Below are 72089 nucleotides of genomic sequence, written 5' to 3'. Positions count from 1 at the left end.
TCAGCCATGATCATATTGAATGGTGGTGCAGGCTCGAAGAGCAGAATGGCCTACTCCTGCACCTATTTTCTATGTTTCTATGTTTCATATCGGTCGCGGTAACGTCCATTTTCAAAAATGAAGACTAGGTGCTTTGAGAATGGGTGAGAAGCCGGCGATATGAAAACCCTTTTCTACCGCCCACACCGGAAATAATGCCCATTTTTTGGCGATAAAAGTAGAAGTTCTAACCCCTAGTGTTGGAAAGTCCTTTGATCCCTGCCTGATGTGGAGAGAGAGTTAGGGACACGGGCAGCGGGAGTCTTCTTCAACAGATGTGCAGATGGTAGTCAGGCTTTTAAAAGAGAGAGCTGCAAAAATATTAGACAAGCTCAGAATGTCAGAAATGCTGGAGGAAAAGGTAGAAGATATCTAGTTTATGTAATGCAAGATGAGCAAGTGATGTCGGGAAGCATGGCATGTTTTTTTATCATTACACAAAGAAAAGTTGTACTGATTAAGCCTAATGAATCTGATCTTAACAGTTGCTTTGTATGTTCTCTCGCTGTGAAATACAGCAGCTCTGCAATTATTATCAAACCCACAAAAATAGGACATTTAGGTCACTTGCAGAGGCAACTGTCACTGAACCCTCAGCATCATCATCATAGGCAGTGCCTCGGAATCGAGGAAGACTTGCTTCCACTCTTAACATGAGTTCTTAGGTGGCTGAACAGTCCAATATGAGAACCACAGTCTCTGTCACAGGTGGGACAGATAGTCATTGAGGGAAGGGATGGGTGGGACTGGTTTGCCGCACGCTCTTTCCGCTGCCTGTGCTTGATTTCTGCATGCTCTCGGCGACGAGACTCGAGGAGCTGAGTGCCCTCCCGGATGCACTTCCTCCATTTAGGGTGGTCTTTGGCCAGGGACTCCCAGGTGTCAGTGGGGATGTTGCACTTTATCAGGGAGGCTTTGAGGGTACACAAGAAGGTATCTACAACAGATCGAAATTTGTAACATTTAGTAAGAATTTTCTTCAACTTAACATCAGCAAGACCAAAGCTAAACTAGATGACTAAAGCTCCCTAGACTAGCTCCGATTCAATCCTGCCCTGGCTGCTCACTCTATCTGAATCTGACAGTATGCAATTGTGGCATTTTGATGGACTCTAAGCTTAGCTTCAACCCCCATATCCTGTCTATCACTAAGATTGTCTATTTCCACCTCTACCCTAACTTCATTTTCCCTGCTGCTGAAATTCTCACCCCCATTTTTGTCATCCTCAAGCTCAACTTCTCCAAAACTCTCTTTGCTGGCTTCCTGAGTTCCATTCTACATAAACTCCAATCCATCCAGAGCTTTGTCATCCATATTCTGTCCCATACAACATTGTACTTTCTAATTGTCCCTGTCTGTGTCGGCCTTCATTGTCACCCTGTCCTAAATGCATTCAATTCAAAATCCTTGTCTTTCTTTGCAAATCTCTCAATGGTCTCACCCCTCCTTACCTCTGCAACCATCTCCATCCATCTGTTCTTCAGTCTCTGCCCTCCTGTACATCCATTTTTCCCTCTGCTCCACCTTTGGTGACAGTCTTCAGCCACCTTGACCCCATATTCTCAAACTCTGTCCCCAAATAACCCTTGCCTTGTTAATTCTTTCCCGTCTTTCAAAAGGCCCCGCAAAACCTACTTTTCCGTCCGTGCCTACATTCACACGCCCTAACTCCTCCAAGCATTGCTTGTCACATGTGAAAGACCTTTATTACTAAGTCTTACTATGTTAAAGCCACTAAATAAATGTAAAGTTGTCGTGTAACCTTTAAAATTCAATTAGTTCAAATGCAGAAATACGACTATTCATCATGATTTCTCGAGTTAAACCCACATCAATGACTTATTTCCCCATTTCATCTAAACATGCTGACTTAATTTCAAACATAAATATACCCTATTCTGTATTTCAAAAGGACATGGGGCTGATGTGCTAATTTGACTGAATCTGACATCTATTGAACTTCGCTGGGCCGATGAATTGGCCCAGACGTTTGTGAGGAGACCTGTATCAATTTGCCATTTCCTGTGTCTGCCCCCACTGAGTTCACACCCATCCAATGGTTTTTCCATTTTTATTTCAGTAGAAGCTGACTGAAGAAGTTTGGTTGGGAACAGAAAGGCTCAGAAAACGACTGTGCATGTGTAAGCGCTGTGTATGGACGTGGGCAAGTGCAGGTTTATCTTTCCATTCTGTCTAATTAACATTTTTTCATGTGGTCGCTGTACGGTGGCCAAGTTATGTTGTAGGAGAAATACAATTTGCGTACGTGTGTATGTGTGTGAGGGTGGAATGTTAATGCTGACAGGAAGGTGAGTTTGATTTCGATTACAAGCTGTTTCCTTATTTGGAAGGTTGCCTCGGGTCTAAATGGGACAGTTTTCTGCTCCTGGCTGTAACATTACCATACTAATATCCAATGTCCAACTTTGTGATAAAAATAGAAAATGTTGAAATACATAACAAATTTTTGTCAGTTTAATGTTTCAGATATAGCTCTTGGTCAGAATGGAAAACTGAAAGATAAACAAGTATTTTGGCAGGGTTGAGGGAAAAAAAACAGAAAGGGAAGAAGAAACAACAAAGGTGAAGGATGGGTGATCTGGGGGCCATGTGTATAAAATCAATGGGTAAAAAGCCAGGTTGGAAGTTAGGACGTAAATCCTCTGATCTGTGCTTGGACTGGTCACAACGCCTTTCGACCTGTTTCTGCTAGGCTCCTCTTAAAGGGCTCAATTTTGATCCACCCCTTTTTTCGGCGCACTTTCCGGAGATACGGCGCTTTTCTCTGTTCAGAAGTGCGGCGAAAAAATTCCTCCCCACTTTGGCCACTATCCAGCCTCTCTCCGGCCATCACGCAGCGTGGCCAGTCGAGTCGGGGGCAGAGCCAGCGTCCTGTGCTGAAAACAGTGCCGGGACGTCTGACAATGTGCATTGGAGTCGGGTCGCGATGTCCACGCATGCGCAGTAGCGGCAAAATAGGAACAGGAGTAGGAGTAGGTGGTGGAAAATGAGTTTTGAACGTCCGTGTGTCGGCTTATAAAATCAATTTATGTTAGAAAGGGTAAATCCCGATGCGGAGCACAAGGCCGTGTTCTTATTCAAATGTTTCCACCATCCTTTCCGAGGACCCTTGTATGTGACTAAAGGAGCGCAGCGACAGTTTCTGCAGCCACTGTGTGTGCTCTGATGTCGGCAGTTCAATCACTCCTGCCCCTAGCCCTGGCCGAGTGTTCTCCCGATGCGTTGTCATCCCGCACGTATCCCAGTTTGAGTGGCCTCCCGCACCGACCGGCCCACTGCCTTCCCAGGCCGAGTTTTCAGATGGAGGTAGGACTAAGTTCTATTTTTTATTTGTTATTGAATGCTTATTACTTTTTGTGCTTTGTTTAGAGCTTTGTAAGTCTTGGTTCTTTAGGTGCAGGTCCTCTCCGCTTCCCTTACCGGCCCTATCCAGGCCGAATGGCCTCCGATGTACCTACCTGCGCTGATTTCTTAACTCTCCGCAAAGGTTTTCTGAAGTGGCCACATACGCTGGCCTAAGTAGATTTGGAGTAACTATTAGCCGGCCAAAGTGGCCTAAATGGACAAAACTGGCGCAGGTGGCTGGTAACGCCCCCTTTTGAGAAAAACTAAACTAAAAAAATCGTAACTCACTTACACTGCCGCAAATTGAATGTGCAAAATGGGAATTTTTAAGATATGCCAGAAAAATCAAGTTACTCAAAAAAAAAACGGAGCAATTCCTGGCCAAAATTCAGCCCAAAATGGGGGCCTGCCCGGTGTACCTGGAGAAAATGAGGCAGGAGGGCCCATCAAAATCCTCTCGGCAGTTGTGCATGGCAGCACCTCCTCAGAGAAAATCCTTGGGCAACATAAAAGGGGATGGATACGCAGCCTCAAGGATCGGATCTGTGCTCTTTTTCCTCTGCTTTGTGTCTGGGAACTGAGCGTTCCCCTCACCCGCCCCCACCCCCCCCCCCCTCCCGCCAACACCCCCCCCCCCCCACAGGAGCAATGTAGAGGAAATTCTGCCCCCTATAAACTGTTTGATTTACTTTGTTCTTGTGGCAGCGAGACTCCACATATTAGTAACATAGAAACATAGAAAATAGGTGCAGGAGTAGGCCATTCGGCCCTTCGAGCCTGCACCACCATTCAATATGATCATGGCTGATCATGCAACTTCAGTATCCCATTTCTGCTTTCTCTCCATACCCCTTAATCCTTTTAGCCATAAGGGCTACATCTAACTCCCTTTTGAATATATCTAACAAACTGGACTCAACAACATTCTGTGGTTGAGAATTCCACATGCTCACAACTCTCTGAGTGAAGAAGTTTTTCCACATCTCGGTCCTAAATGGCTTACCCTTATCCTTAGACTGTGACCCCTGGTTCTGAACTTCCCAACAAAGGGAACATTTTTTCTGCATCTAACCTGTCCAATCCCGTCAGAATTTTATATGTTTCTATGAAATCCCCTCTCATTCTTCTAAATTCCATTGAATATAAGCCTAGTCGATCCAAGCTTTCTTCATATGTCAGTCCTGTCATCCTGGGAATCAGCCTGGTAACCCTTCGCTGCACTCCCTCAATAGTAAAAATGTCCTTCCTCAGATTTGGAGACCAAAACTGTACACAATATTTAAGGTGTGGCCTCACCAAGGCCCTGTACAACTGTAGTAAGACCTCATTGCTCCTATACTCAAATCCTCTTGCTATGAAGGCCAACATGCCATTTGCCTTCTTCACTGCTGCTGTACTTGTATGCCAACTTTCAATGACTGATGGACCATGACACCCAGGTCTTGTTGCACCTCTCCTTTTACTAATCTGTCACCATTCAGATAATAAATAATCTGCCTTCCTGTTTTACCACCAAAGTGGATAACCTCACATTTATCTACATTATACCGCATCTGCCATGTATTTGCCCACTCACCTAATCTGTACAAGTCAACCTGCAGTCTCTTAGCATCCTCCTCACAGCTCACACTGCCACCCAGCTTAGTGTCATCTGCAAACTTGAAGATATTACATTCAATTCCTTCATCCAAATCATTAATGTATATTGTAAATAGCTGGGGTCCCAGCACAGAACATTGCAGTCCCCACTAGTCACTGCCTGCCATTCTAAAAAGGACCCATTTATTCCTACTCTTTGCTTCCTGTCTGCCAACCAGTTCTCTATCCACGTCAATACATTACCCCCAATAACATGTGCTTTAATTTTGCACACTAATCTCTTATGCGGGACCTTGTCAAAAGCCTTTTGAAAGTCTAAATACACCACATCCACTGGATCCTCCTTGTCCACTCTAATAGTTACATCCTCAAAAAATTCTAGAAGATTTGTCAAGCATGATTTCCCTTTCATAAATCCATTCTGACTTGGACCGATCCTGTCACTGCTTCCCAAATGCACTGCTATTACATCTTTAATAATTGATTCCAACATTTTCCCCACCACCGATGTCAGGCTGACTGGTCTATAATTCCGTTTTCTCTCTCCCTCCTTTTTTAAAAAGTGGTGTTACATTAGCTACCATCCAGTCCTTAGGAACTGATCCAGATTCTATAGAATGTTGGAAAATGATTAACAATTGCATCCACTATTTCTAGGGCCACTTCCTTAAGTACTCTGGAATGCAGACTATCAGGCCCTGGGGATTTATTGGCCTTCCATTCCATCAATTTTCCTAACACAATTTGCTGACTAATAAGGATTTCCTTTAGTTCTTCCTTCTCACTAGATCCTTGGTCCCCTAATATTTCTGGAAGGTTATTTGTGTCTTCCTTAGTGAAGACAGAACCAAAGTATTTGATCAATTGGTGTGCCATTTGTTTGTTCCCCATTATAAATTCACCTGATTCTGAATGAAAGTGACCCACATTTGTCTTCACTAATCTTTTTCTCTTCACGTATCTGTAAAAACTTTTGCAGTCAGTTTTTATGTTCCCTGCAAGCTTGCTTTCATATTCTATTGTCCCCCTCCTAATTAAACCCTTTGTCCTCCTCTGCTGAATTCTAAATTTCTCCCAGTCCTCAGATTTGCTGCTTTTTTTGGCCAATTTGTATGCCTTTACCTTGAATTTAACACTATCCCTAATTTCCCTTGTAAGCCATGGTTGAGCCACCTTTGCCGTTTTATTTTTGTGCCAGACAGGGATGTACATGTACAATTGTTGAAGTTCATCCATGTGATCTTTAAATGTCTGCCATTGCCTACCCACTGTCAATCTTTTAAGTATCATTCTCCAGTCTATCCTAGTCAATTCACGTCTCATACCGTCGAAGTTATCTTTCTTTAAGTTCAGGTCTCTAGTCTCTTAATTAAATGTGTCACTCTCCATCTTAATGAAGAATTCTACTATATTATGGTCACTCTCCCCAAGGGGCCTCACACAACAAGATTGCTAATTAATCCTCTCTCATTACACAACACCCAGTCTAGGATGGCCAGCTCTCTCGTTGGTTCCTCAACATATTGGTATAGAAAACCATACACTCCAGGAAATCCGCCTCCACTGTATTGCTACCTGTTTGTTTAGCCCAATTTATATGTAGATTAACTGCTGTACCTTTATTGCATGCATCCCTAATTTCCTGTTTGATGCCAACCCCAACCGCACTTTGACTGTTTGGTGATCTGTACACAACTCCCATTAGCGTTTTCTGCCCTTTGGTGTTCCGCAGCTCTACCCACCTCATCCACGCTAATGTCCTTCTTTACTATTGCGTTAATCCCCTCTTTAATCAGCAACGCTAACCCACCTCCTTTTCCTTTCAGTCTATCTTTCCTGAATATTGAATACCCTTGGATGTTGAGTTCCCAGCCTTGGTAACCCTGGAGCCATGTCTCTGTAATCCCAATTACATCAGATCCGTTAACAGCTATCTGCGCAGTTAATTCATCCACCTTATTACAAATGATCCTCGCATTGAGACACAGAGCATTCAGGCTTGTTTTTCTAACACTGTTTGTCCTTTTAGAATTATGTTGTAATGTGGCCCTTTTTGATTTTTGCCTTTGATTTGTCTGCCTTCCACTACTACTTTTCTCCTTTATACCTTTTGCTTCTGATCCCATTTTACTTCCCTCTGTCTCCCTCCATAGGTTCCCATTACCCTGCCCTATTAGTTTATGTCCTCCTCAACAGCACTAGCAAACACTCCCCCTAGGGCATCGGTTCCGGTCCTGCCCAGGTGCAGACCGTCCGGTTTGTACTGGTCCCACCTCCCCCAGAACTGGTTCCAATGTCCCAGGAATTTGAATCGCTCCCTCTTGCACCATTTCTCAAGCCACGTATACATCTTAAATATCCTGCTATTTCTATTCCGACTAGCACGTGGCAATGGTAGCAATCCTGAGATTACTACCTTTGAGGTCCAACTTTTTAATTTAGCTCCTAGCTCCATAAATTCAGCTTGTAGGACCTCATCCCGCTTTTTACCTATATCGTTGGTACCTATGCGGTGGAGGAGGATTTCCTGGAGTGTATTAGGGATGGCTTTTGAGACCAATATGTCGAGGAACCAACTAGAGAGCTGGCCATCCTAGACTGGGTGTTGTGTAATGAGAGAAGACTAATTAGCAATCTTGTTGTGCGAAGCCCTCTGGGGAAGAGTGACCATAATATGGTAGAATTCTTTATTAAGATGGAGAGTGACAGTGTTAATTCAAAGACTCGAGTCCTGAACTTAAAAAAAGGTAACTTCGATGGTATGAGACGTGAATTGGCTAGGATTGACTGGCAGATGATACTTAAAGGGTTGACAGTGGACAGGCAATGGCAAACATTTATAGATTACATGGATGAACTACAACAATTGTACATCGCTGTCGGGAGTAAAAATAAAAAGGGGAAGGTAGCTCAACTGTAGCTAACAAGGGAAATTAGGGATAGTGTTAAATCCAAGGAAGAGGTATTTAAATTGGCGAGAAAAAGCAGCAAACCTGAGGACTTGGAGAAATTTAAAATTCAGCGGAGGAGGACAAAGGGTCTAATTAGGAGGGGGAAAATAAAGTATGAGAGGAATCTAGCAGGAAACATAAAAATCAATTGCAAAAGCTTCTATAGCTATGTGAAGAGAAAAAGATTAGTGAAGACCAACGTAGGTCCTTTGCAGACAAATCAGGTGAATTTATAATGGGGAACAAAAAAATGGCAGACCAATTGAACAAGTACTTTGGATCTGTCTTCACTGAGGAAGACATAAATAACCTTCCAGAAATACTAGGGGTTCGAGGGTCGAGCGAAAAGAAGGAACTGAAGGAAATCCTTATTAGTCAGGAAATTGTGTTCGGGAAATTGATGGGATTGAAGGCCGATAAATCCCCAGTGCCTGATAGTCTGCATCCCAGAGTACTTAAGGAAGTGGCCCTAGAAATAGTGGAAGCATTGGTGATCATTTTCCAACATTCTATAAATTCTGGATCAGTTCCTATGGACTGGAGGGTAGCTAAGGTAACACCACTTTTTAAAAAAGGAGGGAGAGAGAAAACGGGGAATTATAGACCGGTTAGCCTGACATTGTTGGTGGGGAAAATGTTGGAATCAATTATTAAAGATGAAATAGCAGCGCATTTGGAAAGCAGTGACAGGATTGATCCAAGTCAGCATGGATTTATGAAAAGGAAATCATGTTTGACAAATCTTCTAGAATTTTGTGAGGATGTAACTAATAGAGTAGACAAGGGAGAACCAGTGGATGTGGTGTATTTAGACTTTCAAAAGGCTTTTGACAAGGTCCCACACAAGAGATTAGTATGCAAAATGAAAACACATGTTATTGGGGGTAATGTATTGGCGTGGATAGAGAACGGTTGGCAGACAGGAAGCAGAGTCGGAATAAACGGGTCCTTTTCAGAATGGCAGGCAGTGACCAGTGAGGTGCCACAGGGGTCAGTGCTGGGGCCCCAGCTATTTACAATATACATCAATGATTTAGATGAAGGAATTGAATGTAATATCTTCAAGTTTGCAGATGACACTAAGCTGGGTGGCGGTGTGAGCTGTGAGGAGGATGCTAAGAGGCTGCAGGGTGACTTGGACAGGTTAGGTAAGTGGGTAAATGCATGGCAGATGCAGTATAATATGGATAAATGTGAGGTTATCCACTTTAGTGGCAAAAACAGGAAGACAGAATATTATCTGAATGATGTCTGATTAGGAAAAGGGGAGGTGCAACGAGACCTGGGTGTCATGGTACATCAGTCATTGAAGTTTGGAATGCAGGCACAGCAGGCGGTGAAGACGGCAAATGGCATGTTGGCCTTCATAGCAAGAGGATTTGAGTATAGGAGCAGGGAGGTCTTACTGCAGTTGTACAGAGCCTTGATGAGGCCACACCTGGAATATTGTGTTCAGTTTTGGTTCCCTAATCTGAGGAAGGACGTTCTTGCTATTGAGGGAGTACAGCGAAGGTTCACCAGATTGATTCCCACGACGACAGGACTGACATATGAGGAGAAACTGGATCAACTGGGTTTGTATCCACTGGAGTTTAGAAGAATGAGAGGGGATCTCATAGAAACATATCAAATTCTGATGGGACTGGACAGATTAGAGGCTGGAAGAATGTTCCCGTTGTTGGGGAGTTCCAGAACCAGGGGTCACAGTCTAAGAATAAGGGGTAAGCCATTTAGGACCGAGATGAGGAGAAACTTCTTCACTCAGAGAGTGGTTAACCTGTGGAATTCTCTACCGCAGATAGTTGTTGAGGCCAGTTCGTTAGATATATTCAAAAGGGAGTTAGATATGGCCCTTATGGCCAAAGGGATCAAGAGATATGGAGAGAAAGCAGGAAAGGGGTACTGAGGTTGAATGATCAGCCATGATCTTATTGAATGGTGGTGCAGGCTCGAAGGGCCGAATGGCCTGCTCCTGCACCTAATTTCTATGTTTCTATGTTTCTGTTTCTATATGCACCATGACAACTGGCTGTTCACCCTCTCTCTCCAGAATGCCCTGCAGCTGCTCCGAGACATCCTTGACCCTTGCACCAGGGAGGCAACATGTCCTCCTGGAGTCTCGTTTGCGGCCGCAGAAACGCCTATCTATTCCCCATACAATAGAATCCCCTACCACTATAGCTCTACCATTCTTTTTCCTGCCCTCCAGCGCAGCAGAGCCACCCATGATGCCATGAACTTGGCTGCTGCGGTCTTCCCCTGATGAACCATGTCCCCTAACAGTACCCAAGGTTATATATCTGTTTTGGAAGGAGAGGACCACAGGGGTCCCCTGCACTACCTTCCTTCCACTGCTCATCCTGATGGTCACCCATTCCCTATCTGCCTGTGTAACCTTTACCTGCAGTGTGACCAACTCACTAAACGTGCTATTCACGACATCCTCAGCATCGCGGATGCTTCAGTGTGATTCTATGTGCAGCTCCAGTGCCGCAATGCGGTCTGTCAGGAGCTGCAGCTGGATACACTTCTCGCACACATAGTAGTCAGGAAAGCATCCATGATTTCGCACATAGCACAGGAGTAGCATGACACGGGTCTGGGCTCTCCTGCCTTAACTTATCCCCTTAAATTACTTAATTTGGCAGCAATGACAAGGTTTCTCACTGCTAAGAAAAAGAAAAAAGATAAAGAAAAAGAAAACTACTCACCAATCAACCAGCCAATCACTTGCCCTCTTGGCTGTGATGTCACACTTTAATTACTTTTGACTTCTTTCTTACTTTTGACGCCGCTGCCGCCGCTTCCCTCATAGGGCCGCCCATTCCCGCTGCTGCTCCTGAGTAGCTCGGTCTGGGCCCCGAGCCTCGGGCTTTATTGAAGCGCTCCGCTGCCGCCGCTTCCCTCACAGGGCCGCCCATTCCCGCTGCTGCTCCTGAGTAGCTCGGTCTGGGCCCGAGCCTCGGGCTTTATTGAAGCGCTCCGCTGCCGCCGCTTCTCTCACAGTCCGCCCGCTCCCGCTGCTGCTCCCGACTAGCTCGGTCTGGGCCCCGAGCCTTATTGAAGCGCTCCGCTGCCGCCGCTTCCCTCACAGGGCCGCCCGTTCCCGCTGCTGCTCCTGAGTAGCTCGGTCTGGGCCCCGAGTCTCGGGCTTTATTGAAGCGCTCCGCTGCCGCCGCTTCTCTCACAGTCCGCCCGCTCCCGCTGCTGCTCCCGACTAGCTCGGTCTGGGCCCCGAGCCTTATTGAAGCGCTCCGCTGCCGCCGCTTCCCTCACAGGGCCGCCCGTTCCCGCTGCTGCTCCTGAGTAGCTCGGTCTGGGCCCCGAGCCTCGGGCTTTATTGAAGCGCTCCGCTGCCGCCGCTTCCCTCACAGGGCCGCCCATTCCCGCTGCTGCTCCTGAGTAGCTCGGTCTGGGCCCCGAGCCTCGGGCTTTATTGAAGCGCTCCGCTGCCGCCGCTTCTCTCACAGTCCGCCCGTTCCCGCTGCTGCTCCTGAGTAGCTCGGTCTGGGCCCCGAGCCTCGGGCTTTATTGAAGCGCTCCGCTACCGCTGCTTCCCTCACCTGTCAGTGCAATTACCAGCTTAGCTGAGGTGGCATCTGACAGAGAATTGTGTGAGATGTAAGTGGGATTCAATGCTGGAAGTGGAGGCATGAGTCCAGTGCATCACCGCTCACCCGAAATGAGTGCGGCAACGTACAGCATCCGCACACTGCAACTATTAATAGTTCCCTTCCGTAAGGCTTTATTATTTATGTAATTCTGAAAGCCGCAACAATGTTGTGCGATAACCCCAATAATGAAGCCGGCTCATGACATGTGGTGCTCACACGTGAACCTCAATGTAAACTTGCGGGATCCACTCAGGTCAGTAAAAAAATTATAGTGAATCCTATAATAAAGGCAGAAAGTGCTGAAAACACTCAGCAGGTCAGGCAGCATCTGTGGAGAAAGCAACAGAGTTAGTGATGACCTAGCTGTTAGCGAGGAGCAGCTTTTAAGCAAATACAGAGCCAGGGAAAAGGCGGGGGGGGCGCAAGGAAAGAACACAAGGGAACGGCCTGTGATCGGGTGGAACTTTAGCTGCCTGACCTGCTGAGTGTTTCCAGCATTTTTATTACTTTTATTTCAGATATTCTGCATCCACAGTATTTAGCTTTTGTTTTAACAAATCCAATAGGTTTGCTTTGGGTTTGCTGCCTGCAGTGTGAGACTGCTGTGCCAGAAACCAATGACATTAACATATCACTTCACCCAATATAAAGGGAGCTGAAGAGGAAACTGATCATTTACAATGTGTTCTTTTATAGCCTCTGGGAATTTCAACAAACACAATATCAAACAAAGACAGGTGTTATTGTCTAAAGTCAAATACATGAGGTGGTTAGCAATCATAATATACTATTTATTATATACTAATTATTATGTACTAAATTTGGCACATATTTCATTGAAAATTAATTATAAGTATCTGCAGTACCAGTTATTCCTGTAGGTGGTGCTGTGATGGGCCTTTCTGATGTTAAGCGTGTCACAGTAGTTGCTATTTTATAGGGAGAGCATATCAAATTGCTCAAAATGCTTCCTGAAATGTTTTCACTAAAATTTTAATCATAGTAACTGAAATTTCTAATATCCAAAATAAGTATTAAAATAAAATAAAAGCCCCATGTAATGTAAGCACCTATGAGTATGCTAACAGGTTTGTAGAGCTGTTGTACAATAAAATAGTTGTAGAGCTGTTGTATTGTGAGTGGCTTAGCCAGTCACGTGATGTTAACAAGACCCAATAAAACCCCAGTCAGTCGGGTCTAGTTCATCCACGATGAGGTATATAATTATGAGCCTAGTGGATGAACTGGTAATGTATAGTGTGATTATGTTGACTATATCCTGGAGTTCAGCCTCTGTATGTGCGCAGACGCAGGCGTCGTCCGTGTACTGTAGCTCGCGACAGAGGTTGGGGTGGTCTTCGACCTGGCCTGGAGACAGTGAAGGTTGAACAGGTTTCCACTGATTCTGTAGTTTAGTTCCACTCCAGCGGGGAGCTTGTTGACTGTGAGGTGGAGGAAGATTGAAAAGAGGGTTGGGGCGATGACGCAACCCTGTTTGACCCCAGTCTGGACTGGATTGGGTCTGTGATGGATCCGTTGGTAAGGATCCTTATTAAACCTTTGTTAATGAATCAACTAGTTCTTAATAGCAACATGTTATTATGAATTCTTAAACAAAGAACCCATGAAGCAAATACATTACAACCTAGGATGTGGAAACCCTAACAAGGACTCCTTGCCCTGTCACCTCCCCTTACATCAATGGCCATGAAAGAGATAGCAGAGGCTCCGCCCCCATAATGCCATTCACGCAACATCAGCACTAGGATGTCTCGACCTAGCTTCCAGCCATTCTGGTGAACTCCTGTTTAAATTACAGTTAGAGTACATCGGATCGGCCATGGATTTTGAGAAACAATCAAAAACATTTTGCTGTCTTTGGATAAACCTCTTACAAATTTATTTTTAAATTCTTTCGCTATAGATGTGCACTCTCCACTGCCCATCCACCCACGCCACACTGCCATGTCGCAGAACAGTATAATAACATCATGGGAGATTCATTAGTAATGCATTAAAAATGATATCTTAGTGCATGTCGAGATCACACTCTGATTGTAGAATTACAGCATTTAGAAGAGAGCAAGAGAGTCACTCAGCCCATGAAGCTATGTCACAATCCAGACATCGCATTGCTGTTGATGCAAAACAGTCTTGAACTGCTGAGTGCTTCTCCACTGCAACCTAAAACTAACAGGCACATTCCAATTGGAAAGGTTCCCAGACAAAACAGTTACACTCTGAGTGGCCTCAAACTATATTTACTGATGCTCTGGCCTGAAGGGGCAAGTCATCTGAAGTACAACTCCCTCTTAGCAGCAGAATAATGCATGGGAAAATACCACCATCATGAAAAAATATCACTGATTTAACGTGAGAAACATCACATTGTAGCCTTTTAGATTTTCAACTGACAAAGGCTTAAATAATACATCAAAATGTTCTGAGACTGAAGACAAGCAAAAATCACGGTGAATCGTCAACGTACTAAGTCGTTATATACATACAGCGACACATACTACACGCAGGGTCAAATTTTCTGTTATTGTTGATCATGTGGAGTAGTTATTGCAGTTGCAATGGGATCTACAGGTGACATGCTGTCTCACGAGAGACTTTGAGCTAAGCTTCAGTATAGACAAGGTCATGGTCACCGTTCTCTGCAGGTACAACAGAGATTTATCACTGTCAGAATCAGGCAGACAAAGGATGCACAACAGGGACAAGCGCTAAATGACGTCAGACCAAATAACTCACTAGTGCTGCTGATGCAAGTGAGTTATCAAGGTAAATGTTATGCATTTGTGCTGCCAGGGCAAAGCTTCACCTGCACATATCAGGACTTTAGAAATGTAGGATTTTCTGACCATTAAAATTAAGGGAGAAAAATCCTGTAAGGGCCATTGACCTCCATGCCTGAACTTACGATATTGTAGTCATGGCAGGTGAAACTCATCGCACGATTGCAAATGACTAAAATTATTCCTACACTGCAATGGAACTTCAAATTACAATCAAAACTGGACCAGTTCAGACTGTGGCAGCTAACATATGAATTTTGACCAAATGAATAGCAAGATATATATTGCTAAAAAAAAACAATTACATGCTGCAATATGTTGCTGAATTTCATGTGTGCTAACGGAGAGTCCGAACCCCTGGAATCATTTAGAAAACGGATCTTGGATAGGAGTACTGTAGGTTGGGGAATGGATGATTTTGGCAAGGGTGAATGCCCTTCCCCATATGTATCCATCTTCCACCATTTTTGGCAGAGAGTAGCAGAACTTTATTTGCCTTCACAAACAGATCCCCCATGACATCGCTCACAGTGAGTCAGATGATACATTAAAATGTGACATCTGAAATGTGACATTAAAATTGTGACAGAAAGAAGATGTGAAATTTGAAGAGCCCACTATACACAAGATTTTTAATATGGTTCAGAGATATGTCTGGAAGGGACTTACGGACATGCATATGATTTTATTTTTTCCCAATAGGTTCAGCTGATTTTCTATGAGGTTCTCTTGGCTATTAATTGGCGATTGTGGATTCTGCGATGGTCCAGTGAGTCTCAGCAGAGTCTCTGTTCCCCTGGCAGCTACCTGTTCAATTTGTTCATTTCTACAATGATCAGGAAAGGCAAGGAGATAGCAGAGCTATTTATCGGAGACAATAATTCCACCCAGTTAGGATCTATACATGCAGTGCATTCATTTTTCAAATAGTTGACGTGCGGATTTCTGTCTAAGGTGCGCAAAAGCATTAGAATTTTTATGAAGAAGAAAAGTTCTTTGGAAGGTGCTGAGCTCTGCTGGGGCGACAGTTTCACATGTGCCAGTCACCTTCCAGGACTCACCATTCATTATTTTACAGACCACGCAAAACCTTGGAGTTCTGTTTGACTCAGAGCCGAGCTTCAAACACAACATTTTATTCTTTGTCTGGACCACTTATTTCTACCTCCATAACATTATTGTAATTTCTGCTATCTCATCCCCATCCCCGCTGAAATCCTTACCCATGCTTTTGTCACCTCATTGCTGAATTTCTCCAATGTCCTCCTTTCCAACTTCTCATCGTCATAGAATCCAACTTTCCCAAAACTCAGCCATCTGATCTGAACAACCTGCTTGCTGACCTACATTGGCTCCCTGCCAGCAGCAAGTTATTCAATTGTGTGGGCTGGGGTGAAGGGGGGAAGGGGTGGGAAATGGAGCTGAGCCCAATCCTGTCCTTAATTGACATTCACACACACACACACACACACACACACACACACACACACACAGTTTTCAACAAGAATCATTAGATAATGATCAAGAGTAGGAAGATTAGCTGAATCACCCCAGCTTTGGGGAACTGCGGTCCAGTGTAGAACCTCTGCCCTGGTTGAAATCAGCACAGATGGGACATTGAGTGTGGAACCTCCCTGGTCTGGGTGGCTTGGTTGGATCATGTGGGCGCAGCAAGTACAGGAAAATCGGGCAGCCTCCATGAACAGAGTACTAATCTACCCACCTGATTTGTGTGTGTGCTGCGTGCAGGTGATCCAATAGACCCAGGTATACACTCATTATCTGAGCTGTCAGGGAGGTGTCTCTCCTTTCCTTATCTCGATTTCTCTATTCTGTCATTCTCCTGCTCATAGTTTTCCCATGCTACCATTTGACAATAAGAGCAGCTCAGATGCCTGGACAGAACTGAGACCTTCTGCTACATTAAAAAAGCTCTTCAGCTTTATGAATTTTGAACACCATTTCTAAGGTTATTTCAGTAAATCACCAATTGCCACAGAGTAACCTTTATCTCAGATTTTAAATATTGCCAGACAACAAATTGTGTTTGTAGAGTAAGCCTATTAAAACTAAAAGTATAAAGGGACAGATTTTCCTGTTCCTGTGCCTGGTGTTATTGGATCACCTGGGAACCGTGCACACACAATCAGGTGGGGAGGCTTGTACTCTGTTAATGGAGGCAGCCTGATTTTCCTGTATTTGCTGTGCCCAGGCGATCCATTTGCCCCAGGACAGGACCAGGAAAATTGGCCCCATATTCATCTTAATTAACGTTTAGTTTGGTAAAACCAACAACAAATTGCATTTATATAGCGCCATTAATGTAGTAAAATGACCCATGATGCTTCATAACATCAACAGCTTGCATTTATATAGTGACTTTAACGTAGTAAAACATCCCACACGCTTCACAGCAACAACAACAACTTGTATTTATATAGCAACTTTAACGTAGTAAAATGTTCCACGATGCTTCACAGAAACAACAACAACTTGTATTTATATAGCAACTTTAACGTAGTAAAACGTCCCAAGGTGCTTCACAGGGTGCAATCAGACAAATATTGACACCAAGGCAAAGAATGAGATATTAGAATCTTTGACTAAAAGCTTGGCCAGAGAAATAAGTTTTAAGGCGCCTCTTAAAGGAATTTTCCATTTACAGTTCTTGCCTATACTTACGCCTTGCAAGGTTAAACAATTTATATGTGTAGGTACTGGATATTTCTAACATTCTCCTCGGTAATCATTCCAGTAATTTTTGTTGTCTTATCTGTGTTTCTGCCTTTCCCCCTTTGTTTTGGTCAGAAAAATGCTAGCCTATTTTTCCCCAACAGATGCTAACCCAACAGCTGTATATTTCCAGCATTTTCTGCTTTATTTCAAAATTCCAGCAGTTGCCGTCTTTCTTCTCGACAATGCCATTCTTATCGTACCGTGCACACAAAGACAGGACCAAATCAGCTGAACCTATTCATGAACAGACTGATTTCAATGACTGTAATTGAAGTATACACAAATGGCTCTGCAATACTCAGAGGACATCACTTTCTTAAAGGAGTCCAGCTGCACTCTTTAGAATGCAAGAGCTGGCAGTTCTATTGGGGCTTTTGAATAGAATGGTGAATTTACAAGGGCTCCATGTTACAACAAAACAGCAGGCAATGGTCATGTGGTGTGATGGCAGTGATTATTTTCTCTCTCCTCAGCCACTAACGAGCTTCTTGAGATGTCACATTCTTGTTGTCTTTAAACTGGCAGTGAAGTATTGATGGCAACTAGGTGAAAACAAATAAGGCTCATTAGGTTGAGCTTGTGTTAGATGCCAGAGTCGCCACCCATAATTAACAGCATGCTATTCAAATGTCGCTCGACTGTTCACTGAGCATCGCATAAGTGCTGGCATTTTAAATTCCCGTTTAAAATTACGGATAATCTGTGTATTCAAATGCTGCGAACAAATGTAAATTTATTGTTCTGTTAATGAGCATAAATGTTATTAAAAATGTGAATAAAATAAAAGGCTAAATTAGAAAGATTATGTGGTAGATTTTCCTGGTCTTGTGAAGATAGGGAAATTGGATATGGAGGAGTACGAGCTTGTAAGGCAACCAGGCCCGATGTTCTTGTATTTGCTGCACCGAGCTGATCCAGTACAACAAGACGCAGGGCCAGGAAAATGTACCCAATTTCTTTCCCCTATTTTCCCCTAGTGCTGATGTGGTACTATGAGCACCGGCCACTCTCCAATACTTGATTCAACAACAACAACTACTTTTATTTATACAGTATAGCACCTTTAACATAGTAAAACATCCCAAGGCGCCTCACATGAGCATAATTACGGACAAAAATTGACACCGAGCTACATAAGGAGACATTATGACAGATGAGCAAAAGCTTGGTCAAAGAGGTAGGTTTTAAGGCACGTCTTAAAGGCGCAAAGAGAGGTGGAGAGGCAGAGAGCTAAAAGGAGGGAATTCCAGGGCTTAGGGCCTGGGCAGCTGAAGGTGTGGTCTTTCTTCAGATTCCAGTAGCCATTTTTAAGCTGTGAGTCCAGATATTAAAGATTCTTCTGAGTTCACTTTGCTGGTGGGAAGCCTTGCCCACTGGTTGCACAGATCAGCAAATCACAGGCGCACTGCCTGTGATCGTCTGTCCATATCGGAAATTCGGGCACACTTTCCCCCACAGGTTTCTGTTCATTGTTTTTAGTGGATGAAGAACTATGGAGGTTGCACACCTGAATTCCCAATATGAGCAGCCAGGCCAATTTTATGAATGTCGGGAATAGTGGGCACCTCACCCACTAGTCATGCATGTTGGGAAGTTGCAGGTACACTGCTTCACCATTTTCTATCCATTAATAGATGGATTGTAGCAGCATGGCTGGAATTTTTCAATATACGCAGATGAAGCTCTCTGTGGGATTTCCCAATATACACAAATAGCAGTTAAAGCTCCTTGCCAGTACTGCACATTCATAAAATTGGCTATATAGTGTGCTTTGCCTCCATTGTTTACTAGGCCCATTGGAGTCTGTTTTGGAAAATTGAGCTTTGATTTTTTGTGCATGTGCAGAAGACCAGGGCTTGGATTTTCCTGTGAAGTACTGCCCATTTTGGAGCAGCGAACTGAGTAAAAATAGATTCTTAGAAGCTACCACCTCAAATTTTTTTTTTTTTCCAATTTCGTTCCAGATCAACTCTAACGCCAAAGATCACTTTGCGCCAATGTGTTTGATCTTAGGCCAAAAGGCCGAGAGGCGAAGTTGCACCGTTCCTGGAAATATTGCAATATCAGGTCGGTGCATGGAGTGGACGGGGCATGCCCCTGATCCAGCTCCCTGTCCAAAAATCAATTCAATATCATGTCCCCATAGGGGATATTAAACTGATAAGAACAGATACTACACTTGATCTTAGCCAAAAGGCCGAGAATTTGCCACAGAAAAACTACACCTGAATTATAATTCCGAAAAGCAACAGTCCCCTTTAAGGGCTGCTGGGAGTTTGACCTGCCTCATTTAAATGAGAAGTGGCTAACCCATCTAACCCATTTCCCCCAACTTCTGCTCTCCAAAATTCCTGTCACTATATAAATAGTGGCAGGAGCTGCAGGAAGGTATTCTTGAGTTGCATACCACAATGAGGAGGCCATTTTATGTGCTGCTACTGGAGGTTGGTGTTACTTTGTCCGCATAGTGATCTCTTAAGTATATTGGAGATTCAGTCAGGATGTTTGCTGCTAGTTTCACTCAGCTCTGGTCAAAACACTGCTTTGCATTGGGGACATGATTTTCCCAATGGAAATCCGTCCATTCGTATGATATGGGGAGGGAGAGGTTAGATTAGAAACTCTTAGAGTGAGGCATCACAAAAGGCATTTTTTCTCCACGTGATCATATACACTCACCAAGATCTACAGACCAAGAAGGTCTTACTTAGACTTTTCTGACAATCAGTACCTCAAAAAGTCATGCTTTCCCATAGAGGCTGTTGGGGAAATATGTGAATTGGTAGTTGAACACCTGCAGCCGACATTTAGCAGGAGAACAACATTGTACCAGTCAAGATCACCTCTGCCCTGAATTTCTTTGCATCTGGATCTTTCCAGGCAGCATCAGCAGCCCTTTGTTACATTAGTTAGGTAACTGCTACCATTAAAGCAAGGGCACTGATGCTCTACTGAGGAGGGCTGCACAATTCCTATCCTTCCCAGTGAAACAAGACAAACAAATAAAAAAGGAGCTATCCAGTTCTACAGACCGGCAGGGTTCCCACAGGTGTAAGGAGAAATTGACAGGAAACATGTGGCACTCAAAGCCCCATATGCCAAGCCTCTCAGTTTTATGAACAGGAAAGGCATTAATTCTATCAATGTTCGATTTTAAAATTCTCATCCTTGTTTTCAAATCCCTCCATGACCTCGCTCCTTCCTATTTCTGTAATCTCCTCCAGCCCCAAGATATTGGCGCTCCTCTAATTCTGACCTGTTGAGCATCCCAGATCTTAATCACTCCACCATTGGCGGCCGTGCCTGCAGCTGCTGAGGGAGGCCCTAAGCTCTGGAATTCCCTCCTTGAACTTCTCCGCCTCTCTGCCTCTCTTTCTTTCTTTAAGACGATCCTTAAAACCTAATTCCTATCTGCCCTAATATCTCCTTACGTAGCTCAGTGTCAAATTTTGTTTGTTAAAGTTCCTGTGAAGTGCCTTGGGGCGTTTTACTTTGTTTAAGGCACTATATAAATACAAGTTGTTGTTGTTGTTCAGCTAGTGTATGATGCAAATTAGCAAACAGAAAACATCATCTGCCTCTCATCTGTTCCCCATCATGTTTAATGTCAACCTTTTGGTTATTGATCAGTTCATTGTACAAGCAAATGTAGAAAATGTCATATTAAGCAGGAGACATTTTAGAACAAAATGTTAAGTGTATTTGGTCAAATGCGACAACTGTAAGTATTTTTCTTCAAATGTAATTTTTATGACTAGACATGTTGATAAGACAATTAGTGATAAGTAAGATCTATGTTTATTGAAAGGCAAGCACAGGCTAATCCCCATAATCTCCTACTGCAGACTTTTATAGTTCGATGGAGGTTACGCAAATCAATACGTTTTCCCAGGGAACATGATTACATCATAAATCACTGTTTACTGATCGCTTTGCTGCTCCTGATCCTGATACATTGTGGGAATGTACGTGTTTTTTTTTAACTCATGAAATGACCCAGAGAATTTGTAAAAAGAAATGGAAGTTCTTGAGAAGTATGCAAGAAGTATACCAACTATGTATTTTGGTATATGCTGAATTTAGGATGTGAAATTTTTGAGAAATGGTTGGTGATTATCAAGCACCATGTTTTGAGAAAAACAGTTATTGTCTTTCATGTATAATTAATATACATAGAATTTACAGCACAGAAACATGTCATTCAGCCCAACTAGTCTATGCTGGTGTTTATGCTCCACATGAGCCTCCTCCCATCTTACTTCATCTAACCCTAACAGCATAACCTTCTATTCCTTTCTCCCTCATGTACTTATCAGTTATGGTACAAAAATTAAATAACGGAAACATTTAAACTGAAGCCCTGGTGTGAGTAACTGAAGACTTTCACAGTTCAATCAGGATTGAAGTAAAGTTTCTGCAACAACATTAAAATATCACTATTTAAAATTTTAGAATTTTGCTCTATGATTTTGATGAATAGATTTTTTTTAATTGAGAAACCCTAGCTGAAGGTGCAAGGCCCTGAGTGCAATACCAACCCTGGGGCTTTATTTTCACCACCATTGGGCGCTAGTTTTTTTGGCGTCCGCTGATTTATTTTGAGCAATCTTGATTTAGCGAACTTCCTCAAACTTCCTTTGTACACCGGCAGCAACTGTCATGCGGATTTTTTGTACGGCAGATTTTTTGGGGTGCAGGTCTGGTTGAAAATTGATTTTTGCGCTGTTTTTGACCCCTTTTGGCCATTTAGCTGATTTTCGCCAACACTGATTTTTTTCAATACCGATCAGAAAAACCCTACGTTAACTTAAGGAAATCGCGCTGAGTATATTTCTGAGTTTTTGGAGTGAGGGAAGAAGACAATTTAAAACACAAATTCATGATGATTTTTGCAGAGGGAACTCGGAAAATAACTTGGAAAGTAAATTTTTCCCACAGAATGTTATAAATTAAATTTTTTCCATTTTATGTGAAAAGACAAATTGTTCACGGGGCTCCAGGCATGGGTCCGAGGAGTGCCGGCCGGCCGGCGGCAGGATCGCTCTCTCGGCTGGACACAAGCACAAGAGCTCGATGCTTGGATTTAATCCCCCACCCCACTGAGCTCAGCTTGTAAAGACGCCCAGGAGGGGGTCAGGTGGAACACAAGCGCCAAGCTCATGTGCTTCTGTCCAGCCAAGGGAGCGATCCTGCCGGCATACACTCCGAACTGTGCATCGGAGATGGCACAACACAGCAGCAAACTTATGCATTTCGGCAAAAGCTCTTAGTGCCATAAATCACTGTGCATCGTGTCTCCATAGAGATAGAGCTTAGTGTTGTGCATGCGCACAGACCAGGGAATGATCTGTTCTACTAAGGTGTCACCCAGCAAAGGTGTGTGTGCTGTGCTTCAGTAAGTACTGTCTCATAATAACAAGAATAACAAAATTAAGGATAATAATTATGGGTGAAAATATTACTATGCCTCATGTAGTAAGGTTGGTTTACATGCATGCCATGCAGAGGCAACGGATAATTCAATGCCACTATTCCAGAAACCAGATCGCTCGGGCATTAATGGGGAGGAGGCCATACTCTGATCGAATCTACAGGGAAAGACGCTAATACCTACATCTGAGTGAGGCAGATTGCATTTGCAGGCTGCAAACTAGTCAGGGCAGACATACGGCCAAGAAATGGCAGGAGGACTGCCCTACCTGTGAAAGTGAAGGTCACTGCAGCACTTGCCTTCTATGCTTCTGGCTCATTTCAAGCAGCAACTGGGGACATGTGCTGCATCTCGCAGCACACCACACATTGCTGCATTCGACAGGTGACTGCTGCATTGTATGCCAAAAGGGACCAGTTCATCAATTTCCCTATGACCACGCAGGCAATGCGAGACAGGGCTGTGGGATACTCCAGAATTGTTGGCTTCCCAAAGTTACAGGGTGCGATCGACTCTACCCACATCGCCTTGAGAGCACCTTTGGGCGACTCCAAGGTTTATCACAACAGAAAAGGGTTCCATTCCCTAAATGTGTATCTCGCCTGTGACGATCTGCATCAGTTCATGGCAGTGGATGCCAAATACCCAGGTAGCATCTATGATACTTTCATCCTACGTGAGAGCGTTATATCTACGATGTTTCAGGAGCTGCCAGAAGGACACAGCTGGTTGCTCGGGGACAAAGAGTACAGGCTCGCCATCTGGCTTATGAGCCCCCTACGCAATCCCCACACCGAGCCAGAGCATGTACAACATGTCGCACATAATGACACAGAGCATCATAGAGCGGACAATTGGCATACTGAAGCAGCATTTCCGATGCCTGGACCACTCTGGAGGCTACCTGCAATATGCCCCTCACCACGTCGGTCAGTTCACTGTCATGTGCTGCATGCTGCACAACTTGGCCATCATGAGGGGACAGGTACTGGACAATGAAGATCCTCCTGAGGGGAGAAGGGGGGCGGAGGGAAGAGGAGAACGAAGTGGCTGACAACGAAGACGAGGAGGAGGAGGAGGAGGATGATCCCATGCCACCACCTCAACCCGCAGGATGATGGCGGAGGAGGTGGCCTCGTGCACCTATAGCCATAGCTAGAGACTTGCGTCAGCCATTAATCCATGATCGCTTTGCTGCCTGACAGCTAAACGGCCCGACACTGTTGACTCTTTGCGCCTGTTAGTGTGAAAAAATAATGTACATAATAATGTACGTAATGTTGTCTTGGTTTATATTGCTTTAATTCAAAAAGTTATGTGCACGATTCTGCTTAAATATTAAAAATAAATAGGTTTATTAAACATTTGTACAGTTTTACTTAACTTTAATTTTAAAAATTGTATCAAACTGTAAACTTTTCAATGAAGAAAATAATAAGTAACAGCAACAAACAAACTCTAGCTGCAGCCATCTCTCCTCGCCCTTATTCAAAGACCTTAGCGCTGTGCGCCCCTCTTGCCATCTCTACCCCTACCCATGCCCGTTGCCTCAGACTTCGACTTCCTCACCCTGACCCCAAGATTTTTCTGCTTTCGGCACGAAGACACTTTTGTTGTTGGTGGGGTTGGACAGGGACAGACCTAGAAAACAGCATAGTGGAAGGCCCGGGTTCCTCTTCGGTCTGTTCTTCAGCCTGTGGATCAACCCGCGGCACACTATCTGAGGTCGGTCTGGGGATTGGAAAATGAGTGTCAGCAGTTGATGCTGCCAATTGCTGTTGGGCAATGACAGCCTGGGTGTGTCCACTTATTGCAGCAGCTATCTCCGACATTCCCTCCCTAATCTGTCTTGGCACTGCATCAGCTGCCTCTGACATTCCCTCTCTAATCTCCGACATCCCCTCCCTCATCTGACCCGACACTGCTCCCATTCCTCCAGACAGTGTAGCTACTTCTACCGACAGTCCCGCTAATTCTACCCTCACCCCACCCATGGTGTCCAGGAGTGATCTCGTTTGCTCAATGCTCTCCTTACTCATTCCCATGATCTGTCCAATGTCCCCTGCATCCTGCATTTCACATTGAGCTCTCCTTCCCACCCTCCTCTGTCGTCTCCCAGATGTGGCTTGCTGCAACCCAATGGGACCCGCAGCCTCAAATTGTACCCCATAAAATGTTGCATCGGTTGTATTGCTCAGCAAAGGGCTTGGCATCCTCAGGGGGTTCACCGGCTCCAATTCCAATGTAACCATCTCATTACTGGGGTCTTCCTAACTGCCCTTCATTGTCCAGCATATCCTCGTCCTGAAGTTGATGAAGAATATTTGGACTGACAGCTTCCTGATCTTCTGCTTCAGCTTCTGTCTCTTCCTGATGCGCAACATCTGCAAAACATAACAGAGCAGATGTTTGGTTAGCAGCAGGGGAGGGGCCAGAGGGGGCAGGGGGACATTAGTATGCGGGTCACGCAGTGCAGGCTCTTTTCAAAGAACACGATGCCAACCCAGACTGTGCAATTTGCAGGGCTTACCCTCTCTTGGTAACCTGGGCCCAGTGTCCACATTGGTTGTTGATCTTCTCTTGCAAGATTTAATCATATCAGCGATCCTCTGTTCCACGGCTGTTCGTTGCAGCCTACTTGGCAAACCTTCTCGTTTTGGATCTTTCTCTGTTGATCCGTGACACCTTCCTCTGCAAAGATGAAAATAGAACCTTTTAAGAGGGTCCCTCTGCTGTGGTGGCCACACAAACACACACATATGCACATATTTGTCACATTTTCAAATGTAATTGCAGTGCATAAATAAAAACATTATTTACAGTAACTGCTTGGCCAAGGTCCAGCCATTTAATTTTGATCTGCATGCCGCTTCTCGAGGTCATAGCCACTGCATTAAGCTCTTCTGCAATTTGGTCCCAAAGTTTTGCTAGCAGAGAGGGTTTCAGTTTCTTTTGTCCCATTCTTCCTTTGTTCTCAGGCACATCCCATCTCTTCTCAATGATGTCTACCAAGGGCTCAATTTCTTCTGCTAGAAATCACTTGACCCTTCCCCCTTCCCCTTCTCTTTCTCCTTCCTTTAGATCCATCTTTTGCAGCTAAAATTTAAATGTCCAGATCCAGCTCCAATCCCAATGTGCTCTCACAAGCTCTTAATCTAGACCAGGAAGTTCACTGTGGATGCGCGGACACGCCCGTCACGTGGAAAAAGTTTAATTTTCCGGCGCATGCTCACTGACTTTTCGGTGAACATTTGAAGCTCCACCCCCAGATTTAACTTTGGGTACCACAGCGCCAAAATTTAATTTTGCTTTAGCAAAAGTTGTATTTTTTTTTTCGGCGCAATCGGACACAAAAAAAATCAGCCGTACATCCTCCTGGGTGCCAAAATTGGCAAAGAGGAAAACAGAGCCCATGAAAAGTGTAGGAGAGAGCAGATAAATCAAGAAACAGTTTGGTGAAGCCAAGCCTTGGTGTTAAAAGCTTATAGACTGTAGGAAAAAGGGACAACTTAGAGCGGTGTGGAGATACGGTTTTGAGTACCTGAGAAAGAATGAACTTGACTATGAAACATTGCAATAAAGTCTTGATTCCAATATAGTAACGATGCAGGAAGAAGAGTATTTAGGACGGTGTATTTAGAATGTGGGAGAATCAAGGAAGGAATGTTCAGAAGGGGCAACCGTCACAGTAATATTCATAAAATAAAAAGACAATAAAAGGTTGCAACTGAGAGGTTGGCGCCTATGGGTGAGAGGATTGCTAATCAGAAGACAAGTTTTTCTTGTTTCCTGTCCAATAGTGTGAGGGAGGTGTTACAAGAACTTTATAGAGTGTTAGGTTATTAAGGGAGAAAAAGCTGTTTGGTCCAAAGGAGAAAATTAGCTTTTTCGAGGCAGCTTTAATAGTGAAGACGTGTAAGGCCAAGTGTAAGTGTTCAAAAGCAAAGTTCCAGAGGTGTGTAACATTGGCAAGAAGATCACCAGCTGAATGATCATGGCCAAAACTTATGCTGATGATCAAGTATACGGCCAGGACTTTCAGTTCTTTCGACCTTCCCCTCATTTTCCTGCCCTTTTACCTCTCTCCAGAAGGCAATGACTCATACTTCAGTATAGTTCACTGACACTAGTACCTCATCCAAATGGCCACTATGTGTGAGCATAGTGAGCAAACATCAAAAAGCTATGGGACCATGGAGGGCAATATCGCTGTGCCCAATCTTGTCTTCATCTGACATCCAATGTTTCACATTTTCCAACCAAGGCCATTGCGTATTGTTCAGAAGCAGGTTTTCTGGCTCATATTTTCCTTCCCGAACATGGGGACATTGTGGTCGACTATATCATCTCCTACCTGCCTAGAGCATCAAGCGTTGAACATTCAGCCAATGAAGCAGGAAGCTCTTGCACATGTCAAATTAAATGTAGCAGATGGGTGATGATTACAGAGATGTACTTGATCTACGTTCTTTTGGATTGTAGCTGCCACACTACAGATACAAGCTAAAAACCAGCAAAGCCACCTGTCCATCTATGCTATTCACCTCATTTATTGCATGTAGTAGCACGTTTCACATTCTTATCAGTCTTTCGGTAAAGAAGTTTCTCCTGAATTCCCTATTGGATTTATTAGTATCTTATATTTATGGCTCTTAGTTTTGATCTCCCTCCACAAGTGGAAACATCTTCTCCACGCCTAATGCCTCCAGGAAGATTTTGAGAACATGAATCGCTATATAGAAATATTGGTAGAGTGTGTCATACTGATAATTGCATATTATGGAGCTCCAACAGATAGTTTTCAGCTGTCCCAGATTGAATCTCTGGACAGTGCTAATTTACCCAATTTTAGTTAGGACACCAATAGGATACAGCAATTAACCTTGCTGTTCCTGGGTTAGGGAGAGAAAAAGAAAGTCAGCCAGGAATTCCAATCCTGACCATTAATCAGTGACCCCTGTTGGAAAGTGATTACATGAGGTTATTAATGAAGAACAAGATCAGGATGGCCTGCTTGACTGCCAGCATCTGTAGAACTGACAAAGCTTGAAGAAGGGGTGGGAGAAGTCTGGAAGGAAAAAATATGATAAAAGATAATGAAATATGATTGTTCTTTGATTGTGAAAGGTCATTAAGTCACGATCAGTGAAGGCATGAGAGATTGATGGATCAGTTTCTCACAAAGGAATTAACTCACCTATTCCACCGTCAATCATGGAATATGCTCGTTATTCCTGAAGGTCAGGCTTATAAACTTTCTAAAGCATAACATATCCATTAGTATTATCTGATGAATTATGACTGATGTAGATAGTGTAAACTTGAAAAGAACAGTTGATCCAGGTTAGACCCGATGAGCATCTGCCTCTGCATCTTGTTATTCCCATAGTAAGTATTGCCCCAACACTCTTCTCAATCTTCCTCGCTGCCATGCTCCACCTCACAGTTGATAAGCTCCCCGCTGGAGTGGAGCTAAACTACAGAACCAGTGGGAAGCTGTTCAACCTTCGCCGTCTCCAGGCCAGGTCCAAGACCATTCCAACCTCTGTTGTCGAGCTACAGTACGCGGATGACGCCTGCGTCTGTGCACACACAGAGGCTGAACTCCAGGACATAGTCGACGTATTTACCGAGGCGTATGAAAGCATGGGCCTTACGCTAAACATTAGTAAGACAAAGGTCCTACACCAGCCTGTCCTCACCGCACAGCACTGCCCCCCAAACATCAAGATCCATGGCATGGCCCTGGACAAAGTGGACCACTTCCCCCATCTCGGGAGCCTCCTATCAACAAGAGCAGGCATTGATGATGAGATCCAACACCGCCTCCAGTGCGCCAGTGCAGCCTTCGGCCACCTGAGGAAAAGAGTGTTGACAATCAGTCCCTCAAAACTGTCACCAAGCTCATGGTCTACAGGGCTGTAGTAATACCCGCCCTCCTGTATGGCTCAGAGACGTGGACCATGTACAGTAGACACCTCAAGTCGCTGGAGAAATACCACCAGCGATGTCTCCGCAAGATCCTGCATATCCCCTGGGAGGACAGATGCACAAACATTAGTGTCCTCGTCCAGGCCAACATCCCCAGCATTGAATCACTGGCCACACTTGATCAGCTCCGCTGGGCAGGCCACATAGTTCGCATGCCAGACACGAGACTCCCAAAGCAAGCGCTCTACTCTGAACTCGTCCATGGCAAAAAAGCCAAAGGTGGGCAGAGGAAACATTACAAGGACACCCTCAAAGCCTCCCTGATAAAGTGCGACATCCCCACTGATACCTGGGAGTCCTTGGCCATAGACCGCCCTAAGTGGAGGAAGTGCATTCGGGCGGGCACTGAGCTCCTCGCGTATCGTCGCCGAGAGCATGCAGAAATCAAGCGCAGGCAGCGGAAGGAGCGTGCGGCAGACCGGGCTCCCTGCCCACCCTTTCCCTCAATAACTATCTGTCCTACCTGCGACAGAATCTGTGGTTCTCGTATTGGACTGTACAGCCACCTAAGAATTCATGCTAAGAGTGGAAGCAAATCCTCCTCGATCCCAAGGGATTGCCTATAATAGGAACATAGAAAATAGGTGCAGGAGTAGGCCATTCGGCCCTTCAAGCCTGCACCACCATTCAATAAGATCATGACTGATCATTCCCTCAATACCCCTTTCCCGCTTTCTCTCCATACCCCTTGATCCCTTTAGCCATAAGGGCCATATCTAACTCCCTCTTGAATATATCCAATGAATTGGCATCAACAGCTTTCTGTGGTAGAGAATTCCACAGGTTAACAACTCTCTGAGTGAAGAAGTTTCTCCTCATCTCGGTCCTAAATGGCTTACCCCTTATCCTTAGACTGTGATCCCTGGTTCTGGACTTCCCCAACATCGGGAACATTCTTCCTGCATCCAACCTGTCCAGTCCCGTCAGAATGTTATATGTTTCTACGAGATCCCCTCTCATCCTTCTAAACTCCAGTGAATACAGGCCCAGTTGATCCAGTCTCTCCTCATATGTCAGTCCTGCCATCCCGGGAATCAATCTGATGAACCTTCGCTGCACTCCCTCAATAGCAAGAACGTCCTTCCTCAGATTAGGAGACCAAAACTGAACACAATATTCCAGGTGAGGCCTTACCAAGGCCCTGTACAACTGCAGTCAGACCTCCCTGCTCCTATACTCAAATCCCCTAGCTATGAAGGCCAACATGCCATTTGCCTTCTTCACCACCTGCTGTACCTGCATGCCAACCTTCAATGACTGATGTACCATGACACCCAGGTCTCGTTGCAACAATAATGATGATGATGATTGTCCTATCTTGGGCTGTAGCCCACTGGTAACTCATGTTCCATCACAAGCTCTTCCTCGCCCTTTTTTGATCTAAATGACAGTGTTGATCTAAAAAAATGGACTGGAAATCTATTTGATTGCCATTGTTTAAAGAGGGGCTAGACTGAGGAACTAGGTATTAAAGCGGGTTAGATCGCTCTGACCCAAGATAGTGTAGAAATAATTGTGGCTCGAGAGGGTAGATCTTTTCCAGGAACAGTTACTTCTCTAAGATCAATAGTTACTACGAATTATTTTTGCAGATATGTACCAATAAATTTTCTATCCCTTCATGTGAGGCTTTGTTTCTTTTTATATATATAATCCAGGTGCAGAATAAGCTTGATTTGGCTGAATTAGGTGAGGAGTTTTATGTTGTGGTTTCATGTCCAATAAGAATTACAAACTTGTTTTATGTGGAACATTTTCAGGTGCTACTTGGATACATTCACTACATAGTCTGGGCTGAAATACTTAAACCCATAGTGTGCCACTAATGTTGACAGTATTCTTGCTTCTGTGTCAGCAAATTGTGAGTTCAAGTTCTACTCCAGTAAATAATCTAGGCTGACACTTCACTATAGTACTGAAGTAGTGCTGTCTTTCAGATGAGATGTTCAACTGAGGCCCTGTCTGCCTGTTTGGGTAGATGTAAAAGATCCCACATTACAATAGTGACCACACTTCAAAAAGTACTCGCTGTAAAGCGCTTTGGAACGTCAGGTGGTCGTGAAAGGCGCTGTATAAATGCAAGTCTTTCTTGTTTTCCCACGGGATTATAGGTTGGTTTCCTCCTTCAACATAATCAAAAACAAATCAACCAGTGATTCCTCTCAATCGATGTTTGTGAGCCTGTACTCTTTGCAAATTGGTTTCCATATTTGTCTGAATAACAACAGTCACTTCACTTCAAAAAGTAATATTGATTATGAAGTGTTTTTATTGAGTTTGTTCTCAGGATGTGGGTTATGCTGACAAAACTGCTTTTTTGCTGCCCAGAGAAAATGGTAGTGGGAATTCTCCTTGCATTGCTTGCAATCTTTGTGATAATGATGCTCTGATGATGATGTTAGGTAGGGAGATCTACCTAAAATTTTCATCCAACAACAATGAAAGAAAAGCGATATATGTCCTCACTCGGGTGGTTTTTGACTTGGAGGGGAACTTGGAGGTGGTACTGTTCACATGATCTTGCTACTCTAGTTCTTGCTGGTAGAAGTCACAGGCTGGAAACTACTGGCAAAGTAATCTTGGTGAGTTACTGCAGTGCATTCTGCACATCATATATACTGCAGCCGCAGTGTGCTGGTAGTGAAGGGAGTGTGTATATTGGCTTTGGGTGAAATGAAGATTTGATAAGAGCTCATATAAAGACAAGTTTTCCTTTTCTTACTTCATATATGTGAGATAAGTCAATGGGCATTATCAGACTATTGAACAATGGTTAGCATCACAACTGAGCTCAATCCAAGCATGAGTACTGTCAATCATGGGCTCACTGGATGGAGATCAGCTCAACCAATGGGAGCCGGGTTCCATATATCCACAACATGTGAGAGGTTGCAACCCCTCTTCCACTATTTGAGGGGACTGCTCCTCAATTTTTGGTTGCACTTCAGTCCCATGTTCCTGATCTTTGGGCACCCGGTCCAGAGGGGAGAGAGCAGGTTGGAGGGCCTCCTCGTGGGACTGCTCCTGGGCCTGGCCAAAGTGGCCATTAACCAGTCCAGGCAGCGGGCGGTCGAGGGGGCAATTCGGCACGACTGCCTACCTCTCTTCCGCGGCTACGTTCACACCAGGGGGTCCCTGGAGATGGAGCATGCTTTGTCCACCAGCATGCTTGAGGCCTTCTGCGAGCAGTGGGCACCGGGGGGACTGGATTGCATCATCACCCCTGGAAAGCAAATTTTAATTTGATTGGTTAAGTTTTATTAAAATTTGTTCATTTACAGTTTTTATTGGTTATGCCCCTTTAAAAAGGGGCCCAAAGATCAGGAACATAGGACTGAAGTGCCCCTTTAAAAAAGAGGCACATGACTGACTTGTGATTTTAAAAGAGTCAGCTCTACCAATGACCTACTGAACAGGAGCCTTGGCTGATGTACTGCTGCTAACCCTTGGACATTGAGGGCAATTGTAACACCTCCATTGCCAACATCACCACTAGACCTAACACAGCACGCACATATTGAAGCTTTACTTATTCAGAATGCGGAAAGGCATGACATACTCAAGGAGGTATTTTTATTTGATAATGCTTCTGTGAAGCACCTTGGGACATTTTACTAAGTTAAAGGTGCTATATAAATGTACATTGTTGTTGTTACGTATTTTTTAATTTATTGATTTTCCCCCTCTGCAAGGCACTGCTGGGTAGGACCCAGCTCCACATGCTCCAGCAGCCCTCAGTTTGTCTAAATGGTCTTTCTTCATGTGTGAGTCCAGCAGTGAAGGGTACATTGACCAATTCCGTGCTCCTAGCAGGGTGCCATGTTGGATAATTGAGGCTCTGGGCTGTAGCCCCATCTCCAGTTCATGCTGTCTTTGAGCAAGGCTCTCTGCTCAGGAGCATGGGATTGCTGCATTTATCTTTTCGTGTCAACAGCTATTTTACTGATTCACTGGTTAACAACAGAAATGGGAACCATGCCTGACATTTTCCCCCTCCTGGGGCACTAAAGCCAATTGCTATCTCAGTGCAGGATAAAGATTGAAGCTGGGACCTTCTGGCCTGTGTGGCTCCATACTGGATTATTCAGCGTCTTTACCCACTGAGCTATTAAAGGAGCTGGAGCTGGAATAGTTAAAATAATGGTGTTAGATGATGATACAGTACTCATGGAATTTATGTGGTTTAGGAAAGCCTTAGGAGGAATTCGTAGAACCTGCTCTTAGGTATTAGTCTCTGCTTTCTTACATTGTTATGTGTAGTCCAATATGGAGCCAATGTATTCCATTCACTATTGTTTGAAAATAACATTTACCAATGCATTTAATTCTCAAATACCTTCTTAATAGAAGTATGGATTGGTGCACGCTCAGAAACATTATGAATTAAAAAGCACATCATGCATACAAGCCCACATATAGTTCAAATGATTTCCAAATTAATATCCTATTCTTGAAAATCAAATATTGTGTTTTGCTTGTTTTTTTTCATATTGAACATACCCCGCATGACATTCTAAGTTTATTTTACCTTTTTAATCTATTTTTATTTACAATTCCAACCTCCGCTACCCCTCTCCCCTCCGCCCCCCCCCTCCCCAGTCTCAGCTGCGGCGACAATTGGGCTGGTATAATTGGCCTCGGTGCTCCTGATATCTAGAAGATGATCACTATACCCCCCGCCGCCCAGTCTGTACACATTGAGACATTGAGTGAGAGCACGATCAAGCTCAGTTGTGATGCTTTCCAGTCGACTAATCTGTTGACATTCATTTTCTGGCCTCGCGCATTACAAAATGAGCACTTGGATGAGATATTGGAGGAGCCAGTGGATGCATATCTTTCATCATCACTGGGTCAAAACGTCCAGGTTAGCCAGTGTCAAACATATCCAGAGGATGAATATATATTTTAAAAAATACTCCCGCTGAAACGGTAGCAGAAGGCAGAAGGACCACAAATTAGGTCAGAGCCTAGGTACGCCGGGTCCCAGCTACTCCAGTAGTTTCTATGGGGCCTCGTGAGGGGTGGAGCCAGGGGCGTGGACTCCGTGCTGAGAGTTCCCGTGTACCGGAGATGGCGAGACACCGGTGGACTGGGCCAGGCGGATTCTCAAGATGCTGTCCGCTCTCTCTGAAACTTTCTCCACCTGGCTACCCCTCTCCCTACCTTCAGAAACATACCTCTTTGACCATCCTTTTGTTCATTTCCTGCAATTCCTCTCCTTATACTAATTGGCATCCGTGCTGCCTATTTTGAAGTGTTTTGGGTGGGACATTTACTTTGTTAAAGGTGTTCAAAAAATACAAGAAGCTGTGACGTAAGCTATCCTTTTCCTTGTTTAAATCTAAAATCATTATAATTAGAATACTCTAGTTTCATAGTTCTGTGTCAATATATATTGATTATAAACTCAATATCCCAAAAAATTGTCAAAGTATTTGCAGCTGACTCTGGTAGCAATAACAAGGAGATATATTTCAGTCAGGCAACGAACTGTGTAGCTGCTCACTGTGTCAGTGGATTTGCTGCCTCTCAGATGCACTTTTGAATGACAGTGAAATACATTGTGAAATATTATAAATGGTGTAGATAAATTTCCTCTGAGCTACCATCCATTTTAATACTGCACAATGAGATTATGGTATTGAGTATGACTGGCAAGTGGAGTTAGTGTTAAATGAGTTTGGTTCACTCACTTGGATCGAAGCCAATAAGCCAATCAGCCTGTGTGCATTGCACTGCATATAAGTGTACAATACAATCATTCCTAGCACAGATTTTGCAAACCGCACCATTCGAATGCTTTACTTCTGCTCGAAAACTTTTGGTGCTGATTTAAACCTCACTATCACATGGAAAACAGAGTAGGTATTAGAAAGGTTTCACAGAAGCAGTTCAGGCCCCTTTATCACATCCCACATACGATTCAGCAGATCCCAGGGTTTAGCCCCAGGTTTTAAGAAGGCTTCTTTTTTATTACACTCCATGAAGGCAGATAATAACTAAAGATACTCTGACAGGTCTAATGTAGGAGGATAAACCTGGAGACTTACAGGATGATTAAACACAGAAATATAACCAGGATTACAGCTTGATGAATGATGGCAGGGGAGGGGTTGTTTGGAGGGGTGGGAGCAAGTGTGTGGGGAGTCGGGAAGCCACGGCAGAGACTGCTTTCTTGCTTTGTAATCTTTGACCATTAAATTCAAACCAGAGTATTGATATTAAATTACTCACTGTCCAGCAGTGAGACATAAGGCACTATCATTGATTTTTAATAGTGGTGATCATTTTAGTTTAAGTGAAGTCTTTCTCTCACTGGTAAACCACTATAGAATTTAGCTTTCAAGTAATATGAATAAACAAAGTAGTTAGATTGAGTCATACTTTATGAATTACAGTGATTCTGACCAATCTGGAGCATCTGTAGTGTTTGTTACTATAACCTGATTCTTACCAACCCCCCACTCCCCATCTTCAGATTGGAGTGTTGCCATGTGCAATTAGGTCAGGAGAGGATCAATAGGCATTGGCCAAGAGGTTGTTTTTAGACAATACCTGCAAGCACCACCAGTGTAAATTGTCAGGAAACCAGTAAGGAACAGGATCATAAACATGTTATAAATCATTAAACCAGCTTCCTAATGCCTTGGTTGGTTAAAGGCAGTGAATTAGCTGAGCCAATTACAGATAAAAATTATTCGATAGTCAGTCCCCAGCCTTTGCTGAGTTATTTAATTTCATTGGGCGGCATCAGGGGTGCTACAATTGACCTTCATGCACCTCGGTTAGGGAGAGGAAATAAATCAGCTGGGTTTCCTGCTCCTGAATCACTGTCCTGCTAGAAAGGTGAGTTCATAGACATTGGGTAAGGACAGGTCCAGGCTGAGCTATGAGTTTTCTCCCTCCCACAGTTGAATAGCTTGCCAACGCACAATGGCAAGATTCATCCATACAGAGCAGGTACCTGAGAGAAGTAATGGAGGGCAACTACTACTTATGGAACTGTACCAGAACCAGGAGTCAATGGCCTAGAAATTCTGGCCTCCCGGGTCCACACTGAGTGAGACATCAGGCACTATCATTGATTTTTAATAGTGGCGATCATTTTAGTTTAAGTGAAGTCTTTCTCTCACTGGTAAACCACTATAGAATTTAGCTTTCAAGTAATAGGAATAAACAAAGTAGTTAGATTGAGTCATACTTTATGAATTACAGTGATTCTGACCAATCTGGAGCATCTGTAGTGCACAATGCACATGCGCTGAAAACTGGCTTTTCTAATTTGTCAAGCAAAGAGTAGGAGTAAATGGGTACTTTTCAGAATGGCAGGCAGTGACTAGTGGGGTACCGCAAGGTTCTGTGCTGGGGCCCCAGCTGTTTACACTGTACATTAATGATTTAGACGAGGGGATTAAATGTAGTATCTCCAAATTTGCGGATGACACTAAGTTGGGTGGCAGTGTGAGCTGCAAGGAGGATGCTATGAGGCTGCAGAGTGACTTGGATAGGTTAGGTGAGTGGGCAAATGTATGGCAGATGAAGTATAATGTGGATAAATGTGAGGTTCTCCACTTTGGTGGTAAAAACAGAGAGACAGACTATTATCTGAATGGTGACAGATTAGGAAAAGGGGAGGTGCAACGAGACCTGGGTGTCATGGTACATCAGTCATTGAAGATTGGCATGCAGGTACAGCAGGCGGTTAAGAAAGCAAATGGCATGTTGGCCTTCATAGCGAGGGGATTTGAGTACAGGGGCAGGGAGGTGTTACTACAGTTGTACAGGGCCTTGGTGAGGCCACACCTGGAGTATTGTGTACAGTTTGGTCTCCTAACCTGAGGAAGGACATTCTTGCTATTGAGGGAGTGCAGCGAAGGTTCACCAGACTGATTCCTGGGATGGCGGGACTGACATATCAAGAAAGACTGGATCAACTGGGCTTGTATTCACTGGAGTTCAGAAGAATGAGAGGGGACCTCATAGAAACGTTTAAAATTCTGATGGGTTTAGACAGGTTAGATGCAGGAAGAATGTTCCCAATGTTGGGGAGGTCCAGAACCAGGGGTCACAGTCTAAGGATAAGGGGTAAGCCATTTAGGACCGAGATGAGGAGAAACTTCTTCACCCAGAGAGTGGTGAATCTGTGGAATTCTCTACCACAGAAAGTTGTTGAGGCCAATTCACTAAATATATTCAAAAAGGAGTTAGATGAAGTCCTTACTACTAGGGGGATCAAGGGGTATGGCGAGAAAGCAGGAATGGGGTACTGAAGTTGCATGTTCAGCCATTAACTCATTGAATGGCGGTGCAGGCTAGAAGGGCCGAATGGCCTACTCCTGCACCTATTTTCTATGTTTCTATGTTTCTATGTTTGACAGATCCAATGCATCTCGGCAGCCAGGACATTCGTATGGGCAAGATTGCAGTATTTACCCATACCTTGCCCAGCGGATGTCCTGAAAACTCTTGCGTCTGATAAAACATACAAATACATAGTAAAATTAAAATTTTAAAACACATTTTAACGTTAAAAACCCTGCCCATTAAGGTACATTTATTTTAAACCAAAATTTAAAAAAAATTTAAATCAAAGAAATATATATATTTTTAAGACATTAACTTTAATTTAAATTAATCTTAAATATGTCGTGTTTTTTTAATTTTTTATTGGTGTTTTGGTGTTGGGGGGGAGGTGTTTCTCAATCATAATAATGAGAACTCCTACTTACGGAATTCCCATTATTATGAATGAGAAAATACTGTACCTTGATTGGTTGCCCAGTGCCATGTGACTCCAGCTCCAGCATACGGATGTCCCGATGAGCACATGCTCTGATGCGCAGGGAGAGGAGGCCTCAGGACTGGGATCGCTGGTGGGCACAGCAGGAACAGGTAGGTGCGCATCTTTTTTACCTTTTTCTGTCGAGTGCCCGCAGGAACCAGAGGACCGGGATTTCAGGGCCATTGCTTTCTGGAGAGAAGGAAAAGAGGGGACACAACTGACAGAGAAAATAGGCAAGAGAAAAAGCAGCCCTTTAATTTCACTGATGGATTAGTAGGTGAATAAACCGCCAGGTCTGATACTGAGCCACACAGATCAGGGATGGCCCAGATTCAATCCCTGAAGTTGTACTTCGTTGATCTCAGCTGAGGCAGTAGTTGGGGTGTCACTAAATATTGGGGAACAAACGGCCAACGAGCCTGCTGCTAATTGCTGCCCAATAACCTCTGCAGTGTGTGAACATTAGGTAAGGGCAAGATGGAGATAAGTTGTCAGGACATCCCTTTTCCCAGCCAAAATGCAGTCTCCAATACCCCCGTGCACTGCTCGCACCCTTCAAGACAGGAAGACAAAACAGGGACGGAATTGGAGGAAACCACCAAAATACACCCTTTTGAAATAAATTAAACCGAGGATTTTAAATCAGTTATTAAGTAATCTTTAGAAAAGGTATTTTTCTACAAAACAGAACAATGCCTGTGCTACACCTGATGCTGCATTAATGTCACAGTGCAGTGGCTGGTGACAGACACCACTCCACCACTGTCATCTGGACAAGGCTCTCTGGAATTCCTTCCCGAAATCTCCACCTCTCTCTCTCCTTTAAACCTCCCCCTCAAAACCTCATCTCTTCAACCAAGCTTTTGGTCACCCATCTGCAACCTCCTTTCCATTCTTAATATTCATTTCCCATACACCTTCTGCGAGCAGCCTTGGGTTTTTATTTCTGAATTTAAAAGCACTTTATAAATGTAAGGTGTTGCTGACGTGGCTTTAGGTGCTCTGGGGTCATGGAGACCCACCGTGTGGAGTTTTTTTTATCTCCCCACCATCACCGACACAATACTACATCCAGCAAATAGGAATGGTTGATGCTGGTTATTATGCTGGAATTCGTGGGTGGCCATATTTCTGGCTGCGGGCAGACTAAGCTCTTAGTCAGACTGTAAAAGCAAAACAATAACCTGCATTTATGTAGCACCTTTAACATTAAAAAAAACTCCCAAGTTGCTTCACAAGAATGTATGAAAAATTGGAAGGCCAGCCAAAGAAGGACAGATTAGGGGGCTTGATCAAAAACAGTCAATGATGTGGATTTTGAAGAGGATCTTAAAGGAGAGAGAAGTAGAGAGCCAGAGAGGTATACGGAGGTTATTCCTGAGTGTGGGGGCTAGGCACCTGATAATACCATGGTGTGTGAGAAAAAAGACTAAAGAAAGACTTGCATTTAAATAGTGCCTTTCACAACCACCGGACATCTCAAAGTGCTTTACAGCCAATGAACTACTTTAGGAGTGTAGTCACTGTTGTAATGTGGGAAACACGACAGCCAATTTGCGCACAGCAAGCTCCCACAAACAGCAGTGTGATAATGACCAGATAATCTGTTTTAGTGATGTTGATTGAGGGATAAATATTGACCAGGACACCAGGGATAACTTCCCTGCTCTTCTTCGAAATAGTACCATGGGATCTTTTACATTCACCTGAGAGAGCAGACAGGTTTAATGTCTCATCCGAAAGACAGCCCCTCCGACAGAGCAGCACTCCCTCAGTACTTCACTGGAGCGTCAGCCTAGATTTTTGTGCTCAAGTCCCTGGAGTGGGACTTAAACTCACAACCTTCTGGCTCAGAGGCGGGAGTGCTACCCACTGAGCCACAGCTAACACTGCAAGAGGAAAGTCGATGCATAAAAGGCCGAAGACTGAGGAACAAAAGACCCAGGAGGTTGGTGTTGTAGCACTGGATGAGGTTACAGAGATTGGGAGGGGCGAGATCACGGAGGAATTTAAATTCAAGGAATAGAATTTTAAATTGGAGGCATCGGGAGCCATTGTAGGTCAGTGAGGACAGTAGTGATGTCCAAATGGGACGTAATGCATAACAGGATACAGGCAGCAGAGTTTTGGATGAGCTGAAGTTTACAGCAGCCAGAGGATGGGAGCCCATCCAGGAGAGCATTGGAATTGTTCAGCCTGGGGATGACAGTGACATGAATGAAGGTTTCATCAGCAAATGGGCTGAGGTGGAGGCGGGTGATGTTACTGAGGTGGTCTTTGTGATGGAAATGTTACGGGGACGGAAGACTAGCAATTTGGGAAAAGGTCCAAAGCCAAAAAGCTCAGGTCACAATGAGATGTGCTGTTGTTGTCCCACTGCTGCCAGTGTTGTGAAATCTGCCTGTAGTACTGCGTTGTAGCAGGAACATAGAAATTCCACATTCGGGAAAAGAGGGCAGAGTTAAGGGGTGAAAGCATGAGCGAAAGTACGAGAAAAAATTGAATACCTTTATCAATACTGAGTAAGCAATTGTGCGCACTATTAGCTACCGTATAATGAAATAACGTACTGCATAGGATTTCAACATTATACTAAAACAAATCAGAAGCCAAAAAAAAGCCTTTCCTTAAATATGCTCTTTCAGTGAGCTGTCTGGGTGGTGTGATGGCTCTGTGCAATTAAAGGGGAGGGTGCTGTTCACAAAATTCCTCAATCTTAGCCACTCAGACTGGGGTGGGGGAGGAAGGTGATAAGCAGAGGCTCAATGATTCCTCAGAGGGAAGGAGGAGAAAAGAGAAATCAGTGCGATCCTTCGCAGCTGTATTCAGAGCAGAAAAATGTCTCTTTTCAATCGTTTGGTATGAATTGGGCAAGTTTTGAAATGTATGAGTAGAATTTGGTATCTGCGATTAACAAGTGAAAATGCCTTTTCGAAATAATCCATAAAAGGGGAAGATTTTTTTTCAATGCACATCCAGTAATATTGGTCAAATATGGCTGGCAAAAGCTTCAGCACAGAAGCATGATTATTTTTTGTAAAGGAAAAGCATGATGTTTTTTGTAGAGTTTTATGTAAACATACTTTAGGGGAATATGGTAAATCCTGACCATAGGTGCATATTACTTATTGGCAAGATTTTCAGACCATGGTTAACACTGAGGAAATTCAAGAAATGGAAAACCCCTTCAGCAATGACTAGAAGATTCCAAAACAGCTGAATGCGCTGGTGTCTGAGAAAGTTTCAATACGACTGATATTAATACTGTACATGATCCCTCTTAAAATCACTCTAAATTTTTTCAGGCACATATACTCTGCTATTAATTGGGTTATATTAATTGTGCAAAATTCGCACCAGATCATACCAGTGGGACTGATACAACACTGGCAAATGCAGTATGGTTTGAATTACCAACTGAGAAATTTGAAATATTGTATGGTATGTTATGGATATCTTACGATTGCTTATGTTTACAGAATGTCCATGAATTGGCTTCTCTGCTCCATTGCAATGTTACAACCAATTTGTACCACAGTATGCGATCTGTACAAAAATCACACTGACAAGGTAACATGCCAAGCTTTTCACTTCATTGTTACATTACAGAACTGCTTCAGCAACAAGTTTACAAGGTGGTGTGGTTTCTGCCATGGTGACTATTCTAACACTCCCCTGACCGGCCCTTCGTAAATTGAGCTCATCCAAAACACTGCTGCCCATATCCTAACTCGTACCAGCAGCCCTGTGCTCACTGACATACATTGGCTCCTGGACCAGCAACGCCTCGATTTTAAAATTCACATTCTTGTGTTCAAATCCCTCCATGGCCTCGCCCCCTCCACGTAACCTCCTTCAGCCCTACAACTCTCCGAGAACTCTGCGCTCCTCTAATTGTAACCCCACATGCAGCCTCGATTTCCATCACCCCACTATTGGCAGCCGTGCCTTCAGCTGCCTAGTCGCTCGCTCTGGAATTCCCTCCCTAAACCCGCCTCTTTACCTCTCTCTCCTCCTTTAAGACGCTCATTAAAACCTAACTCTTTGACCAAGGTTTTGGCCACCTGTCCTAAAATATCTTTATGTGGCTCAGTGTTGAAATTTGTCTGATAACGCTCCTGTGAAGCGCTGTGGGATTTTCTTTTTATTCGATCATGGGATGTGGACATCGCAGGCCAGAATTTATTGGCCATCCCTAATTGCCCGGGAGAAGGTGGTGGTGAGCCGCTTTCTTGAACCACTTCTTTGTAGCACTTTGGTACAACAGGGTGGCTTGCTAAGTCATTTCAGAGGGCAGTTAAAAGTCAACCACATTGCTGTGGGTCTGGAGTCACATGTAGGCCAGAGTGGGTAAGGACAGCAGATAGCCTTCCGTAAAGGTCATCAGTGAACCAGATGGGTTTTTATGACAATCCGATAGTCACATATTCACCAGTACTGGTACTAGCTTTTTAACTCCAGATTTATTAAATTAACTGAATTTAAATTCCCCAGCTGCCGTGGTTGGATTTAAACTCATGTCTCCAGATCATTAGTGCAGGCCTCTGGATTACTCGTCCAGTAATATAACCACTATGCTACCGTACCCACCCATATTTTACTACGTTAAAGGCACTATATAAATGTAAGTTGTTGTTGTTGCTCTGTTTATAATGCACAGTGGATTGCACAACAGTGGAGCATTAGACAAGTCCGCATGTGTGCATTCGTTTGGCAGTCATGATTCGCGACTTCATTTCTAACTGTTGGGCTGTTCCTAACTCCCAGGGGAAATCCACACAGACTTGTTAGCCTGTATGATTGGTGTAAACACTCAGCTTGCCCTCAGGCAGAACAAAATGGTAGCCAGTGACTCCAACTGCAGCATCTATATTTGTTGTCCTGGGATTCCAGTGTCACAGTGTCAGCTGTGGCTCAGTGGGAGCATGCTCACCTCTAAGTTGTGGCTTCAGTTGACACTCCAGAGACTTGAGCACATAATGTGAGGTTGACACTTAAGGGCAGTACTGAGGGACTGCTGCATTGTCGGAGGTGCCATCTTTCAGATGAGATGCTGAACCGAGGACCCGTCTGCCCTCTCATGCGAACGTAAAAGATCCATGGCACTATTCAAAGAGCAAAGTAGTTCACCCCAGTGGAGACTGTTCAGAGAAGGTTCACTAGGTTGATTCCGGAGGTGAGGGGGTTGACTTATGACGATAGGTTGAGTAGGTTGGACCCATACTCATTGGAGTTCAGAAGAATGAGAGGTGATCTTATTGAAACATATAAGATAATGAGGGGGCTCGACAAGGTGGATGCAGAGAGGATATTTCCACTCATAGGGGAAACTAAAACTAGGGGACTATGGGTTAGAACTTCCACTTTTTTTGCATGCTTAACATCCACTTAACGCCAATTTTACCGCTGAAATGACGTATAGCGCCCATATATCACCCATTTTGGCACAAAATGGAAACTGGCGGGCATTTTTAGGAAACTTATCGCTGAGCGTTACTTTCCCCATGTGCTTAACGCTGGGAAAAAATATTACTGCCCGACAACTTTTTGGGGGCGAGATCATCAGAATGGGCGAAATCAACGCCCGTAATATTGCCCAGCGTTACTTTCCGCGGGGAATTAACGTCGAGATTCAATATTACCACCCACGTACTTTTTTGGGGCGGAATCAGCAGAATGGGCAAAATCAACGGCCATAATATCGCCCTGCGTTACTTTCTGCACGGAATTAACGCCGAGATTCAGTAATACCACCCGCCCACTTTTTTTGTTGTAAAGAGCACATTTGGCGAAACTAACGCCCAGGAGATCGCCCACCATCACTTTCACCATCTCGCACACATATCACCCACAATATCACTCGTCCAAAAAACCGCCTGGAAAAAGTGGAACTGTTCTGAACAAACGCCAGCGGTGTGGCTGGCATTTTTAAAATCGCACTTTTACATAAGGAGTTGATATCTGAACGATTTGCCTGAAAGAGCGTTGATGTGAGTGACGTCGCTGACACACTGCTGTCTGTGTGCAGCTCAGATATCAATGGTGCCCATCATCTTGGTGCCAGTTAAACTTTGCGTTGATTGATGTTAAGTTGTATTTAACTCTTTCATGTTACGGAATCACCAGTGTGTAACGGTGCAGCTATCTGAGACAATGCGCAATAAGGTTATGTTCAATAACAAAAATTTTATACCAACATTGGTCTGAAATCGTAAGTATCACAGCCAATAACACTCAACTCCCGCCCACACCGAATTTTTTCCACCGTTGACAGCAATCAAATGTTCAACATGTCCAGCAACACAGAATACAAATGCAAAGCAGCAGCAGCCCCCACACATTACAACAAATTGCATACACCAAGATGGAGATATAACACAGCCATCATCTGCGGACATGCACCTCACTTTCCTTCCCCGCTCCCCTTCTTCTCCCCACTTCTATCCCTTCCCCTCCTCGCTCCACGGCGCCTGGCCGAGGAGCTCCTCATTGGGAGGATGAAGGAAGATGCGGTCGTTGCACAGGTACAATTGAGCGGGGGGTGCCGAGGGGGCAACATTCTCTGATGCAAAAGCAGGATCATGGTCCTTGCTCTCATCTGTCGTTGATGGTGGTGGAGCGGAACCTAGGGGTGGAGTGCCGCGCTCGGGGACCACCGGGAGGCCTGTGGCAGCAGTGTTCCTGACGATCGCATTCAGGGCCTCCGCCATCCGCAGAATGTACTCGGTCATGATGGTCAGCTGTCGGGATATGCCCCCCAATGCTTCATTGAACTAGTCACCAATGTCTACAGTCCTCCTGGACAACTGTACCATCTTTCTGCTGTCATGTGGCGCTCGTGGAACAGATCTGCCGTGTCCACGAGACTTCCGTGGGGTCGGCACCATCCTGGGGACAAATGGGGTGCCCTGTGGCGAGGTGCTTGGGGCCGGTACCACCAGAGTGGAGGCAGGAATGACCGGAGGACCACTAGATGGCCTTGGGGTGGAATGGCTTCTGGAGCGTGGCGATGCAGGTTCCTCGAAGTCCACTGTCTCATCCATGGAAAACAGAGCCAGCGGATTGACAGGCGAGAATCGGAGCTCCTCAGCACCAGATGTTGGATCATCCGGAGAGTCGGGCCCCGCGCCCCACTTTCTGGCCTCTGTGGTCTTGCCTTGGGACGCGCTGCTGGCTGAGCTGGAAAACACAAATGAGGTTATTAGAGGAAAAGGGGGTGCTAGGGTGACAAGGTGAGTCCAGCGCTACACACAGCATATGCCCGACAAAAGCACCACTGCTCTCAAAATCATCACAGACATCACATTTCATGACCATCAACACATTTGCATTCCAATGATTTTCATTCGGCCTCATTATTTCTATGACAATTTTAGAAATCATATATCATATAAGATTGTTCGGATATGAGTGGGTGTGGCATCTATTGACTTTACATCACGCAATGGTGTAAACTTTACTCACGTGGCATCACTTCTGGGTCTGCAGATGCATCCGTGGCTGTCCGGGGGTGTTTCCCCACGAGTGCAAGCACCTGCTCCTCCATCTCAGTGATGTCGCTGGGGACTGGTGGCCCCCCACCCGTTCGCCTCTGCACAGAACTCATCGACGATAGCTTCTTCTGCAAAAGGTATGATATCATTTCTAGGTACTGTCACAGAGAGTGATACAACACATAACCGACAGATGTAATCATGATTATTGTGAAAATTATCATTCTTTACCTAAAGACATGCACCATGACCGCAGGCTTTGAGTAAAACATTCCCGGTAAAAGTGAAAGACCTCACATCTGATGATAATCACTCATGACTGTTACGAATCAAAATCTATAAATACATAAGTACACGTAAATCAATGTAATACTTACTCTTGCGGATCCCACAAGGTCATTCCATCATTTGCGGCATTGGTTGCCCTCACGAACCTCGTTGGTCACTGACGAGACTACATCTGCTATCTCGGCCCATATCCTCTGGTATGCCTTTAGGGTGGGCTTCCCACACCCTCCCTGTGTCAAATCACCCCAGTGTGACTCGAACTCCTGCAGGAGGTAGGCATTTGCCTCGTCCAAGAACCTCCTGGCTCTTTTGCGCCCTCCAATGTGCTCCTCTCCTACCTCACTGCTCTCTCCAGCATCAGTCTCCAAAGCGTGCTGTGATGCCTCCTCCTCTTTGTCCATTAATAGGCCAAATTCAGGCAAATATGTGGCTGACAACAGCTAATCTTTGTTTGCCTACTTGCTGTGGAGCTCTAAAGTCTCCCTCCTTCCTCCCAAAGCAGCCACACTACACCCAGACATGCCTTCAGTCCCTCTGAGCTCCCTCTCTCTCTGTCTCCTCTTCTGCACATGTAATGATGACCCTTGACCTCCTGAATCGCGGGAATCGAGCATTGTCATGTCGTTGCTAAGGACGGCCACATTTTACGGCAGAAGGTCAAAAAAATTTAACACTACCGCCCATTTTATATCGCTCGCGGTAACGCCCATTTTCAAAAATGGAGACGAGGTGCTTTGAGAATGGGCGAGAAGCTGGCAATCTGAAAACCCTTTTTTAACACCCACGCCAGAAATATCACCCATTTTTGGGAGATAATCACAAAAGTGGAAGTTCTAGCCCAGTCTCAGAATAAGGGGCTGCCCATTTAAAACTGAGATGAGGAGCAATTTCTTCTTTCAGAGGGTTGTAAATCTATGGAATTCTCTGCGCCAGAGAGCTGTGGAGGCTGGGTCATTGAATATATTTAAGGTGAAGATGGACAGATTTTTGGAATAAAGGATTATGGGGAGCCGGCAGGGAAGTGGAGCTGAGTCCATAATCAGCCATGATCTTATTAAATGGTAGAGCAGGCTCGAGGGTCAAATAGCCTACTCCTGCTCCTATTTCTTATGTTCTTATGTTCTTATCACTCAATCAACAACTAAAAGAAAACAGATTATCTGGTCAGATATTTCATAGCTGTTTGTGAGAGCTTGCTGTGCGCAAATTGGCTGTTGCATTTCCTACATTACAAACGTGATTACACTTCAGAAGTACTTAACTAGCTGTAATATGCTTTAGCATGTTCAGAGGTCATGAAAGGCTCAATATAAATCATAGAATCATATAATGTTATAGCACAGAAGGAGGCCATTCGGCTGTGTGGTAGAGCTATCCAATTAGTCCCACTCCACTGCTCTTTCCCCACAGCCCTGTAAATTATTTACGGTTAAGTATGTATTCATTTCCTATTGAACGTTACTATTGAATCTGCTTCCACCACCCTTTCAGGCAGTGCATTCCAGATCACAACTCTCGATATAAAAAAATGTTTCCTCATGTCGCCTCGAGTTCTTTTGCCAATCACCTTAAATCTGTGTCCTCTGGTTACCAATCCTTCTGCCACTGGAAACAGCTTCTCCTTATTCATTTCATCAAAACTGTTCATAATTTTGCACATTATCAAATCTCCTCTCAACCTTCTCTATTCTAAGGAGAACATCCCCCACTTCTTCAGTCTCTCCACATAACTGAAGTCCCTAAACCCTGTAAATCTCCTCTGCCCCCTCTCTAAAACCTTGCCATCCTTCCGAAAGTGTGGTGCCCAGAATTTAACACAATACTCCAGCTGAGGCCGAACTAGTGTTTTATAGAGGTTTAGCGTAACTTCCTTGCTTTTGCACTCTATACCTCTATTAATAAAGCCAAGGATCCCATGTGCTTTTTAACAGCCTTCTCAACTTGTCCTGCCACCTTAATTTACACATACACTCCCAGGTCTCTCAGTTCCTGCACCACCTTTAAAATTGTACCATTTAATTATATTGCCTCTCCTCATTCTTCTTATCGAAATGTATCACTTCACAATTCTCTGCGTTAAATTTCACTGCCCGTTTCACCAGTCTGCCTATGTTCTCCTGAAGTCTGCTCCTATTCTTTTCATTGTTTACTTGTGTCATCTGCAAAACTTTAACATTTAACACTGTATACCCAAGTCCAGGTCTTCAATATATATCAAAAAGAGCAGTGGTCTGAACACCGACCCCCGAGGAACAACACTGTATACTTCCCTCCAGTCTGATAAGCAACCATCCACAAGTCACGTCTAATTTCTGCTTTCCATCCCACAGCCAATTTTGTATCCACGCTGAAGCCGCATGCAGAAACCAAGTGCAGGCAGCAGAAGGAGCATGCAGCAAACCAGTCCCACCCAGCCTTTCCTTCAACGACTATCTGTCCCACCTGTGACAGAGACTGTGGGCCCAAGTTTCCCCAGCAGTTGCTCCTATTTTTTTGGAGTAACTAGATTTTTTTGGAGTTATGGATTATGAAAGGGAAATCATGCTTGAAAATCTTCTAGAATTTTTTGAGGATGTAACTAGTAGAGTAGACAAGGGAGAACCAGTGGATGTGGTGTATTTCGACTTTGGACTTTCAAAAGGCTTTTGACAAGGTCACACACAAGAGATTAGTGTGCAAAATTAAAGCACATGGTATTGGGGTTAATATATTGACGTGGATGGAGAACTGGTTGGCAGACAGGAAGCAAAAAGTAGGAATAAACGGGTCTTTTTCAGAACGGCAGGCAGTGACTAGTGGGGAACCGCAAGGTTCAGTGCTGGGACTCCAGCTATTTACAATATACATTAATGATTTGGACAAAGGAATTGAATGTAATATCTCCAAGTTTGCAGATGACACTAAGCTGGGTGGCAGTGTGAGCTGTGAGGAGGATGCTAAGAGGCTGCAGGGTGACTTGGACAGGTTAGGTGAGTGGGCAAATGCATGGCAGATGCAGTATAATGTAGATAAATGTGAGGTTATCCACTTCAGTGGCAAAAACAGGAAGGCAGAATATTATCTGAACGGTGGCAGATTAGGAAAAGGGAGTTGCAACGAGACCTGGGTGTCATGGTACATCAGTCATTGAAAGTTGGCATGCAGGTACAGCAGGCGGTGAAGAAGCAAATGACATGTTGGCCTTCATAGCGAGAGGATTTGAGTATAGGAGCAGGGAGGTCTTACTGCAGTTGTACAGGGCCTTGGTGAGGCCACACCTTGAATATTGTGTACAGTTTTGGTCTCCTAATCTGAGGAAGGACATTCTTCCTATTGAGGGAGTGCAGCGAAGGTTCACCAGACTGATTCCTGGGATGGCAAGACTGACATATGAAGAAAGACTGGATCGACTAGGCTTATACTCACTGTAATTTAGAAGAATGAGAGGGGATCTCATAGAAACATATAAAATTCTGATGGGATTGGACAGGTTAGATGCAGGAAGAATGTTCCCGATATTGGGGAAGTCCAGAACCAGGGGTCACAAAGATAAGGGATAAGCCATTTAGGACCAAAATGAGAAGAAACTTCTTCACTTAGAGAATTGTGAACCTGTGGAGTTCTCTACCACAGAAAGTTGTTGAGGCCAGTTCGTTAGATGTATTCAAAAGGGAGTTAGATGTGGCCCTTATGGCTAAAATGATCAAGGGGTATGGAGAGAAAGCAGGAATGGGATACTGAAGTTGCGTGATCAGTCATGATCATATTAAATGGTGGTGCAGGCTGAAGGGCCGAATGGCCTACTCCTGCTCCTATTTTTTATGTTTCGATGTTTCTATCTTAAAAATTGCAATTCTCCCCATTTAATTTGCTCCAGTTTAAGTGAGTTAGTTCAGTTTTTTTTAGTTCAGTTTTTTTTCAAAAGGGGGCGTTACCAGCCACTTACGCTTGTTTAGGCCAATTAAGCAAGTTTCGCCAGTGAAAAGTTACTCCTAACTAAGTTAGGCCAGCGTATCAGGCCACTTTTGTATGCTCAGAAAAACGTGCGGAAACTTAAGAAATCAGCGCAGGTAACCAGAGTTGGGGGCGGGGGGGGCGCTAGGCGGAAGGGAAGTGAGAGGAATTTGCAAAGCACTAAACACCTTCACAACAACATTAAAGAAGCATAAGTACATTTAAAGCACTAAACACGAAACAAAGCAGTACATTTAAAGCACCAAGCACTAAACAAAGCACAAAAATAAGGATTCAATAACAAATAAAAAAATGCAAGGAAGCTGACAGGACCTGCACCAAGCACCAAGACTTACAAAGCACTAAACAAAGCACAAAAGGTAATAAGCAATTAATTAACAAATAAAAAAATAGAAGGAACCCTGCACCTAATAGACTAAAACCAAAGTAATAAGCAATCAATCAATCAGTAACAAATGAAACATAGAAGTCCTACCTTTATGTGAAGGGAAGTCAGTGGGCCGCCGATGAGGGAGCCCATTCGGCCAGGGCTAGGGGCGGTAGACACAGACCGGGAGGCTAAGCTCAACACGGCATCGGTGAAGGAGGGGCGGAGGGAGGGGGAGAGGGGAAAGGGGGGAGAGAAGGGGAGGGAGGGGAAAGGGGTGCAGGGAGGGGGGAGATGGAGAGGGGGGGAGGAGGGAGAGGGGGAGAGGGCGAGGAGGGGGGGAGGGGGAGAGGGGGAGCATTTTATTTTTTTTAGATCCAATAAACCAATGAAGAAACTTCTGAGGCTACAAGTGCGGAAGTTGTGGAGGATTCATACTTCCAGTTAGGTGGAAGTACCCCCTTGGACTTGTAATAATGAGCCAGCCTGTGGATTCTGCTCTCAATAGGAATCAAACGGAACTTGGCATCTTTATCCTTTCCTGTTCCTCTCCAACAGTCAAAGCAGTTTTGATCAAATGGTGAGGAGCCCATTTGGCCAGGGCTACGGGTGGCGTGCTTCGGGCCCCTCCCACACAGCCTGCAAAGATTCGGGGGCGAGGAGCTACTGCACATGCGCGCACACACTAGCGCGCATGTGCAGAGTTCCGGCACTGTTTTCAGTGCTGGGACCGGGCTCCGCCCCCCCATTCCTTCTGCTGTGCTACGCCAAGGGCCTGCATCGTTCCAGCTGCGGGGAGAATACCTCGGTAACTTTTAGGCGCGTTTTCGGTTCTAAAAAGTCAGCGCACCTCATGGAGGTACGGAGGTGCGCCGTTCCAAGCGTGGGAGCAAACTTGGGCCCTGTAATTCCCATACTGGATTGTTTACTCACCTAAGAACTCATTTTTAAACTGGAAGCAAGTCTTCTCGATTTTGAGGGACTGCCTGTGATGATGATGAATCCCATGGGCTTTAATTTTGCTAACATTCTATTATGTGATATTTTGCCAAATGCCTTTTGAAAGTCCATATACACAACATCAACCACATTACCCTCATCAATCCTCTTCATTAATTCAAGTCTTTCTTTCTTTCCTGTATCTAGAAGACTCCTCTGGTTGGTGAGTATCAACATTTTTTTTTTTTTCGAAGCTAGGACAGTGGTTTAAGCCAAGAGCGGGAAACTATAACATAATTTATTAAATTAAAAATTAAACTAGATAAATAAATTAATATAACATAAGAACATAAGAAATAGGAGCAGGTGTAGGCCATTTGACCCTCAAGCCTGCTCCACCATTTAATAAGATCATGACTGATTTCATCATGGACTCAGCTCCACTTCCCTGCCCGCTCCCCATAACCCTTTATTCTCTTATCGCTCAAAAATCTGTTTATCTCCACCTTAAATATATTCAATGCCCCAGCCTTCTCAGCTCTCTTTTGGCAGAGAATTCCATAGATTTACAACCCTGTAAGAGAAGGAATTCCTTCTCATCTCAGTTTTAAATTATTCTGATACTATGTCCCCTAGTTTTAGTTTCCCCTATGAAATATCCTCTTTGCATCCATCTTGTTGAGCCCCTCATTATCTTATATCTTTCAAAATGCTCATCTCTCATTCTTCTGAACTCCAATGTGTATAGGTCCAACCTACTCAACCTATCTTCATAAGTCAACCCCCTCATCTCCGGAATCAACCTAGTGAACCTTCTCTGAACAGCCTCCAATGCAAGTATATCCTTTCTTAAATACGGAGACCAAAACTGTAGGTAGTATTCAAGGTGTGGCCTCACCGATACAGATCTTCTCTGCTTTTGTACTCTATCCCCCTTGCAATAAAGACCATTATTTCATTTGCCTTTCTGATTACTTGCTGTATCTGCATACTAACTTTTTGTGTTTCATGCACAAGGACCCCCAGGTCCCTCTGTACTGCAGCACTTTGCAATTTCTCTACATTTAAATTATAATTTGCTTTTCTGTTTTTTTCTGCCAAAGTGGATAACCTCACATTTTCCCACATTATACTCCATCTACCAAATTTTTGCCCACTCACTTGGCCTGTCTATATCCCTTTGTAGATTTTTTGTGTCCTCCTCACAATTTGCTTTCCCACCCATCTTTGTATCATCATCAAACTTGGCTACATTACACTCGGTCCCTTCATCCAAGTCATTAATATAGATTGTAAATAGTTGGGGACCCTGCACCGATCTCTGCGGCACCCCACTAGTCATGTTTGCCAACTGAAAAATGACCCATTTATTCCAACTCTCGGTTTTCTGTTAGTTATCCAATCCTCAATCCATGCTAATACATTACCTCCAATCCCGTGAACTTTTATCTGCTGCCATAAACCTTTTATGTGGCACCTTATCGACTGCCTTCTGGAATCCAAATATACCACATCCACTGGTTCCCCCTTATCCACCCTGCTCATTACATCCTCAAAGAACTCCAGAAAATTTGTCAAACATGATTTCCCTTTCATAAAACCATGCTGACTCTGCTTGATTGAATTATGCTTTTCCAAATGTCCTGCTACTACATCCTTAATAATGGACTCCAACATTTTCCCAACGAAAGATGTTAAGCTAACTGGTCTATAGTTTGCTGCTTTTTGTCTGTCTGCCTCCTTTTTTAAATAGAGGCGTTACATTTGTGGTTTTCCAATCCACTGGGACCGCCCCAGAATCCAGAAAATTTTGGTAGATTACAACAAATGCATCTACTATATCTGCAGCCACTTCTTCTAAGACCCTAGGATATAAGCCATCAGGTCCAGGGAACTTGTCTGTCTTTAGTACCTTCTTCATTAGTGATAGTGATTGTATCCACTATTGGGATGTTTTTAGTGTCTTCTACTATGAAGACCGATACAAAATATTTATTCAATGTCTCTGCCACTTCCCTGTTCTCTATTATTAATTCCCCAGTCTCATCCTCTAGGGGACCAACATTTACTTTAACCACTTTTTTTCCTTTTGTAGAAACTCTTGCTATCTGTTTTTATATTTCATGCTAGGTTACTTTCGTAATCCATCTTTCCTTTCGTTATCATTTATTTAGTCATTCTTTGTTGGCTTTTAAAAGTTTCCCAATCCTCTCCCCTCCCACTAGTCTTGGCCACATTGTATGACCTTATTTACAATTTGATACCATCCCTTATTTCCTTTGTTAGCCACAGATGGTTATCCCTTCTCTTACAGTCTTTCTTTCTCATTGGGATATATTTTTGTTGCGAGTTATGAAATGTCTCCTTAAATGTCTGCCACTGCTCAACAACCGTCCCACACTTTAATCTCTTTTCCCAGTCCACTTTAGCCAACTCTGCCCTCATACCTTTATAGTCTGCTTTGTTTGAGAACCAACTTTTTCAACCTCCAACTAAATTTGAAATTCAACCATGTTATGGTCACTCATTCATAGAAACATAGAAAATAGGTGCAGGAGTAGGCCATTCGGCCCTTCGAGCCTGCACCACCATTCAATAAGATCATGGCTGATCATTCACCTCATATCCCTTTCCTGCTTTCTCTCCATACCCCTTGATCCCTTTAGCCGGAAAGGTCATATCTAATTCCCTCTTGAATATATCCAATGAACTGGCATGAACAACTCTCTGCGGTAGGGAATTCCATAGATTAACAACTCTTTGAGTGAAGAAGTTTCTCCTCATCTCAGTCCTAAATGGCTTACGCCTTATCCTTAGACTATGTCCCCTGGTTCTGGACTTCCCCAACATTGGGAACATTCTTCCTGCATCTAATCTGTCCAGTCCAGTCAGAATTTTATGTTTCTTTGAGATCTCCTCTCATCTTTCTAAAATCCAGTGAATACAAGCCCAGTTGATCCAATCTCTCCTCATATGTCAGTCCTGCCAACCTGGGAATCAGTCTGGTGAACCTTTGTTGCACTCCCTCAATAGCAAGAACGTCCTTCCTCAGATTAGGAGACCAGAAACTGTACACAATATTCCAGGTGAGGCCTCACCAAAGCCCTGTACAACTGCAGTAAGACCTCCCTGCTCCTATACTTAATTCCCCTAGCTACGAAGGCCAACATACTATTTGCCTTCTTCACCGCCTGGTGTACCTGCATGCCAACTTTCAATGATTGATGTACCATGACACCTAGGTCTCATTGCACCTCCCAATTTCCTAATCTGCCACCATTCAGATAATATTCTGCTTTTGTGTTTTTTCCCCCAAAGTGGATAACCTCACATTTATCCACATTATACTGCATCTGCCATGCATTTGCCCACTCACCTAACCTATCCAAGTCACCCTGCAGCCTCTTAGCGTCCTCCTCACAGCTCACACTGCCACTCAGCTTAGTGTCATCTGAAAACTTGGAGATATTACACTCAAATTCCTTCATCTAAATCATTAATGTATATTGTAAATAGCTGGGGTCACAGCACTCATCCCTGCGGCACCCCACTTGTCACTGCCTGCCATTCAGAAAAGTACCCGTTTATCCCGACTCTCTGCTTCCTGTCTGTTAACCAGTTCTCTATCTACGTCAGTATATTACTCCCAATACCATGTGCTTTAATTTTGCACACCAATCTTTTGTGTGGGACCTTGTCAAAAGCCTTTTTAAAGTCCAAATATAGCACATCCACTGGTTCTCCCTTGTCGACTCTACTAGTTACATTCTCAAAAAATTCCAGAAGATTTGTCAAGCATGATTTCCGTTTCATAAATCCATGCTGACTTGGACCGATCCTGTCACTGCTTTCCAAATGCGCTGCTATTTCGTCTTTAATAATTGATTCCAACATTTTCCCCACTACTGATGTCAGGCTAACCAGTCTATAATTACCCGTTTTCTCTCTCCCTCCTTTTTTGAAAAGTGGTGTTACATTAGCTACCCTCCAGTCCATAAGAACTGATCCAGAGTCGATAGACTGTTGGAAATTGATCACCAATGCATCCACTATTTCTAGGGCCACTTCCTTAAGTACTCTGGGATGCCCCAGGGATTTATCGGCCTTCAATCCCATCAATTTCCCTAACACAATTTCCCGCCTAATAAGGATGTCCTTCAGTTACTCCTTCTCACTAGACCCTCGGTCCCCTAGTATTTCTGGTAGATTATTTGTGCCTTCCTTCGTGAAGACAGAACCAAAGTATTTGTTCAACTTGCCTGCCATTTCTTTGTTCCCCATTATAAATTCACCTGAATCTGACTGCAAGGTGGTGGTGCATGGCCATTATTAGTTGGTGGAGCGATTTGTCTGGTTAATTCCGATAACGAACGAGACTCCTCCATGCTAAATAGTTACGCGACCCCCGAGCGGTCCGCGTCCAACTTCTTAGAGGGGCACACGAGATTGAGCTAATCTTTTTCTCTTCACATATCTATACAAGCTTTTGCAGTCGGTTTTTATGTTCCCTGCAAGCTTCCTCTCATACTCTATTTCCCCCCTCCTAATTAAACCCTTTGTCCTCCTCTGCTGAATTCTAAACTTATCCCAGTCCTCAGATTTGTTGCTTTTTCTGGCCAATTTATATGCCTCTTCCTTGGATTTAACACGATCCTTAATTTCCCATGTTAGCCAAGGTTGAGCCACCTTCCCCGTTTTATTTTTACTCCAGACAGGGATATACAATTGTTGAAGTTCATCCATGTGATCTTTAAATATTTGCCATTGCCTATCCACCATCAACCCTTTAAGTATCATTTGCCTGTCTATTCTAGCCAATTCACGTCTCATACCATCGAAGTTACCTTTCCTTAAGTTCAGGATCCTAGTCTCTGAATTAAATGTGTCACTCTCCATCTTAATAAAGAATTCTACCATATTATGGTCACTCTTCCCCAAGGGGCCTCGCACAACAAGATTGCTAATTATTCTTTTCTCATTACACATCACCCAGTCTCGGATGGCCAGTCCTCGAGTTGGTTCCTCAACAAAAGCATCCCTAATACACTCCAGGAAATCCTCCTCTACCGTATTGCTACCAGTTTGGTTAGCCCAATCTATATGTAGATTAAAGTTGCCCATGATATCGACTGTATCTTTATTGCATGCATCCCTAATTTCTTGTTTGATGCTGTCCCCAACCTCACTCCTACTGTTTGGTGGTCTGTACACAACTTCCACTAGCATTTTCTGCCCTTTGGTATTCCGTAGTTCCACCCATACAGTTCCACATCATCCAAGCTAATATCCTTCCTTACTATTGCGTTAATTTCCTCTTTAACCAGCAACGTCACCCCACCTCCTTTTCCTTTCTGTCTATCCTTCCTGAATGTTGAATACCCCTGGATGTTGAGTTCCCAGCCTTGGTCACCCTGGAGCCATGTCTCCATGAAGCCAATTATATCATATTCATTAATTGCTGCCTGTGCCGTTAAGTCATCCACCTTATTACGAATACTCCTCGCATTGAGGCACAGAGCCTTCAGGCTTGTCTTTTTAACACACTTTGCCCCTTTAGAATTTTGCTGTAATGTGGCCCTTTATGATTTTTGCCTGGTTTCTCTGCCCTGCACTTTTACTTTTCTTCTTTCTATCTTTTGCTTCTGCCCCCATTATACTTCCCTCTCTCTCCCTGCATCGGTTCCCATATCCCTGCCATATTAGTTTAACACCTCCCCAACATCACTAGCAAACATTCCCCCTGGGACATTGGTTCTGGTCCTGTCCACGTACAGACCGTCTGGTTTGTACTCGTCCCACCTCCCCTAGTACCGGTTCCAATGTCCCAGGAATTTGAATTTTGAATCCCTCCCTTCTGCACCACTCCTCAAGCCACGTATTCATCTGTGCCATCCTGCGATTCCTACTCTGACTAGCACGTGGCACTGGTAGCAATCCTGAGATTACTACCTTTGAGGTCCTACTCTTTAATTTAACTCCGAGCTCCCTAAATTCAGCTTGTAGGACCTCATCCCATTTTTTACCTATATCGTTTGTACTTATATGCACCACAACAACTGGATGTTCACCCTCCCCCTCCTTCACTACAAGATCATTTATTAATCCTGTCTCATTACATAGTACCAGATTTAAGATAGCCTGCTCCCTAATTGGTTTTGCAACCTACTGTTCAAGGAAACTATCCCAGATACACTCTATGAACTCTTGCTCAAGGCTACCTGGCCAATTTGCTTTGTCCAATCAATATGAAGGTTAAAATCGCCTATGATTATTACCGTTCCTTTTTTTACAAGGCTGCATTATTTCTTGATTTATACTCCGTCCAACAGTGTTGCTACTGTTAGGGAGCCTATAGACTATGCCCATCAGCGACTTTTTCCCTTATTATTTCTTATCTCCACCTTATCTCCAAACTGATTCAACATCTTGATCTTCTGAGCCAATATTGTTTCTCACTAACGCACTAATCTCATCCTTTATTAACAAAGCTACCCCACCTCCTTTCTGTTTGTCCTTCTGAATTGTCAAATACCCCAGAATATTGACTTCCCAGACCTGGTCATCTTGCAACCATGGGCTAGATTTTCTTCTTTTTTTGTATGCATAACCCCACTTAACGTCCATTTTACCGCTGAAATGACTTATAATGCACAGATATCACCCATTTAGGCACAAAATGGAAACTGATGGCCATTTTTCGGACACTTATCGCTGAGCGTTACTTTTGCCATGTGCGTAACGCTGGAAAAATATAATACCACCCACCCACTTATTTGGGGCTGAATCAACGCCCGTAACATCGTCCAGCGTTAGCTTCCGCATGTAGTTAATGCCAAGATTCAATAATACCGACCAGCCACTTTTTTTTGTCGTAAATATCATATTTGCCAAAACTAGCGCCCAGGAGATCAACCAGCTTCACCTTCACCACCTTGCACAATATCGCTCGCCCAAAACACCGCTCAGAAAAAGCGGAACTGTTCTGAACGAATCACAGCGGTGTGGGCGCCATTTATAAAATCGCAGGTAGCTTCATTCAAAAGGCTGCTTCAACTTCGGGGGAGTTTGCATTGACTCTGGAGTTCTTCTCAGGTGAAGTGACCATCTCAACAGACATATTTTCAGTCTCTGGACTATTGGGGGTTTACCCTAGGTGTATTTTAGTGAGGAAATTATTGCTTCTGATCAATCGCTATTATACTTTCATTGCAATGGGGCTAGTCATTTCTCAGCCTGCATCAATTAATGCGCAGATGTTGCAGAGTGCAAATGGCTCAATGTGTGATGCACAACATTATGTGCCCAATTTAAGACATGCAAGAATGAGGAGGAGGTCCAGACCATGCAAACCCTGCACTTACAGGGAAAAGGGGCCTTACCTCGACGTGTCCAAGCACACCTGCCTTCGGAGACTGCGCTTCCACAAGGTGGTGATCAATGAAATATGTGAGCTCATCAGGCCACATATGCAACCTGCCATCAGGACATCAGTGTCGGTCGAGGTCAAGATCACCGCGGCACTGTCTTTCTATGCATCCGGTTCCTTTCAGGTCTTCGTGGTCGAGATTTTCCCTCTGTCTCACCATGCCATCTATCATTGCATTAGACAGGTCACAGAAGCTCTGTACGCTTGAAGGATGGACTTTATCAGCTTCCCCATGACCACGGAGGCTCAGACTGACAAAGCTGAAGCATTCTACTGCATTGCTAAGTTCCCCAGGGAGCAGGGAGCAATATAGTGCACTCACATCACCATGTGGGCAGCTACTCAGGGCCCAGAGCTTTTTCGTAACAGAAAAGGATTTCACTCCCTGAAGGTCCAACTAGTTGTCGACCACAATCAGATCATAATGGCAGTGAATGCCAAATGTCCGGGCAGCTTCGATGAGACTCACATCTTGCGAGAAGGGATACAACCAGAGCCACAGAGACACATGCAATGTGGTCCAGAAAACAGTAACTGTGCTTAAGCAGCGCTTCAGATGTCTGGACCACTCAGGAGGGGAGCTACAATACAACCTGAGCAAGTAGCTAAATTCGTGGTTGTGTGCTCCATGCTGCACAACCTGGCTATCAGGAGGGGACAAGAATTGCCAGAAGGGACTGATGCTCCACCTCAGGAGAGAGAGGAAGAGGGGCTGGACGCTGACCTAGGGCCAGACAATCAGGCTGGCTATGCAACCATGCCCACGTCCCCTCCAGATCGCAGGAAAGGGCCTGTGGTGGCTACATAGCTTCAAGACTCTTATGTCAGGAGCTGATATCTGAACGATTTGCCTGAAAGAATATTGCTGTGAGTGACAACGCTGACACACTGCTGTGTGTGTGCAGCTCAGCCATCAATGGTGGCCATCACTTTGTTGCCAGTTAAAGTTTACGTTGATTGAAGTTAAGTTTTATTTAACCCTTTCATGTTTAGGAATCACCAGTGTGTAACGGTCCAGCTATCTGAGACAATGCGCAACAAGGTTATGTTCAATAAAAAAAAATTTAAACCAACATTGGTCTGAAATCATAAATATGATGGGCAAAAACACCCCACCACCAACCCCCTCCCACACCTCACTTTTTTCACCATTTACATTAATCAAATGTTCAACATGTCCAGCAACACAGAATACAAATGCAAAGCAGGAGGGTGGTCCCCAGCCCCCACAAATTACAACAAATTGCATACATCCAGATGGAGATATAACACAGCCATCACCTGCGGACATGCACCTCACTTTCCTTCCCCCCCTCTCCTTCTTCTCCCCACCTCTACCCCTTCCCCTCCTCGCTCCACACTGCTTGGCCGAAGAGTTCTTCAGGCAGTGCCTCATTGGGGGGGATGAAGGCAGAGGCTGTGGTTGCACGGGTACAGGAGCAGGGGATGCTTAGGGGGGGGAACATTCTCTGATCCAGAAGCAAGATCTTGGTCCTGCCTCTCATCTGTCGTTCGCAGTGGTGGTGCAGACCCTAGGGGTGGAGTGCCGCGCTCCAGGACCATTGGGAGGCCTGTGCCAGCAGTGTTCCTGGCTATCGCCTCCAGGGCCTCCGCCATCCGTGGAACGTACTCAGTCATGGTGGCCAGCTGTCGGGATATGCCCCCCAATGCATCGTGGAGCTGGTCACCAATGTCTGCAGTCCTCCTGGACAACTGTACCATCTCTCCGCTCTCATGTGGCGCTCGTGGACCAGACCTGCCACGAGACCTCCGCGGGGTCAGCGCCAGCCTGGGGACAAATGGGGTGCCCTGTGGTGAGGTACTTGGGGCCGGTACCTCCAGAGTGGAGGCAGGAATGACCGGAGGACCACTAGATGGCCTTGGGGTGGACTGACTTCTGGAGTGTGATGATGCAGGTTCCTCGAAGTCGGCGCTCTCATCCATAGAGAACAGACCCAGCGGATTGACGGGTGAGAATCGGAGCTCCTCAGCAGATATCGGATCGTCCGGCAAGTCCGGCCTCGCGCCCCCACCTTCTGGCCTCTGTGATCTTGCCTGGGGCCGCGCTGCTGACTGCGTTGTAAAACACAAATGAGGTTATTAGAGGAGAAGGGGGTGCTAGGGTGACAAGGTGAGTCCAGCACTACACACAGCATATGCCCGACAAAAGCACCACTGCCCTCAAAATCATCACAGACATCACATTTCATGACCATCAACACATTCTGCATTGCAATGATTTTCATTAGGCCAGCATTATTTCTAGGACAATTTTAGAAATCATCTATCATATATGATTGTTCAGATATGAGTTGGTGTGGCATCTATTGACTTTACATCACGCAATGGTGTAAACTTTACTCACGTGGCATCACTTCAGGGTCTGCAGATGCTTCCGTGGCTGTCCGGGGGTGCTTCCCCATGAATGTGAGCACCCACTCCTCCAGGTCAGTGATGTCACTGGGGACTGGTGGCGCCCCACCCGTTCGTCTCTGCACAGAACTCATCGTCGATACCTTCTTCTGTAAAAGGTGACATGACGACATGGCACAAGATTATTGCGTGATATCATTGCTAGGTACTGTCACAGAGACTGATACAACACATAACCGACAGATGTAATCATGATTATTATGATCATTATCATTCTTTACCTAAAGATGTGCACCGTGACCGTAGGCTTTGAGAACAACATTCCCGGTAAAAGTGAAAGATCTCACATTTGCTGATAGTCACTCATGACTGTTACAAATCAAATTATATAAATACATATATACATGTAAATAAATGTAACATTTACTCTCACGGATCCCATAAGGTCGTTCCATCGTTTGCGGCATTGGTTGCCCTCATGCCCCTCGTTGGTCGCCGACGAGACCACCTCTGCTATCTCGATCCATATCTTCTGGTCGGTCTTTGGGGTGGGCTTCCCACGCTCTCCCTGTGTCAAATCATCCCAACGTGTCTCGACCTCCTGCAGGAGGGAAGCATTTGCCTCGTCCGAGAACCTCCTGGCTCTTTTGCGTCCTCCAATGTGCTCCTCTTCCAGCTCACTGCTCTCGCCAGCATCAGTCTCCACAGAGTGCTGTGATGCCTCCTCCTCCCTCTCCATTATAGGTGAAATTCAGGCAAATATGTGGCTGGTAACAGCTAATTTTTGTTTCCCTATTTGCTCTAAACCTCTAAACTCTCCCTCCTTCCTCCCAAAGCAGCCACACCACACCCACACATGCCTTCAGTCCCTCTCAGCTCCTTCTCTCTCTGTCTCCTCTTCTGCACATGTCATGATTACCCTTCATCTCCTGAATCACGGGAATCGAGCGTTGCCATGCCGTTGCTAAAGGCGGCGACACGTTACAGCAGAAGGACAGAGAGATTTAACGTTAACGCCCATTTCATATCGATCGCGGTAATGCCCAATTTCAAAAATGGAGACTGGGGGTTTTGAGAATGGGCGACAAGCCGGCGATCTGAAAACCCATTTTTACCGCCCACGTCGGAAATACCGCCCATTTTTGGACGATCTGCACAAAAGTATAAAATCTAGCCCATAGTCTTTGAAATGGCTATCAGATCATACCCATTTGTATCTATTTGTGCGTTCAAATCATCTACTTTGTTATGAACGACACATGCATTCAGATAAAGATCTTTTAAATTTGTTTTTTTACCATTTTTTCCTGCTTTGACCACACTTTCTGATTCTCCTTTATGTTTATACATTCTCTCCCTTCCTGTCACGCTCTGGTTTTCATTTCCCCCAGTGCTACCCTGATCTATTGCCTTCTCCTTATACTTTGACTTTATAAATTTCCGCTCACCTGAACCCTCCCCCCACTAATTAGTTTAAAGCCCTCTCGGCAGCCCTATTTATTTGATTCGCCAGGACCCTAGTCCCAGCACAGTCTAAGTGGAGCCCATCCATTCGGAACAGCTCTCTCTTACCCCAGTACTGGTGCCAGTGTCCCATGAACCAAAACCCATTTCACCCATACCAGTCTTTGAACCACGTGTTTAACTCTTTGATCTTATTTACCCTGTGCAAATTTGCTCGTGGCTCAGGTAGTAATCCAGAGATTATTACCTTTGTGTTCTGCTTTTTAATTTGGCCCCTAGCTGCTCATAATCCCTCAGCAGAGCCTCGTTGGTACCCACTTGGACCACAACCAACTGGATCTTCCCCCTCCCATTCCAAGTTCCTCTCCAGCCCTGAGGAGATGTCCTTAACCCTGGCACCGGCAGGCCATACACCCTTCGGAACTCACGCTCTCGGCTGCAGAGAACCTTATCTATCCCCCTAATGATACTGTCCTCTACCACTACAATACTTCTTTTTACTCCCCCCACTTGAATGGCCCCCTGTACCACAATGCTGTGGTCAGTTTGCTCATCCTCTCTGCAGTCCCTGCTCTCGTCCACACAGTGAGTAAGAGCTCGAACCTGTTGAACAAGAACAAGGGACAAGGCTCCTCCATCACTCCATCGTGAGTCCCCATACCTTCCTCGTTCGTAGTCACACCCTCCTGTCCCTGACCACAGATTGAATTTGAATTAATTACTCTAATTGGTGTGACTAGCTTCTGGATCGCGGCGTCCAGGTAACTGTCCCCCTCCTGATGTGTCGTAGTGTCTGCAGCTCGGACTTCAGCTCATCAACACGGAGCCGAAGTTCCTCCAGCTGGAGACACTTGCTGCAGATGTGGTCATGATGGATCTCAATGGGGTCAACCAGCTCCCACATGTAATAGCAGAAACACATCGCCTGTCCTGCCATCGCTAATGTATTTATTTAATTAGATTTTGTTTTTAGTTATTAATCCTGGCCCCTAATCTAAGGCCCTTAATTTAAAGCAAATAAAGAGAGAGAAAAACTCACCAATCAATCACTTCCCTGCTTTCCTGTGACGTCGCATGTAGTCGCCCTGTTCTCCTTTGTCGCCTTCTCTTACCTGCTCGCGCTGCTCCCTGCGGTGGCTGGGGCTGCTCGCACTTTTATCTGCTCGCTGTCGGTGCTGATGCTTCCCCATGGGTCAGGGGTATCGGCGTTGTCTATAAATAATTGTTGAATAAAGATTTTAACTCATTAAATAAATCAAACAAGGTTAGACTAAGATATGGCAGAGCAGGTTGTGTGTCTGGACGGCAGTATGTGGGATTTGGTGGACAACAAAATTGTTCCGAGCAAACACATCTGCAGGAGATGTCTTCATCTCAAATCTCTTCTGCTCAGAGTCATTGAGCTGGAGTGTGAGTTGGAGACACTCTGACACATAAGGGAGGGGGAGGAATAGGGGGCTCTATAATTAAGGGGCTAGATGGCGTCCTCTGCAGCCAAGAATGAGAATCCCGAAGGGTGTGTTGCCTACCCGATGCCAGGGTAAGGGATATCTCACGGCGGCTGGAGAGGAACTTGGAAAGGGAGGGGGTAAATCCAGTTGCCGTGGTCCATGTTGGAACAAACAACATAGGTAGAAACAGGGAGGAGGTCCTGCTGAAAGTGTATCAGGAATTAGGCTCTAAGTTAAAAAGCAGGACTTGAAGGTCTCTGGATTATTGCCTGAGCCACATGCAAATTGGTATAGAAGCAGACAGATCAGGATAATTAACACGTGACTAAAGGGCTGGTGTGGGAAAGATGGGTTCCTTTTCATGGGACAGGAAGGAGCTGTACCAATGGGATGGGCTCCACCTGAGCAATGGGACCTGTGTTCTAGCAGAAAAGGTAAATAGGGAGGTGACAAATGCTTTAAATTAGTGAGATGGGGGGGGGGGGGGAGGAATCTACAAAAAACATAAACAGCCTAAATTTAAACAAAACAGGAAACGAGAGCATAGGAAAGAATAAAGTAAGGGAGGACACTGATGGCAAGGGAATAAATCGTTTTATAGAATAGGAGTCTAAAAAGATTGTTAAACATAAAGTGAGTAAATCCTATTAAAAATGAGTTAAACAATCTGTACAGCAGTGCACACAATGTCTAATAAAACAGGGGAGCTGGAGACAATCATACGTTGCGAGAAAGCAGACATAGTAGTGATTACTGAGACATGGCGATAGAAAAATCAGGACTGGGAATTAAACATTGCAGGGTATAACATATTTAGAAAAGACAGAGGGGGAAAAGGGGAGATGGAGTAGCTGTACTTATCGGGATAACATAACGGCAGTAGAAAAAAGTAATGTAGCTATCAGCAAGAAAAAATAGAATCCATATGGATTGAGATTAAAGATAATAGCTCTGAAATTCCTGTAACACCATTCCCGCGGGCAATCTGGTAAAATAAAGCAAAAAAATGCGCACTTACCTTTCTCTCCTGCGCCCTCTTGAACTTCCGATAGAGTGATGAAGATTCCTGGGCAGCATATGACGTCACGCCGCCCGGGAACGCAGCACGCGCGAAGCCTGTGGCTTCTTTCGGAGTCTGTCCCCGCTCACAGGAGCTGTCAAAAGGAGCTCATTTACATAGGTCATGCCCCCAATTGTTTTTAACGTCAGTGCTGCAGCTGGTTTAGAGATCACTACAAGTCTTTGAAAGGTGAGATTTTTCAATGATTTTTTAATCTTTTAGAATAGTTTAAAGATTGTCGAACTTATTTTAAACATTTTAACAGATTTAAAAGTTAATTAAAGCAATATAAAGTCTTTTAAAATATCTTGCATTTCTGAACAGGTCGTGGTTGTGCAGTGTGTAATAGCATAGCCAGCAAATAAAAAGTAGCGACTTCTAAATTGCATGTACAAATGAAAGGAGGAGAAAATGTTTATAAGATTGATGGCCACAACATTTCTGGTTTGCGGGAGGGTGTAAGCTGGCGGGGACAGGGATTGTTGGCTGGGCCAGTGTATGACAGAACACACTGAAGAAACAACTGCCCTCCTAGTGCAGCAGCATACAAATGACGGAATTAGGATGGGATGACAGCACTTATCTTAAATTCCAAAACTGCTGCCTTCTCATCTGTTCTCGAGAAGCTGAGCCCCTATGTAAAAGGTACAGTTTATCAGGACCCATTCACCAAGGTGGAAGTACGTGGTTGAAAGTACGCTGTTCAACTGAGATTGTTTGTGGAAACTTTTGACCATATTTTGGGACTCACTACAATTGCTGGAAAGCCTTTGCACTATTATTCTCAAGAAGCCATCCTCTACATTCTGCATTACCCTTGGAAAGCATTCTATCTCAACACAATTACTGAGCTTGGTACTGAGTGACTGACTTTAAAGTTGATCATAGTCAATACGGTACCTCAAATGTTATAAAAGTTGGACGATTTGAATCTCTCATTACTTTGAAAGGAAGCTACTTGTTTCCATTTCCAGCTGTTTATTTAGTTTGTGTTAAGCTTTTACTCGACAGAATTCCTCAGAATCGACTGCTGCTTATGCTGAAGGCTATTGAGCTGTTAGATGCACACAGAATGCAGGCTGTACGCCTGCTTTATCTCACACAGAGCTTTTGTGCCCTATTTCTGGGCAGAAGATCTCTAAAAGTCGGAATTTTGTGCGAGAACACATCGCACGGGCAAGACCTGTCAAGCTCCTGCTGGACAGATCAGAAAAGCCGGTTTCTGCGCATGCGCATTGTGCGCTGAAAACCGGCTTTTCCAATGCCTTCTCGGGTCCGTAGAAACTCCATACGGACCTGGGACATTGGAATTTCAGAGCCATTAAAGGATCAATCACACTAATAGGCATAGTCTACAGACCACCAAATAGTGGAAGGGAGGTGGAGGAAGAAATATGCAAACAAATTAGGGAAATGAGTAAAAAACATAGAATAATAATCATGAGGGTTTCAACTACTGTGGACAGAAGAGGTAGATAAAGAGGATAAGGGAATGGAGTTCCAACAATGGGTACAAGACTCCTTTCTAATTCAATACGTAAAAAGCCCAACAAGGGAGGATTCACTTTTGGATCTAGTAATGGGGAATGAACCAGAGTAGATATGAGAAGTTGGGGAACATCTAGGCAACAGTGACCATAATAGTGACCATAATAAATACGCTTTAAGATGATAATTGAGAAGGACATAAGTATGATTAGATGTAATAGATTGGAGAAAAGCTGATTTTGAGGGGCTGAGAATAGAACTTGGGACTATAAAATGGGCAACAATATTGGCAAACAATAATGTAGAACAGCAATGGGAAACATTTAAAACGGTATTCAACAGAGTGCAGGAAAAATATATTCTGCTAAAAAAAAAGAACAAACTAAACACTAATGAGACTCCATGGATGAATAAAGACAAAAGGGAACAATTGAGGGTAACGAAAGAGGCATATATTAAGTACATAGACAGCAGTGGAGTGCATGATAAGGGACAATACAAATAGATTAGGAGAGAAGTAAAAAAACTATTAGAAAAGCAAAGAGGAACTATGAAATTAAATTATCAAGGAACATAAAATAAAATAATCAAATATTTTACGAGCACATCAATAAAAAATGGAAGATTGGGATGGGAATAGGGCCATTAAGGAATAGACAAGATAACTCCACAGGTAATGATAGAGAGATGGCAGAAATATGAAATAATTATTTTGCTTCAGTATTTACCAGGGAGATAGAAAAGGTGGACATGACCTTGGATCATGAGATTACTAATGAGATAAGTGCATTAAACTAAAAAGAGGGGATAGATTAAATAAACGAATCAAACCTAAAGAGGATAAAACCCCTGATCTGGATGGACTACATCCACACATTTTAAAATAAACTAGGGAAGAGATAGCAAAGGCATTACTACACATAATAAATTGTTAGAAAAGGTGTAGTGCCCAGAGGACTAGTGGATAGCTAACATAATACCTATATTTAAGAAGGGGGATAGAACATGTCTAGGAACATGCCAATCGATGCACTGACCACACTCGACCAGCTCCATTGGGCAGGCCACATCATCCGAATGCTCGACATGAGACTCCCAAAGCAAACGCTCTACTCGGAACTCCTACATGACAAACGAGCCCTCAGTGGGCAGAGGAAATGTTTCAAGGACACCCTCAAAGCTTCCCTAATGAAGTGCAACATCCCCACCGGCACCTGGGAAACCCTGGCCCAAGACTGCCCGAAGAGGAGGAAGCGTATCCGGGAGGGCGTTGAGCACTTCGAGTCTTGTCGCCGAAGACATGCAGAAATAAAGTGGACAGCAGAAGGAGCATGCGGCAAACCAGACTCCCCACCCACCCTTTCCTCCAACCACTGTCTGTCCCACTTGTGACAGAGACTGCAATTCCCATATTGGAGTGTGCAGTCAATTGAGAACTCACTTTTAGAGTGGAAGCAAGTCTTCCTTGATTTTGAGGGATTGCCTATGATGATGATAGACCAGTCAGCTTAACATTGGTGGTAGGAAATATAATGGAATCCCTACTAAAGGAAAAAGTAGAAGAATATTTAGAAACCAAAAGTATAATAATGAATAGTCAGCATGGATTTCAAAAGGGAAAGTCTTGCTTGACCAACCTCATTGAATTTTTTGAAAAGGTAATAGAGACTAGACAATGGTAATGCAGTAGAGGTAATTTATCTAGATTTTCAAAAGGCCTTCGATAAGGTACCCCATAATAGACTGATGAACGAGGTCAGAGAATGCGGAGTCAGGGGATAAGTAGCAGAAGGGATAGCTAGCTGGCTTCAAGACAGGTAAAGGTAACACAGTAGCAGAAGGTGGATAGTGGTCCACAAGGATCAGTGCTGGGACCACTGTTATTCACAATTTATGTTAATGATATAGACTTTGGAATCAAAAACACTATTTTTAAATTTGCGGATAACACTAAATTGTGGGGGATGGTCAATACTGAGGAGGACTGCAACAAATTACAGGAGGACATTAATAAACTTGTAGAATGGGCATATAATTAATAAATGAAGTTCAACACAGTTAAATGTGAGGTATTATATTTTTGTAGGAAAAATTATTACTTGGAGGTTACGACTCTAGGTGGGATAGAAGGACAAATGGATCGCAAATTACTAAAAGTTGCAACACAGGTTAGCAAGGCCACAAATAAAGCAAACCAAGCACTCGGGTTTATTTCTAGAGGTATACAATTGAAAAGGAGGGAAGTTATGCTGAACTTGCATCGTACCTTGGTTAGACCACACTACGTGTACAGTTCTGTTTGCCATATTCTAAAAGATATAGAAGAGAGGGTGCAGAGAAGATTTACAAGGATGATATCAGAAATGCGAGGGTATACTTATCAGGAAAGGATGAACAGAATGGCTCTCTTTCCTCGTAAAATGAAGGCTGAGGGGTGATTTAATACAGGTCTTTAAAATTATGAAAGGTTTTGATAGAGTGGATACTGAGAGAATGTTTCCACTTGTGGGGAAGAGCATAACTAGAGGCCATCAATCTAAGATAGTCACCAAGAAATCCAATAGGGAATTCAGAAGAAACTTATTTACCCAGAGAGTGGTGAGAATGTGGAACTCGCTACTACAGGGAGTGGTTCAAGCAAATAGTATAAATGCATTTAAGGGGCGGTGAGACAAGCATAGGAGGGAGAAGGGAATAGAGGCTTATGCTGATAGATTTAGATGAGGAAAGACTGGAGGAGACTCGAGTGGATAGATGAGACTAGAACTAGAGGGTATTGTTGTGTATCTGTAAAGCATGCACTCCCATGTTCCGCCACCAAGGAGTGCATCCCTTGAAGTCCCAAGGGATCCCTAAGGCCTGTTCCCCACTCTGGAGTGTCTTATTAAAGACTGAGGTCACTGTTACTTTAACCTCCCTGTGTGCAGTCTCACCTGTGTTAGGAACACAATAACTGGTGACGAGTATACCAATCCAACGCAAAGATGCAGCAAACTGTGGGCATCCTGGAGAAGTTCTCAGAGGGTGAGGACTGGGAAGCCTATGCAAACGGTTAGACCAGTACTTTGTAGCCAACGAGCTGGACGGAGAAGGAAGCGCTGCAAAAAGGAGAGCGGTCCTCCTCACAGTCTGCAGGGCACCGACCTACAACCTCATGAAGAATCTTCTGGCTCCGGTGAAACTCACAGATAAGTCATATGAGGAGCTGTGTACACTGGTTCAGGAGCATCTTAACCCGAGGGAGAGCATGCTGATGGCGCGGTATCAGTTCTACACGTGCCAGCGATCTGAAGGTCAGGAAGTGGCAAGCTACGTCGCCAAGCTAAGGCGACTTGAAGGATAATGTGAGTTTGATGGTTACCTGGAGCAAATGCTCAGAGACTTTTTTGTACTGGGCATTGGCCACGAGACCATCCTACGAAAACTTTTGACTGTAGAGACACCGACCCTCAGTAAGGCCATTGCGATAGCACAGGCGTTTATGTCCACCAGTGATAACACCAAAAAAATCTCTCAGCACACAAGTGCTAGCAATGTTCATAAAATAACTGGAACTGTGTTTGCGAGCAGAAATGTACAGGGCAAAAACCATGAGTCTGCAACTACCAGCAGGCCTCAGGTGACCCAGATGACTCAGAATCTGCAACAAAGGATGAATGCAAGGCAATTCACACCTTGTTGGCATTGTAGAGGCTTCCATTCAGCCTATTCTTGCCGCTTCAAAGGGTATGTGGAACAATGGGGCACCTCCAACGAGCTTGCAGATGAGCTGCAAGCTCTGCAAAACCTGCTAACCACCATGTGGCAGAGGAAGATTGGTCCATGGTGGATCAAAGCAATTTCGAGCCTCAGAGAGAGGAGACAGATGCTGAAGTACACGGGGTGCACACATTTTCGATGAAATGTCCACCTATAATGCTAAATGTAAAATTGAATGGAATGGAACTGGACACTGGCGCTCACCAATCCATCATGAGTAAAAAGATGTTTGAGAGACTGTGGTGCAACAAGGCACTCAGACCAGTCCTGAGCTCCATCCACACGAAACTGAGAGCGTACACCAAAGGGCTCATCACTGTCCTGGGCAGCGCCATGGTCGAGGTCACCTACGAGGGCACGGTGCACGAACTGCCACTCTGGCTTGTCCCGGGCGATGGCCCCACACTGCTTGGAAAGAGCTGGCTGGGCAAAATCCGCTGGAACTGGAATGACATCCGAGCGCTATCACATGTCGATGAGGCCTCATGTACCCAGGTTCTTAACAAATTTCCTTCCCTTTTTGAGCCAGGCATTAGAAACTTTTCCGGGGTGAAGGTGCGGATCCACTTGGTCCCAGAGGCACGATCCATTCACCACAAGGCGCTAGCGGTACCTCACATGATGAGGGAGAGAGTGGAAATCGAGCTGCGGCTGCAATTTGAGGGCATCAGCTCCCCAGTGGAATTCAGTGAGTGGGCCAGCCCGATTGTTCCAGTACTCAAAAGTGATGGCACAGTCAGGATTTGCGGTGATTATAAAGTAACCATTAATCGTTTCTCGCTACAGGACCAATACCCGCTACCGAAGGCAGACGACCTATTTGCGACGCTGGCAGGAGGCAAGACGTTCACCAAGCTCGACCTGACTTCGGCCTACATGATGCAGGAGCTGGAGGAGTCTTCGAAGGGCCTCACCTGCATCAACACGCACCAGGGACTGTTCATCTACAACAGATGCCCATTTGGAATTCGGTCAGCTGCAGCGATCTTCCAGAGAAACATGGAGAGCCTACTCAAGTCGGTACCATGCATGGTGGTTTTTCAGGACAACATATTGGTCATGGGTCGGGACACCGTTGAGCACGTACAAAACCTGGAGGAGGTCCTCCAGCGACTGGATCGCATAGGGCTGCGGCTGAAGAGGTCGAAATGCATCTCCATGGCAACAGAAGTGGAGTTTCTGGGGAGAAAGATCGCGCGGATGGCATTCGGCCCACAGATGCCAAGACAGAGGCTATCAGGAATGCGCCCAGGCCACAGAACATCGTGGAGCTGCGGTCGTTCCTGGAACTCCTCAACTATTTGGTAACTTCCTACCGGGGTTAAGCACCCTCTTAGAGCCCCTACATGTGTTATTGCGTAAAGGTGAGAACTGGGTATGGGAAAGGCCGCGAGGTCGGGAGGTGCGTCGCTGAGTCGGCAGTCCGTGAGTCAGAGAGGCCTACAAAAGGCCGCGAGGTCGGGAGGTGCGTCGCTGAGGCGAGAGTCCATGAGTCAGAGAGGCCTACAAAAGGCCGCGAGGTCGGGAGGTGCGTTGCTGAGTCGGGAGTCCATGAGTCAGAGAGGCCTAAAAAAGGCCGCGAGGTCAGGAAGTGCGTCGCTGAGTCGGGAGTCCGTGAGTCAGAGAGGCCTACAAAAGGCTGCGAGGTCGGGAGGTGCGTCGCTGAGTCGGGGGTCCGTGACTCAGAGAGGCCTACAAAAGGCCGCGAGGTCGGGAGGTGCGTCGCTGAGTCGGGAGTCCGTGAGTCAGAGAGGCCTACAAAAGGCCCAGCTTGAGCAGCGACAGGGAGAAGGCAAAAAAGTAGAGAGAAATAGAAAGATGATGTCACAGCCAAAGGGGTAATTGATTGGCTGGTGATTGGTAAGTAGTTTTTCTTTTTTCTCTTCTATATCAGTGAGCAACTTTTAGCACTGTTGTTGCCAATTTAAGTTAATCTAAGGGTTAAGACATGGCAGGAGAGCTCGGTCACGTGATATGCTCCTCCTGTACTATGTGGGAAATCAGGGACGCCTCCGGTGTCCCTGACGACTATGTGTGCGGGAAGTGCATCTGCCTCCAGCTCCTGACGGTCCGCGTTGCGGAATTGGAGCTGAGGGTGGATTTACTCTGGAGCATCCACGAAGCTGAGAATGACGTGAGTAGCACGTGGAGCGAGTTGGTCATACCGCAGGTGAAGGGTCCACAGCCAGTTAGGGAATGGAAGATCAGCAGGAAGAGCAGTGCAAGGAAGGTAGTGCATGGGTCCCCTGTGGTCATCCCCCTGCAAAACAGATACACTGCTTTGAGTACTGTTGAGGGGGATGACTCATCAGGGGAGGGCAGCAGCAGCCAAGTTCATGGCACCGTGGCTGGCTCTGCTGCACAGGAGGGCAGGAAAAAGAATGGGAGAGCGATAGTGATAGGGGATTCAATTGTAAGGGGAATAGATAGACGTTTTTGCGGCTGCAACTGATACTCCAGGATGGTAGGTTGCCTCCCTGGTGCAAGGGTCAAGGATATCTCGGAGCGGGTGCAGGACATTCTGAAAAGGGAGGGTAAACAGCCAGTTGTCGTGGTGCACATTGTACCAACGATATGGGTAAAAAAAGGGATGAGGTCCTATGAGACGAATTTAAGGAGCTAGGAGCTAAATTAAAACGTAGTAATCTCGGGATTGCTACCAGTGCCACGTGCTAGTCAGAGTAGGAATCGCAGGATAGCTCAGATGAATACG

At 44.7% G+C, this 72089-nt stretch overlaps 1 long non-coding RNA gene and 1 pseudogene across 1 annotated transcript; both read right to left on the bottom strand.

Moving 5' to 3' along the window:
* Positions 1-19137: 19137 nt before the first annotated feature.
* On the bottom strand, positions 19138-19316 carry LOC139267685 (U2 spliceosomal RNA; annotated as a pseudogene).
* Positions 19317-43721: 24405 nt separating this feature from the next.
* LOC139266769 (uncharacterized) lies at positions 43722-60353 on the bottom strand. Its single transcript, XR_011593764.1, has 3 exons — positions 60147-60353; positions 44779-44935; positions 43722-44493 (listed from the first exon to the last, which is right to left on the bottom strand). It is a non-coding gene; the product is annotated as an uncharacterized lncRNA (long non-coding RNA).
* Between the last annotated feature and the right edge of the window lie 11736 nt (positions 60354-72089).

This window comes from Pristiophorus japonicus, chromosome 7 (assembly GCF_044704955.1).
Source record: "Pristiophorus japonicus isolate sPriJap1 chromosome 7, sPriJap1.hap1, whole genome shotgun sequence".
NCBI lineage: Eukaryota > Metazoa > Chordata > Chondrichthyes > Pristiophoridae > Pristiophorus > Pristiophorus japonicus.
This window is presented reverse-complemented; position numbering and strand designations above follow the sequence as displayed.